Genomic DNA, 72,089 nt, shown 5'->3' with positions numbered 1-72,089 from the left:
CTCTTTATTGAAACTCTTTTATATTTGGAAAAATCATAAAGAGAAATACTACCCAACTATTGGAAAATATTGGGTAGTCATTTAGAAATTATTTGCATATCTAAAAAACCTTTCATTAGAAATATATCATATTAACACTGATAGCGTTACATTTCATTGAAGAGGACACAACCTTGGTTTCCTTAATCAAATTATTTACATTCTCAATGTTACAATTAGTTATTTCTTCAAATCACAATCATAGCCTCTTGTTATAATTAACCGAATAGAATTACGACCTGAGTCAAGTAGCACACTACTCGAGTAACCTTTTCATGCCTATTCCCTGTGGGATTCGACCCCAACCTAGTTGGGTTTTTATATTTGACACCGACCGCCTTACACTATTTAATTAAAGTATAATTTGAGTGTATCATGCCCCTAAAAATATTACCACTTCTAGTGGTTATGGCCTTAAGGGCTAAGTGAATTTAGTCATAAAGTTACTTTGAATGGAAAATATATGAATTGCATGTAACATCATCTAGAGTCTCAGTGAACTAATTATTGTTATCAAATTAATAATCCTTTAATTGGGGATTTGATAACAATAATTGCTTGTAGGAAAATTGCTGCTGAAGTATTTTTCATCCCATTAATTAAGGAAAGAAGAGCCGAGAACACCTAATTGGTTCTGTTACCTTACAGAATGCATGTTAATTGAACTATAAATATAAATGCTTTGTCACATAGTTAATCTCTTTGGTTATTTCAGCATATTATTGTATGACCAAATACCAATAGTTACAATCTGTGACGAATCTATGGTATCGAGTGTGGTTTCTCGGAAAAAATTGAAGTACTCAACATGGGGTAGAGTGAGAAGCTCTCCCCTCTCTCTAATATTTCTAAATCATTTTCTAAGACCCTTCCAACATTGTCAACCTTCAACTCCAAATGACAAATTGCACAACAAGCTACCCAAGCAAACGAACAACTCCTACTCCCCCTCCAGAATCAATCTCCATGGAAGGGCTAACCACCACCACCCCAGCCCCAGAAACTATCCAGAATAGAACCCTAATAGAGGTGGAGATGAGCCCAGTTCACCCTAACGACCTCACAAACGCGATGAACTGCCCTAACACCAGTAACACAAAGAAAATGTCCTTCCTGGACACCCTAAAATCGAACCAAAACTGTGACCAAGACAGTAACCAAATTACAGTGCAACGTAACATAGACCTGAGGATGAGATCAATAACTACACAGATCCCGACCTCTTCATCCCAATTACTTCATCTGATAAGGAATGACTCTACAAGAATTGTACCAATGCCCTCATCGTTAAAATGTTTGGTAGACGAGTGAGGTACCATTTCCTTCAAAAGAATTTGCATGCAATATGGAAACCTACAGAGACTATCTCTTATTGATTTAGGAAATGACTACTACTTAATAAAATTCACAAAGGAGAAAAATTATAGGAAAGCTCTATATGAAGTCTTGTGGTTCATTGGTAACTAATTTCTTACGGTTAGAAAATGGGAGCCTAGATTTGTAGCTTCAAAAGCCGCGTTGACATACTCAGCTATTTGGGCAAGGCTCCCGGAACTTCCTACCGAATTCTATGACTATGATATATTGCAAAAAAATGGAGAAAAACTAGGACAACTAATACGAATAGATGCTTGCACAAAATCTGTGATGCGAGGCAAATATGCCCGTCTCTGCATCTTAGTTCCCATAGAAAAATCACTCAAAACCTACATTGTTATTGGAAAACACATACAAAATATTACATAGGAAGGTTTTAATCTCCTTTGCACAAGCTGTGGAAGGGTTGGCCATGACTAAAACCAATGCCCATATCAAATCTCTAAACCAAAACACCAAGGAGCACCGGGCAGCCAAGACCAATCCCATGGACAAACCCATGAACAAAACCAATTAGAGAGCATCACACACCAAATTGACCACTGGACCATAGTATCACACAAAAAAAATCAAAAATCCGCCCAACTACTCCCGAAACCCTAACCCTAGCAGCAGCCTAGAGGAACCAAGTAAGGCTACCTCAAATCATATTCTCAGCCAAATACATCGGAAACAAACAAGCCCAGATTCCACCCTTTGCCAACCTAGCAACCCTAGGATCGATCCTACTACAAAACCAACGGATATTACCCCAAACACTAAGGACATCTCACCTCGACCAAAAACAAATACCTCTGCTGACTCTAATGACATAGTTGACCTAGGTAGTAAATTTAGTCCAAAAAACATTAACAGTATCAGCACCTTATCCCTTTCCCCAATGGACCAAAACTTGAACAACCTAAATAAGGAAATACACTTCATCAATGATAGCTTTTACTCACAAGAACCCTTGGGCATTAATACCTCCCAAACACAAGACCATACTCATATATCACCTAGTGTGACGGCAAGAGATGACAAATAGGAGAAAATCATGGACATAGACCCTTCCTTTCCCATATCCAATCAATTCTCCTCATTAATGCAAGGCTTAATTAGCCCACAAATTCAGTCCGTTATCCCATCCCAAAAACCTAGTAGACTTAAGGAAATCAATTATAGTACAAAACACCCCTCCACCTTATCAATCCCTAGTCTCAATCCCATTAATACACAAGATAAGGTGAAAGATATGAAGAGAGAAATGGTTGCCAAAGTCCAAGTCCCAAACACATTAGACACTGATAACTCGTTACTATATATTAACAAGAGCCTTAACTTCTTTCCTCTACAAGACACAACCCCTATTAACGATAACATACACAATGCCAAGGCTCCCACCAACCAATTACAATAGGAGATACCCAAGGCCTCGAAGATACGTGTGGACACATCCACAGAATGTATCTCAACCCCAAACCCCTCTTCTCTTCACCATAAGGCCCATCCAAGTGGATCATGCACCCCAATTATGGCTGAAATGGGGACTAATGGGTCAAGCCTTGAATATAAGCCTACAACTAGAAGGGAGAGACATCATAGTCCAAATAGGAGACCCAAGATACCTAGCCCAAATAGTAGCGGAAGGACTCCAATTGTGGCTAAACAACATCGTGATTCGACCATGGATGCACTCCAATCATCTTCACCCCTACCCATACCCTACGACACCAATTCCAGTCCCCGATCCATCACTATGGAGTCAACAAACATGGCCTCACCCCAACACTCAGTTCAATCCAACAAATCTGAACATACCCCTTTATCCAAACCCTACCCATGCACCCCAACCTGCACCACCCCAGCAGACGAACCAACACACTATCCAGCCTCCAAACTCCAGCAACAACAACCAGACAACTACTCCCCATGCAGAAACTCCATCCCCCCAGCAGAACACAAACCAAACAATGATGGAAGAGGGGGAAGAAGAGGATGCTACCCCAAACAAACGAATAGTGGAGCACGGAGTATTATGATACCCAAAAACAATGGTGTTCAATACAAGAAAAGAAAAAAGATTCATCTTAAGTTGCCTAGTATATTTGAGGAAGTGCTCCATATCTATCAGGAAACTGAACTCGCCAAACATATACCAACATGCAGTGGTGCTAGTGCCAACAATGTTCTCGCACTACTGGACTCACAGGGAAAATCTTATGAACGGACTAAGCCCTTCCAGCAGCCGTGAAGGAGGAGAACCAACAAGAAATACAAGTATGAATATGATAATCTGGAATTATAAAGACGTAAGTAGCGCAGATTTTAGGAGAGATTTTAGAGCAATGTTGGACTACCATAGACCTAGTATTGTAGCCCTACTGGAAACAAAGCTAGACGACCACCATGGCTTAGTGCAAGACTTTGGTTATTCTATCCTCATTCAAATAACCGCTAATGAAAACTCTGAAGGTATTGTGCTCATGTGGAACAATGGAGATACTATGGTGGATCAAATCGAAGGGACGGACCAAGAAATACCCGCCATGGTTAAGGTAAGTAAATCTACAAAGAGCTGGTTGTGTTCTATTATTTATGCTAGCAATTTATTAGAGGAGAGGCTAATTCTATGGAAAAACCTCAAGATTGTGGCTAATATTTTTAAAGGGGCATGGTTAGTGGCGGGAGACTTTAATGAAGTCACTCGCGCCTCTGAAAAATTTGGAGGTTTACACGTCAATAATAATCGTATATCTTACTTCCTGGAATGTATAAACCACTGCGGCCTAATAGACCTAGGGTTTAAGGGTCCAAAGTTTACTTGGACAAATAAAAGAAAGAATTGTAATAAAATAATTATGGAACGACTTGATAGATGTATAGCAAACACGGAATGGTTAGAATTATTTCACGACGCCGGTGTTAAACACCTAACTAGAACCCACTCGGACCATTGCCCCTTAAAATTAGACCTATTCAAAAGCTTCCCCACTAATAGCAATATTTTTAGAATCGAGTCTATATGGTTATCTCACCCTACCTTCAAAACCCTAGTAGAAAGTTCTTGGACGGGTCAACCAAATATAACTAAAGCCATAGACAATTTTTGTACTGAGGCAATGGATTGGAACCAAAATATTTTTGGCAACATCTTCAAAAGAAAGAACAAAATACTAGCAAGATTAAAAGGCATCCAGAATTCTCAAAGTTTCCCTCACAGCCAATTCCTAATAAACCTTGAGAATGAGCTCCTAAACGAGTATAATTTAGTACTTATGCAGGATGAGGAATTCTAAAAACTGAAATCTAGGGTTCAATGGGTCCATGACGGGGACACGAACACAAAATTTTTCCATATTACTACTATACAAAGAAGAAGGAAAAACAGAATCCTCTGTTTTAAAAGATGAAACGGGGAACTGGTACCAAGATCAAAATCAAATAAAAGACCACATTACTAAATATTACATGGACCTGTACTCTACAGGGCATAAACAATCCACTCTTACCATAACTTATATGAACTACAACACCAAAATTAGTGAACATGACCACCCATGCCTAAGCAGTACCCTTACTGTAGAGGAAATAAAAGAGGCCCTGGATTCCTTTAAACCCTACAAATCCCCTGGTCCAGACGGCCTCTATCCTTCTTTCTACCAAAAATATTGGAAGGAGACTAGTAATCAATCTTATCAACTTCTGCCAGGAAGTGTTTAAATCTAAAAGAATGCTGAAAAGCATGAAAAACACCTTTGTTTGTCTCATTCCCAAATGTCAAAATGCGGAGACAATAAGAAAATTCAGGCCTATAAGCTTGTGCAATATGGCCTATAAGATAGTCACTAAGATTATTGTTAACCGGGTCAAACCATTCCTAACTAACCTCATCCACCCTACCCAAACTAGCTTTATAAAGGGAAGAAAAGCGGCAGACAATGCCATAATCATTCATGAAGTACTAGACAACTTCAACGAACTAAAGGTAAAAAATTCAAAATGTTGATTAAAATAGATCTAGAAAAGGTTTTTGATAAGATCGAATGGTCTTTTATCATATTTTCCCTCTCTTCTCTTAACTTCCCCCCCCCCCCCGATCTTATTGAGATCATAATGTCTTGCATTACCACCACCTCCATGGCTATCCTAATTAGTGGGTCCAAAATCGAATTTTTTGAACCTTCAAGGGGCATCAGGCAGGGTGACCCACTATCCCCGTACATATTTATTATATGGATGGAAATGCTATTTAGACTAATTGTCCATGAAGTAGACTGCTGTAGGTGGATACCTATAAGGATAGCCCCCAAAAGCCCTGAACTATCTCACTTATTCTTTGCTGATGACATCATCCTTCTATCCGAAGCTAACCACAGGAGTTACAAGTCGATTATTGACACTATCAACAAGTTCTGTGGGGCCTCAGGTCAATCCATTAATTTTGGGAAATCAAAGATTGTGTTCTCTAAGAACACCCCAGAAGACATTAAGAACCATATTAGTAACTGTTTCTCAATGAGACATGCTAGTAATTTCGGGAAATACCTAGGATTCCCAATGCCAAACAATAAACCAAATAAAAGAGACTTCTAATTCATCCTTGACCGTATGAACACTAGGCTAAAGGGCTGAAAAACTAAGTTTTTAACCATGGCTGGTAGATCAACCCTTATAAAAGCAACCTTAGTGGCAATCCCAAATCATGTCATGCAAATTTATGACCTGCCCAAGGCAACCCTAAATAAAATTGACTCTATCCGAAGAAATTTCATATGGTGTAGTACGGAAGAGAAAAGAAAATGTTACCTGTCTAGATGGAGCATAGTCACAATGCCAAAAAAACGAGGTGGTTTGGGCATCCCCAACACCCACTGGAAAAACTCCTCCTTTAATGCGGTTTTAGCTTGTAGATATAAAAAAGATAAAGAGGCCCTGTGGGTCAGAACCCTAACTAGCAAATATGGCAATAGGAAAAGTAAAAACCTAGGATCACATGCCTGGAAAGTCATTAGGAAGGGCTCTATAATTTGCGATATGAATTCCAAATGGCTGGTGGGCAATGGGAAGAACATCAGTGTCTGGCAGGACAGGTGGATAACCCAGATGGGGCCCTTGAGGGACTATATCCGGGGCCCCCTATCTGCCCAGGACCATAACGTAAAACTCGTTAACATTATCAAAAATGGGACATTTGACCTCAGAGACCTATCCTTTGAAATCCTCAAGAACTCATCTCCAAAATAAAGAGCACTTACATCAAACAATCACTGCCCTTAACGGATGCATTAGCATGGGACTCCAAAGAGTACAATTACTTCTCTACCAAAGCCGTTTACGAGGCAGTCTCTGACAATAGGTGTGAAAACACCAAGGACTACTCCTGGTTGTGGAAAATTAAGTCCATAAACAAGCTAAAATACTTCCTATGGACAGTCATATGGAATAGGTTACCCACCAAACACATGTTAGCCAAAAGAGGAATATGTCATGACGACATCTGTAGCATATGTACTAGGGAGGTTGAGGACTCTGAACACATCTTCTTCAACTGCAACTATGCAAGATCCATCTAGTCACAAACAAGAACCGACCACCTCTTTCCCCAAAACTCTTCGGATAAAGACACCTGGTTTAATTGGCTTAAAAACATCTTAAATCTAAAAAATACTTTAATAGCCACCTCCCCTGGGCTGTTTTTCTCCCATTCCTATTATGGTATATCTGGAACTTTAGAAATGGGACTCTCTTCCAAGGAAAAAAACCCCGTCCATAGATATCCTCATTAGCAAAGCCGTAGAATACTTGTACATGGCAAAAAACCTATGTATGAATCAACCTAAGAAAATGATCCTTGTTAAATGGGAACCCCCTCCACAAATTCCTATAAGCTTAATATAGATGGATCCTGCGAAGGGAATCCGGGGGTGGGAGGAGCAGGGGGTATTTAGGGATAGCAGGGGTCAGTGGACCTTGGGTTTTAACATGCGAATTGATCATACTACTAACATTTACATGGAAATCCTGGCCCTACTTCATAGTATCAAAATAGCTCTTAAGGAAAATCTCCTCCCACTTATAATTGAAACTGACTGTCTGGAACTGTCATATCTACTTAAATCGAAAAACTGTCTCTACCAGAATTTGCTTGATGACTGCAGGTACTTATGGGGGAAGGCGAATGATCCACCGGTGAAGCACATCTTCAGAGAGGCTAATGGTGTGGCGGACCTATTAGCTAAGAATGGACGCAGCTTGGACTCTTTTTGCTTTTTGCACATTTATGTATCCCCTCCCGCTTTTGTTCTTCATGTATTAGAAAGAGACAGTCTATGTACGATGTTACCTAGACTGACCTCCCGTTGTAATAGCTCTTAGTTTGTTGTATTAATAAAATCGTCCATTACCAAAAAAAAAAGTGTGGTTTCTCGGGACTACTTACTTATGTCCAAACCCAACAGTTATATTAAGAAATTTATTAAATATTTATAAATATTTAGATGGAACTTAGTTACAAAATGTGCCGTTGATTTAGGGGTAAGAATAGCTGATACCGCATCAACTTCATGTGTTCAAGAAGTAACATTGCTATATACATAGATTACTCAATACGCTTTATATATATATATATTTATATATGCGCGCACACATTCAATTTTTACTCTAAGCTTTTTGCAATAAATTGTTGCATTCTTATACTTTTCGGGAAGAGTTGAAGAATGATTTGTTCTCAACATTTTGCATTAATTAATTCAAATAGACATGTGGTTAAATCTTCAACTTTACCGAGTAACTATGGGACATTCACTATGAGATGACGAGAGATTTTTTTTTTTTTTTAATTGTGCCATCAATTAGTTTTTGCTTAATTCTTGAGCATATTTTCATGTAGGCTCTGCATGATAAACGTAAAAATTGCATAGGGCGCCCTATTTGGTCGCCCCCATTTAATTTATATTTATTTTTTTTAAAAGTTTTAATTTGTACCCACTTTTTAAATAACTTCAGCCTCCTTTCTCCTCCTCCTTCGTTTTCTTCTTCTTCTTCTTCTTTCTTCTATTGATGTTGATGTTGCTATGAAACTTCAGTTCATGGGGATGATGTTTCCATAAGTATGTTTATCAGATTATTTAAAAATAAATTATAAATAACTTTCTAAAGTAAGTATGTACATGTATGTAAATATAAGTCCATTTCCTTTAATTCACATTCTATTATTTTTTTGGATTCAGCTTTGTACATTATCAATGCATTTTAACCTGTTGTGCTAAATCATTATCTAGTTTTTTAAGTTACTAATTCTACTTATGATAAACTTATTATCTGTACAAAAAATTAATTACATGATAGCATAAAACATGTTGTAGTTCAGCAAATATAAAACAAAACTTCAGCTAAAACATGCTTAAGTTCACCAAATAGAGAACAAAACTTCAGCTACTAGAATGCTTAAATTTAGCAATTACAAACAAAAACTTTAGCAAATAGAGAACAAAACTTCAGCTACTATGCTTAAGTTCAACAATTACAAAAAAAAAACTTCAGCAAATAAAGAACAAAACTTCAGCTACTATGCTTAAGTTTAGCAATTACAAACAAAAACTTCAACACACTTGGTTCAGCAATTTTTGCTATTTCAGGCCCGTCTACTAGAATGCTGAAGTTTTGCGTGATTGACTTTGCTACTTCATGCCCGTATGTTGTAAGTTACGCGAAAAAGTGGGTACGCTTGCAAATCTTTTTGCAAAGCGGGCACAAGGTAAAAATTGACCCAAAAAGCGGGTATAGATACAAATACCCCATGTTAAAACGAAAAACAATTTTTTCTTTTTCTTTTTAAAATCTTCTTCCAAAAGGAGTGGCCTCTAGATTCCCATTCCCTCCCAACACACAAGGTAAAGAGAAATGGGAAATAATTTCTCGTTTTTCTTTGCCTTTCACCCCTGATCAATTGGTTTTTTGGTTTTTTACAAACTTATTGTTACCCTACCTCTTTTTTTACACATGAGAGATTTGCTTTTACACGCAAGAGATTTGTCTTTTACACATAAGAAATTTAAAAAGGTCATTTTCTTAAATTCAAAATTGTAAAGGGTCATGGTGTAGGTGTACAAATAGCACCCTATTTTTATCTATTCTGAGGATTATTGAAAAATACAAGTCTCAATTGTTACTAAATTAATGTTTCCTTCTGATCAATTTCTATAGCGTGTAAACTTATTGAGATAGTTCTTCTTTTTTTTTGTATCTTTTATTAATTGGGAAAATAAGTCTTGGGTCTAAGGGAAAAAAAATATGTCTTCTATCTCGATTTAATATATGAAATGATCATTTATAAATTCACAAATGTACCGCGCAAGCAAGCTCAAGTTAATAATGCATTGCCCTGAATATCAAAACTCACAGACATTTAGAAGGGGAAGTGCACAAAAAACCGTGGCACCCATAAGTTTGATATCTGTTCAAGAACATAACCTTCTACATAAGTAGCGTCCACAAATGAATCCTGGGATAACTTCCTTATCAAAAAAATTCTGGGATAACTTATTTCCCAACCAAATTCCTTCCGGAGAAATGATAAGAGAAGTAAAAGTTTGAACTCTAAATTGAAAATGTCTCACTTACATAGCTCAATTTTCATGAAATGCCTACCTTTACTACTTTCACTATAGACACGTCTGCTTATTTTTGAGTCAGTTATCCCTTGAAACCTCCACTCTTCAGCTACCACAAGTATGGTTCTGTACTATTGGTCAAGAAAGAGAATATCCACACAAAATATTAAACATACTAACAGCCAGGTGACACTCGGTCTGAGTGTTTACTGTATTTTCCCATACATCACACAATGTGTGCTTAAGAGGAACATGCATTCATGGCACCCAGACTACAAAATGTGCCATTACTTGCTGTCAAACCCTATTTCTTCAACTACAAATTCTTTCACCAACAACATAGAATGTGTTATTTTAGAAAGATACAAAATTAGAAAAGCCCATAAAATACATGGAGTAACAACTTAGAGAGTCCTGTTAACAGCTTGAAGATTGCCTGATGATTTAGGCTACGAATCAAAACACGCAAACAGAAATCACAAATGCTCAACTTAGCTGCTTCAAATCCACACCTCATTGACAGTCCTGTTCTTATGTACAAAGTACAAACCACACCTCTCAACAGAAGGCTTCCCCACCTATTGAGAGATAGCGAGAAAATTGTACAAATTCCAACCAAAACTGTAAACTGATTCATCTTATTTACTTGACAAATAATATAACAGGACATTAAAGCACCTTGAATTTCGTAAATTTCAGCACAGTGCTATTGTGTGATCACAAATACATGCCAAGCTTTCCTCACAGAAGAAATATTCACGAGCATTATATATCATTCGGGGAGAGGAGTACCCGATGCCGATGAAGAAGGTTGCAAGGAGCGGATTTTGATATCATATTTTCTATGAGTGCTTGTTTCACTGCCAGAGGCTGTATCTGATGCATCTGCTACAAGTGGGTAAGAAGAAGCACTATCATCATAAGCAATTCCAATATCATTACCACATTTTCTGCACAGAAGTTTTGTTCGCCGCTGGAACAAGCCCCAAGAACGCTTGGAGAAGAAGAATGGCACACACTTAAATTCTTCAACCTGGGTAAATCTGCTTTCATCAATGGACAAGAAGGAGATCATCCCTTTCTTTATGGATTTTCCGTACTTGGAACCAATGGAAGCGGTATTGCGACTAGACGAGTTAAGGTTTAGCTCATACCCACAACTGCCACAGCTGCATAAACAAACAGATAGAGCTGCAGACTGTTTGACTAAAAGAAGCAGTAAAGCCATAATAATTAAAGAACAAAATATCTACTAAAGATAAAAATAATTGCACAATGCACTATAGAACTAATATTAACATCCAATTAACTGGACTAATTGATCGTTTTCCCCTTTTCTGCTCACATACCTTTTCTCTTTCTTTGAGACGGTTAGTTAATCAAAAATTTTAAATAAAAAAAAACACAATGTTCCTCAGGAGCATAGACTACAAACTGCATCTCTTTTCTCGACATTTAGATGCTTAAAGTTTCCTAGTTTTGCATAAAATGTGAAGTTCTGACCATCTCCTTACCTCGCAATTGCTTTATCGTATTTGTTAGGCAGAAATGCTACTAATCAATCTTAGATGATGCTCAACCACATTTAAACCCTCTATAATGAAGTGGAGCTATTGTAATTTGCTTGTTCTCATGGATAATTAAGAGTTCTTAAGTCCAAACAAAAGATACATCTCATCTTCTCAGAGAAACATTCTAGCGTAAAGCATTCTTTGGTACAAACGAAGTCTCTCTAAGTTTCATATAGGACCATAACTAGGGAGATGAGTTTTTTTTGTGGTCAAATCAACTTTTGCTACATGACTGGTGTCCATTTTTTTGGCTACTTGGTCCAAATTCAACTTTTCTTTTACTTTTATTGGAGTACAAACAAAGCATGAAGAATGATGGCTTTTTGCAGACTAATCGACAAAATACAGGTAAGGTAATGACAGTTACTTATCTCAAAATCAAAAAGGACAGAAAATCAGTGAATGGAGAAGTCAGTTGAGAAAAGAATTAACAGCTCACTGATGGAAATAATGTCCATCATTGTTGTCCTCTCTGCAGAGAAAATAAAATAAAGAACCCCTGACCTGTTCTAACAATGACAAGATCCATGGCAGATACACTGTTGGGTTGAGTAATTAGATTTACCAAAAAACAATTGCCAGTATATGGCTAATTCCTATCAACACCACCGAAATCCTCAAAGTCAATGTGGGGCTGCTTCTTTACACTATTAGGATTATTGAGACTAAAATCCAGCATGTAGAACGCCATCCATGAGCCCTAGAACACCAGGTTAATAGGTTTCTTCAGTTTAGAGGCCTTACTTCTGTTTGTGTGAACATTAGTTCAAACTTAAAAAATTATCTGTCCAATATCTTCCAGAAGTGGCCGAATAAAATTAATTTTAGCTGTGATCATCATAAGACCAAGACAATGACTCGAAGGCAAAACACATAACAATTTTAGGATGATTAGTCAAGGATTGAGAATGTAACTCGATCACCAAGTCAGATTTTAGTCAAACTTTAAAGGCTGATTTTGCAAAATTCTTTGTAAAGAGTTTTCTTCTATTGTACTTGTATTCTCTTTCACAAAGGAAAGGCCGTCAAGTATGATGCCTGATAATGCACAAACAATAGTTCATGATAAACCGAGTTGACAATCTGAGACATGACCTAACAAATCAAACACCGACTGGAAGAATGGGGCAAGAAACCAAAAAGATTTTCTTTTTTTCATTGTTATTATTTTATTTTTTTTGAATGTTAAGTATTCTTGATGTTACAGAACCAGCACCAAGAAAATGTTGTGATTATATCTAGGAGCAAAAGAAAGTGAATCCTGGCCATCTAAACAAAAGTATCCATTATATTTTGTTTCTCCCATCGACGTCAACCTCCAGATACCGGTTTTAGGTGTAAAAACCACAGTTATTGAAGGTGTTAAAGGGGACGAGATAGGAAAAATGTCACAATGGTATGAAGTAACAAAAGACCTACAATCTCTTGGAGCCCATGAGACTTAGCAAACTAGGATACAATGGAATAAAAGAAACCATATAGGAGATACCAAATAGTTGGATACAGTTTATTTTGTAGGAAAGTCGAATATCGTTTTAATCATGTTAATACATTTACATTATGTTGACTTTTAGCTAGGATTTTTTTGGTCTTGTTAAAGATTTGGATACCAGTACAAAATGTAAAAACTTACTACTGCTAAAGAACCTAAATTTTTTAATATTAGATCGAGAAAGGTTTAAATGGAGCGACACGAACAGTGAGGATTATATAGCCAACCGCCAACTAGTTTAGGATTAAGACATAGTTGTTGTTATACCATCCTAAATGCCATATTCAAATGTTTTAATTTTAATAGGATTAAAGGAGCAAGACAATCTTTTCCCGTTTTTCTTTCTTCTTTTTATAAAGTAGAAAGGAATAAGACAATGAGATCTCTAACTTGCACGCAGACTGAAAAGATTTTAGGAAATTTTGTAACTTGAAATAAGCAGAAGATCAGAAGGTAGCAGTTTAGCACCAAATAAAAGGCAAACAATTAGCTGAAATCCTTCAAGAGAATGAATGAGACTGCAATATAGGGACCAGTACAGTTTGTTTCATTGTCTCAGATATGGAATTCCTAGAAAAGATGTAATCTTTACCTAATAATTCAATTTAATTTCTAACAATCTAATCTAGTTTTTTTTTTAAATAAGGACAATCTAATCTAGTTTTATTAGCTAAAGGAACTTAACTCCTCAACTATGTAAGAAAAAGTACCACACTCTTTCTCCAATATGTCCAAACTCTCTCTTCTCCACTAATAGCCGGGCAACAAGGCCAACAGAAAGGATATAGTTTGAAGTGCAGGTACACTTAACTCACTTTATTAACATAGAATCCTAATACGACTTTGATTCTTTTCTCCACAAGAACAACAGCAGTGCAGGTATTAACACTCTATAAATTAACATCTAAATTATACAGCATGTGTTCTCACTAATATGTGGAAAAAACTTAGTTAGTGCACCCAGGGGCGAAGCTATGTTGGCCCAAGGGTGGTCAACTGACGACCCTTGGCCGAAAAATTATACTACGTATAAGATAAAATATTACTTGTTATTGATTAAAAATAAACTTTGAACACCCTTGCTTCGCCACTGAGTGCATCTATCAAAACATGTGGAAACTCAGTGCGAATGTGTGATCGCTTCACAAACTGTAATGACAATTATTTTCATTTGGTTAATAAAGTAAGATTCTTTTCTTAAGAAATTAAAATTTTGAACCACAAAACAGTAAAATAAACAACCTAATTTTAAGAATGAAAAGTTCAAGTCAAGCACCATACAATTCATTTCAAATTAATATTGGGAAACAAGGAGCCAAAATTCACATATAATTATTGCACCTAGCAGCACATTTAAAATCAAACGAAAGTTCTATCAAAAGTAAAAACGGCCATTTGAATCGCAATTTTTTTTCTTCGGATATTAAAGTAAGATTCTTTGAAGAAAGCGAACCTGTAAGAAACATCTCTCCTAGAAGAACCAAAAGAGGGATGTTGATGATAATTCAGATACCCACTTGATGTTTCCATTAATTAATGCACCAAAACAAAATTAAAAAAAAAGGTTGGCAATGGCGGAGAAACGCAGTAGGTGATGTTTTGTGTAGATTTAACTACTCAACGGCTAAGTGTTTCGTGACGGCCGCCGGAAGATGGACCTGAAGCCGGAGTTTGTGACGGCCGCCGGAAGTTTGGCCGGAGAGAAGAGGAGGGAGAAAATTGATGGAAAATAGGAAGAGAGAAGTTGAAGTGTTGGAACGTTGGGAGTATTTGTTGAATCCGACATCATCGTTGGAACATAGGTTGGAGCTTGGGGGGTGGGGGCGGCTCCCACAAATTATTAATTTATGATTTTTTTTAAAACTATTATGTTAATAATGTTACGTGATGGTTTAAGCATTTAAATACATAAAAGTCCAAAAATATTACATTAGCATAATATGTGAATTTAAAATGAAAGTAAATCATTAAAACTTATACAAATGATCAATTTAGTCATGTTAGTTAGAAAATTACGTATTATATTTTAAAAGTATTTAATTTGATGGTCGGTTACCGAACAGTTCTTTGTAGATGATCTTTTTTTTGTATATTTCCTCCTAATGCTTTGCTTGTTCCGCCATAATCAGAACTCTTGTTGTCAATATGATATTACTCTTGAAAGTACTATATATAGTTCTTCGTGTAAGAAAACATATTGCGATAAATATGATCCAATATTTAGGATGTTTGTCCTTGTGCTTTATTTATTATAATTGTAAAACATAAACATATTGAAAATTATTTTCATACAAACTTAAAAGGATATTCTTTAGTAAAAGTATATTTAAAAGCACATTGACCAGTATCATAATTTTTGCATGTATAACGTTATTGTCAAAACTTCGATATATCATCTATGTGCTATTACATAAGTTATTCAATGGATCTAAGTTTTTCAGTACCTTGACGGGCATAGTTTTCTTCAAAATCAATCTATATGCAATGGAAGATCAATTTTAACTTACTCTATTGCATATACGGTGACACTAACATGCGTAAGAAAAAATAAACATAACAACAGACATGTGTGGTAGAAGACCATTTGGTACTAAAGTATTTAAGTATTCTTCTTGGTAGTAATTGTTGGTATCATCTTCTACTTAGGCAAAAACTAAAAAATATTTTATTTTTACCATAAAATTTCACAATCAACCTTTTATTAAGTTGATCAACATATTTATTTTTGCTAGCTAAGATAACTTTTTAATTTATGCTATGCAATTTGCACATATTGCATTTTACCTAATGGTAGAAATATTTTCCTTATTTAATGCACTACTATTACTACTGGGATTGATAACCAAGTGTTCTGGAAGAACCAAATCATCTTTTATTAGATGTTCTTCTATGTTTTCGACACGAAGCATGAAGTCATTAAATACTAGATCTGTTCTTACTTTATATTTCTTGTCAGTTGAATCTTTTTCATTTTAGGCCATAAGTATAATTTTGGCAAGCTAGTTTTTACAGTCTCTGCTTTCATCGATTTTGGAACTATTGGTTGTAATTGATAGAAATCGTCTTCCAAACCATTAAATTTTCACCAAACGGTTCATTGATATTCAATATATCTCCAGAACTTTGGGCAATTGTTTCGATCATTTGACACTTAATTATAAGCGTTTCATCCCTAATTATCAATTTTCCTTCCCTTATAAATTTAGCAACATGCCCTGCATTAATATATTTGTGATGGTTATTTTAGTTGTTTGAAGAGGTATATCAAATCTAAAGTGAGTAGTCTCATAATAAAATCGTTGTGGGTACATCATTTGTTATTATTGCTAACTATTTCATGCCTCTTGATTTGACATTTGCAAGTAATGCACAACATATAAATATTATTTCGATTCGTCGGAGGCATCTACAAAGGATAATCCCGTTTTACTAGAGTCGACTCTTTATAATATAGTCTTGAAAGCTTGTTTGTTCAGGATGTAGCTTTGATTGTGCTTCAACAGACATTTATATGGCCGTTAATTCTTAATACTATAATACTAACAATTTTTACTTTGTGTTCTAATTTTTTTTAATCTCTAACACTCTTTTTATGAAATAAATTTATGTACCCTAAGATTTTTTTACGTGAAAAATAATTTTACTCATATGATGGATATAAAAATAGTTGAATTGGATTCTCTTGCTAAATAATTAATTGAAAGATTTAATTATTTGGTCTTAACACAAAAAATAAATTTATTTTATGTTGATTCAGATTCTTAATATTAGTTCATCTATTGTTTTGACGATTTAATTTTAATTATAATTTTGCCCACCATAAATTTTTTTTTTCAAAGAGTAAAAAACATTCCACTTTTAGATTTTTATGTTAGCAGAATCATTAGTGGTATTGGCTCTTACCAACCATTACTCTTTCTCTTTCTCACACATTTATATTCTTACATATTTTCTTAGTTGTTGTTTAATAATTGTGTATATTTTTCAAGATTACACTAAAAATGATTAAAAAATATATTACTTGAGTAGGAAAACAGTTCAAAAATAATATAAAAATATATTATGGGGATATTTTTTTTATTTCAACGCTTTACACAGTCCATTTAATATTACTTTTATTTTTTCTTGGTATTAAATATTATAGATTGGTAATGTACTGCCAATATGGACGATTTTTATGAAAATTGATTTTATTAAACCTTCATACACATATTTTTTAATATTTTAGGACTATTTTGGTCTATCAATATTATATTCATATTTTTATAATAACATGGGCTCTTTTTTTTCTAAATGGATTTGGACAATATAATATATTCTTAAATTAAATTAGTAATAGAACATTATAATATGTTTTCAAATTAAATTAGCAATAGAATTTTTTAAGAAGTATATTTTAAAAGTAATAGGATTACATGACTAAAAATATGCCTCGATCCCAAAAGTAATTATACTGATAGGAAACCTAACATGTTAATCATATAGGATTCCTAACTTGTAGTATTATGTCATAAAACTATTAGGATTACAAGGCTATGTCATGACCGTAAAACCGACCCGGTCGTGATGGCGCATATCGTGAAAATAGGTCAGCCGACACAATTCCCGAATCGAACCACTATTCTATAAAGATCATTTTTTTAAGCCATTAATTAACAGAAATATCTGACAATATATGTTTAAATAAGCATTGCGAAAATATAACACAAGCTCGACATCGGAGTGTCACCAGTCATAAGCAACTACAAACCCGTCTAAGAACAAGAAAGGCTAACATAGTCCAAAAATAAAATACTAAGACAATCTGAGTAAGGTAAGAAGGAGAAGTGCAGGGCTGCGAACGATAAGCAGCTACCTAGCCAACTCCGGAGACCTGCTGGAAGACTGATCGCATCCAGGGAGTAATGTGAGTACGTCAACTCAGTAAGTAATAAAAGTAAAAGCGGTTGAGCAGTAAGAAAACAGGTAATTTCACGTCATAACACTACAGCAAAACAGTATATGTCCAGAACAATACAGAAAATTAATTAACTCAAAAAATGACTCAATTTCAGTAAAACCTTTTTAAAACTTCTTTCAATAGTTTCAAACAAGTGGTGAAACAATGAGTAAAAATGATAGAAACGTAAACAGCATCTCGGGCATAAAATGTACCATAAACCGCCCCTCAAGCCAAATATCAACAGAACCAACCCCTCGGGCTACCTCATAGTCACTTGTAATCAGCCCCTCGGGCAACAATATGAATCAACAACAGCCTCTCGGGCTACATCACATCACTCACACTGGGTACCCGCGCTCACTGGGGTGTTTAGACTCCAGAGGAGCTCCTACAACCCAAGCGCTATCACAAGTCATCTCGTGTCATAACAAATCAGACCCTTGGCCTCTCATATATCACAAAATCAGTACAACATGTTGCAGCACGCAGCCTGATCCCATAATATCCTCACAACACAAGCCCTCGGCCTCACTCAGTCAGAAACCTCTTAAGCCACTCAGCAGCAGTAAAATAGGATGTTCAGCCCAAACATCATTGTAAATATCAAAACAGAGCAAATACGGATGGTTTGTGAAATCAGTAAAATACAGCATGACTGAGTACAGATATTAAGTTAAAACAGTGAGGAATAGTAGTAAAAAGCCCATAAGGGTCCAAACAGTTGGCACGATGCCCAAATATGGCATTCAACCCAAAAAATGGTAAAACTTTCCAAAACACAATAGTATCAAATAGTTTTCAATCAAATACGCGACTTAATAGTCGTACGGGATGGACCAAGTCATAATCCCCAACGGTGCACGTACCCACGCTCGTCATCTAGAGTATGCGTCACCTCAAAGTAGCACCACGATGTGAAATCTAGGGTTTCATACCCTCACGACAATATTAAAAATCATTACTTACCTCAAACCAGTCTGAACTCTAGCCCGCGATGCCCTTGCCTCTCGAATCAGCCTCCTAATACTCTGAATCTAACCAAAACCAGATTCATGCCGTCAATATAAGCTAAAGGAACAAAGCCCACGCGAAAATAATCAAATTACATCAAAAATCCCGAAATTGGCCAAACGCGACCCCTGGGCCCACATCTCGGAATCCGATAAAAATCACATCATAAGAATCCTTAACCTCCCACGAGTCTATACATATCAAGAACATCAAAATCGGACCTCAAATGGCCCTCAAATCCCCAATCAAAGCTCTCTAATTATAAGCCCTAATTCTCCAATTTTAACCCTTAAATCCCACTAATTTCATGTCTAATTAGTTAGAAATCACCATAGAATCGAGTATTGAGTTCAAAAATCTTACCTCCAAGCGTTACCCCCTTGAATCCCTCTTCAAATCCTCTCAAAAAGCTCCAAACTCGTCTCACAAATGGAGGAAATTAGATGAAAATCGCAAAAGAATGCTTATATAGTTTCTGCCCAGGCATTTCCGCACCTGCGGACCCAAACACGTACCTACACGTGCGGTCAGATAGGTCGCACCTGCGAAAGTCACTTATCGGCCCAAAACCGCATCTGCGATCAATTACCCCCACCTGCGACCTCGCAGGTGCGCTCACCTCACCGCATCTGCGGCTCCTGCCCTTCTCAATCTTGGTCGCATTTGCGACCCTTTCTTCGCTTCTGCGGGCTCGCACCTACGGTCCCCAATCCGCAGGAGTGGTTATGACAGGAACAGCAGCTGAAGCTACTCAAACTCAATTCCAATCTTTCCAACAACCTTCCGAAATCATCCCGAGGCCCCCGGGACCTCAACCAAAAATACGAACAAGTCACATATCACCATTCAAACTCATACCAACCATCGAAACACTCAAAACAACATCAAAACATCAAATCACCCTCGGATTCAAGCGTAAGGATTTCCAAACTTCTAAATTTCGCAATCAATCCAAAAACCTATCAAACCTCATCCGAATGACCTGAAATTTAGCACACACGTCCCAAATGACATAATAGACCTACTCCAATTTCCAGAATTCCAATCCGATCCCGATATCAAAATTTCCACTACCAACCGAAAAACGCCAAAACTCCAATTTTGCCAATTCAAACCTAAATCTACCACGGACCTCCAAAATACATTTCGATCACGCTCCTAAGTCCCAAATCACCTCATGAAGCTATCCGAACCATAAAAACTAAGTTCCAAGATCATTTACTCACAAGTCAACTTCCGGTTGACTTTTTAAACTAAAGCTTCCTAAAAAGAGACTAAGTGTCGCATTTCTCTACAAAACCACTCTGAACCTAAACCAACCAACGCGATACGATGAAATGTAGCTGAACAACACATAAATAAGCAGAAATAGGGGAAATAGAGTGGTAACTCATAAAACGACCAGTCGAGTCGCTACATCGTCCCCCTCTTAAACAAACATTTGTCCTCGAACGAGTCAAGAAACATACCTGAAGCCTCAAATAGGTGAGGATATCTGCTTTGCATCTCCCGCTCGGTCTCCCAGTTAGCTTCCTCCACGGGCCAATCTCTCCACTGCACTTTTACTGAAGTTATATCCTTTGATCTCGACTTTCGAACCTGACGCTCCAAAATAGCTACTGGCTCCACATCATAAGTCAAATCACTGTCTAACTAAACCGTGCTGAAATCCAAAACATGAGATAGATCGCCAATATACTTCCGGAGCATAGAAACATGAAATATTGAATGCGCACTCGACAAGCTAGGTGGCAAAGCCAACTCATAAGCCACCTCTCCAATCCTCTAAAGCACCTCGAAAGGACTAATGAACCGAGGACTCAATTTATCCTTCTTCCCAAATCTCATAACACCCTTCATGGGTGAAACCTTCAATAGAACCTTCTCCCCAATCATATAGGATACATCACGAACCTTCCTGTCAAGATAACTCTTTTGTCTTGACTGTGTTGTACGAAGTCGCTCCTGAATAACCTTCACCTTGTCCAAAGCATCCTGCACCAAGTATGTACCCAAAAGTCTAGCCTCACCCGGCTCAAACCAACCAACTGGAGATCTACATCGTCTCCCATATAAAGCTTCATATGGAGCTATCTGAATACTCGACTAATGACTATTGTTATATGCAAACTCCACGAGCGGTAGAAATTGATCCCAACCCCCAAAATCAATGACACAAATGCGCAACATGTCCTCCAATATCTGAATAGTGCGCTCGGACTGCCCGTCTGTCTGAGGGTGAAAAGTTGTGCTCAACTCAACCTGAGTACCTAACTCTCGCTGTACGAACCTCCAAAACTACAAAGTAAACTGAGTACCTCTATCTAAAATGATAGAAACCGGGGCACCACGCAAGAGAAAAATCTCTGCCAACCGCTCTGAAGAATAGGTAGTACACACAGGAATGAAGTGCGCGGACTTGGTCAGCCAATCCACAAGCACCCAAAGAGCATCGAACTTCTTCAATGTCTGTGGGAGCCCAACTACAAAGTCCATGGTGATCCGCTCCCACTTCCACTCTAGAATATCTATCTGCTGAAGCAAGCCACCCGATCTCTGATGCTCATATTTCACCTACTGATAATTGAGACACCGAGCTACAAATCCGACAATATCCTTTTTCATTCTTTTCCACCAATAATGTTGTCTCAAATCCTGATACATCTTCGCGGCACTTGGATTAATGGAATACCGCAAACTATAGGCCTCGTCCAGAATCAACTCCCGAAGTCCATCTACATTGGGCACACATATCCGGCCCTACATCCTCAATACCCCATCATCACCAATAGTCACATCTCTGGCATCGTCGTGCTGAACGTTTTCCTTAAGGACAAGCTAATGAGGATTATCATATTGGCGCTCTCTGATGCGATCAAACAAGGAAGACCGAGAACCATACAAGCTAAGATCCGACTGTGGCTCCGAAATATCCAACCTCACAAACTGATTGGCCAAGGCCTGAACATCAACTGCAAGAGGTCTCTCCCTAACAAGAATATACGCCAAACTACCCATACTCACCACCTTCCTACTCAAAGCATCGGCCACTACATTGGCCTTCCCTCGATGATACAAGATAGTGATATCATAGTCCTTTAGCAGTTCCAACCATCTTTGCTGCTTTAAATTGAGATCCTTCTATTTAAATAAGTGGTGGAGGCTACGATGATCAGTAATCACCTCACAAGACACACCATATAAATAATGCCTCCAAATATTCAACGCGTGAACAATGGCAGCCAACTCTAGATCATGAACAGGGTAGTTCTTCTCATGGGCCTTCAACTGACGAGAAGCATAAGAAATCACTCTACCCTCCTGCATTAACACTATCATGACCCTAAACTCAACCCGGTCGTGATGGCGCCTCTCGTGAAGACAAGGCCAACCAACTCACTTCCAATTCACTTTAAGCAATTAAAATAATAACTAATAAGTCTTTAATCAGAATTAAAATCCCAAAATAAGTATTTAACAGTATAATTTGGGAAATAAAAGCCAACACAGCCCGACATCGGGGTGTCACCAGTCATGAGCATCTAAAACAATACTACTACTCTGAAAGTCTACTCCACTACTAAATAACTGAATCAGAAAAGAAATAAGATAGAGGGAGGTTGCACTGGGCTGCGAATCGCCAAGCAGCTACTTAGTAAACCTCCGAAAATCTGCTAGAACTGTCAACCCTTAGTAGCAGGACCTGTAGCGCCCGAATCTGCACACAGAAGTGCAGGGAATAAAGTGAGTACTTCCAACTCAGTGAGTAATAAGAATAAATGAATACTGAATGATATAAAATCATGTTAAACACAATATTTAGCTATCCAAGGCATAACAAAATCAGTAACACAATTTAACAATGAAATCTCATAAAAATACCTTTTTAAGCAGTCAACAATAGATAGGGAAAAAACTAGGAATGATAAACACATAAGAACTGCCCCTCGGGCACAATAACATCAAATCAGCCCCTCGGGTAATATACTAGAATAATACCAGCCCCTCGGGCTATATCTCATGTCACAATGGGTACCCGCGCTCATTGGGGGTGTGCAGACTCCTGGAGGGGCCCCTTATTACCCAAGCGCAATATCAACCATTTCGTGGCATCATAAACAGGCTCTCGGCCTCATATCAATATCAAGCCACCTCGTGGCGTACAACCTCAGGCCCTCGGCCTCATTATCATAATTAGTGTATCACTGCTGTGGCGTACAACCCGACCCAAAAGTATCCTCACAATACAGGCCCTCGGCCTTACTCAGTCAGAATCTCATAAGCCCTTCGGGCAATAGTAAAAATATGCAGCTCAGCTCAAAATATCTTTAAAACATCATTTAAGGTTTCTAAAATAGATTAACATAGCTAAGTTTTGAAAACATTAAAAGATTTGGCATGACTGACCACAAATATGAAATCAAACAGTGAGGAAAATATCACTAACGATCCCCTAAGGATTCAAACAGTTGGCACGAAGCCCAAATATGGCATTTAGCCCAAAGTATAATAATATCAAATAATTAGCTCCCAAATATAAAGAAAAATAGTCATTCGGGATGGAATAAGTCATAATCCCCAACGGTGCACGACCCCACGCTCGTCATCTAGCATGTGCATCACCTCAACACAGCCGAACGTTGTATATCTGGGGTTTCATACCCTCAGAACAACATTTAAAATCATTACTCAGCTCGAACTAGCCCGAAAAGCTACTCCGCAACACGCTTGCCTCTCAAACCAACTTCCGAGTGCTCCAAATCTACCAAGTTCAGATTTTTATCATCAAATTATGCTAAACGAATGAATTCCAATTGAAAAACATCGATTTTAAGCACAAAACCAGAAATCAATCAAAACCCGACCTTAGGGTCCGCATCCCAGAACTAGACAAACTTTATACCAAAATGTTCTTCATCATCTCACGAGTTTGTACATATAAAGAACTCGAAAATCGGAGTTCGTTTGCGATCGATCGACTGCGAACGCGTAGCTTTAGGAAGGCTGGCTAGGGGACCTGAGAAACCCTATGCAAACGCGATCCCCATATCACGAACGCGATGGTAGGGCAGGATAAACCTTCGCGAATGCGTAGTGTTTCCTACGATCCTGTAAGTCCCGGTAAGGCTGCTCTTCGTGAACGCGATAGTGTTTACGCGATCGCAATGAACATTGTTGCCGAGCACTTAAAACAAAAGCAGAAACGGGAATTGGCCATTATTTAATATATTCAAAAACTAGAAGACTTAGGGCAATTTTCAAGAGACAATTTCTTCCCCAAAGTGTTGGTAAATGATTCTAAACTACTTTCTTCCAATTACCCATTGCATTTCATCAATTTTCAACCAAAATCTAGGGTTTTCATGGTGGAAATTGGGGGTTTGGGTAGAATTAGGGATTTTGGTATAATTGGAATTTAGACCTCAATTTGAGGTTGGATTTCGAAATAAATGACATATTTAGGCTTGTGGATGAATGGGTGAATGGGTTTTGGTCTGAACCTCGAGTTTTAACCAAGCGGGCTCGAGATTGTTTTTGACTTTTTGGGGAAAATATTGGGAAACTTATAATTATGCATCAGAATTGATTTCTTTAGCGATAATTGATGTTATTAAGTTAATTATGACTAGATACGAGTGGTTCGGTGGTGGAAACTAGAGTAAAAGCAGTGACTGAGGCTTGAGTTTGGCCGTGGAATCGAGGTAAGTGTTGTGGCTAACCTTAGGTTGAGGGATTACGTAGTGTTGTCTATTTTCTATGTGTTTGGTTGTTGAGTTCGACGTATAGGTGAGGTGACGAGTATCTATACATTATTTTCGGGTCATATCATGCCAGTAGGTCTTATTCTTATGATTGTTGTATTCTTTATTCGTATTGTTCATGCTTAAACTGGCTATTCTTCATGTTGAACAATTCTTATCATGATTTACAGGAATTGGATATTTGTTGAATATTGACTCGAAGTTGAGGTTTACGTTGGCAAGCTAAATATTAATATGAGGCTTGTTACTAATAATTTCTATTGCCCGGTTGTTATTGATTTGTTGTTATGGTGAGGACGAGAATAAAAGCACAAAGGGTGATGTTGTGCACTTGTTTTACTGTGTTTCTTTACTGTTCTATTCTCATAATCTCGTACTCCCCTCAGCATGTTTTCACCCCCCCCGTTAATATGTGTTTAATTTCTATTAGTTGTTATCACGCTCGTATATTGATTAACTGCACAGGTTTATATGTGTGTCTTGTCCTAGCCTTGTTACTACTTCGCCGAGGTTAGGCTCGGCACTTACTAGTACATGGGGTCAGTTGTACTGATACTGCACTCTGCACTTTCTGTGCAGATTTCGGTACTGGACCGTGTTGATCAGAGTTGGGTTGCTGCCTTCAGTGCAACAGAAGACCCAAGGTAGATCTACCAGCGTTTGCAGACCCTGGAGTCCCCTTCCAGTTATCCTAGTTTTCATGTTTTCTTTTGATTCGAGGACAGTTGTATTTTCTTTTAACCAGTATTTGTAGTGACTCTTAGAAGTTCGTGGATTGTGACACCATATTTTGGGTAGTCTTGTATTAGTACTTGGGTTATTATGAATTTTCGCACTTCTTTACTCTGTTTAGGTTTAAATATTGTTATTGGCTTGCTAGCATTTTGAAAAGTTAGGCGCCACCATGATCCCGATGGTGGAAAATTCAGGTCGTGACAAGTTGGTATCAAAGCACTAGGTTGCCTAGGCCTCACAATTCATGAACAAGCTAGGTACAGTCTGAGGGATCAGTATGGAAACGTATGTGCTTATCCCCTAGAGGCTACAGATTTTAGGAACAATTTCACTTCTATTCTTCTCTGTCATACGATTTGATCTCTCAATGCTAATTGAACTTTCTACTCTTGTCCTTTCGCAGATGGAGAGAACACGTACCGCTTCATCAGCTGATCAGCAGCCCCAGCCCCCAGTGGCAGCTCCTACGAAGGGCAGAGGACAAGGCCGAGGTCGTACTAGAGGCCGAGGTAGGGGCAGGGCTTAGCCTAGAGCTCGAGAAGCAGCACTAGTAATGGAGCCTCAGGTGGAGTTTGATGATGAGGTCCCGGCCCAGACTATTCCTACCAGACCGGCTCACATTCCAGAGGGGTTCATAGCCACCCCGGTGTTTCAGGTGGCCATGGATCACATATGCAGTATTCCAATCACCTAGCCTATAGTGCACTACCAACTCCTATCAGTGCACCTCTGCTCCTGAGTTTTTAGGGTGGTTAGTTAGGCCCAGACCCCCAGGGCCAGTTTCGGGGTCATCAACTACAGCAGCCGAAGTCTTGTTATACTTGTGGTGATCCGAGGCACATTGCTAGATATTGTCCTCGAGCTTCGAGAAGTTCTCATCCCCAGGGTTCTCGTGCCATGGTCCCGGCACCGGGTGTTCCACTGCCCGCTCAGCTAGCTAGAGGTAGGGGTCAGACAGCTAAAGGTAGAGGTCGAGGTATTAGAGGTAGAGGTCAGGCCGCGAGAGGTGGAGGTCAGCGAGACAGGGCCCGTCTTTGAGATGTAGTTCCAAGTGGTGGGGCCCAGCCCCGATGCTATGTTTTTTCAGCCAATCCTGAGGCTAAGTCATCCCACGCATCACAAGTACGGTTTCAGTTTGTAGTAGGGATGCCTCAGTATTAGTTGATCCGAGATTTACGTATTCATATGTATCATCCTATTTTGCTTCATATTTGGTTGTGCCTCGTTATTCTTTGAGTGCTCCCATGTATATGTCCACAGTTATGGGAGATTCTATTATTGTAGATTGTGTCTATCATTCGTGTGTGGTTATTATTGCGGGTCTTGAGACTCATGTAGACCTTCTACTTCTTGATATGGTCGATTTTTATATCATTTTTGGGATAGATTGGTTGTCACCTTATCATGCTATATTGGACTGTCACGCCAAGACCGTGACCTTAGCCTTACCGAGGTTGCCTCGATTGGAGTGGATAGGTACTCCTAGTCATTCTACTAGCAGGGTTATTTCTTATATGAAGGCTCGACGTATGGTCGAGAAGGGGTATTTGACTTATTTGGCTTATGTTCGTGACTCCAGTACGGTGGTTCCTTCCATGGATTATGTACCAGTTGTTCATGAGTTTCTAGAGGTATTTCCTGTAGTCCTACCAGGGATGCCACCCGATAGGGATATTGACTTTTGCATTGATTTGGCTCCGGGCACTCAACCCATTTCTATTCCTCCATACCGTATGACCCCGCCAGAGTTGAAAGAATTGAAGGAGCAGTTGCAAGATTTACTTGATAAGGGCTTTATTAGACCTAGTGTCTCGCCTTGGGGTGTATCGGTATTGTTTGTAAAGAATAAGGATGAATCGATGAGGATGTGTATAGACTATCGGTAGTTGAACAAAGTCACCACCAAGAACAAGTATCCATTACCAAGGATTGATGATTTATTTGATCAGCTTCAGGGTGCCAAGGTGTTTTCGAAGATTGATTTAAGGTCTGGCTACCATCAGTTGAGGATTAGGGCATCTGATGTCCCTAAGACAGCTTTTCGAACTCGATATGGGCATTATGAGTTTGTAGTGATGTCATTTGGCTTGACAAATGCCCCAGCAGCATTTATGGATTTGATGAACCGGGTGTTCAAGCCCTATCTGGATTCCTTCATGATTATTTTTATTGATGATATCTTGATCTACTCCCACAGCCAAGAGGAGCATGAGCAGCATATCGTTCTTTAGACTCTGAGAGACAGTCAATTATATGCTAAGTTTCTGAAATGTGAGTTTTGGTTGAGTTAAGTTGCATTCTCGGGTCACGGTGTATCAGCATAGGGTATTTAGGTGGATCCTAAGAAGATTGAGGCAGTCAAGGACTGGCCTAGACCTATATCAGCTACAAAGATCCAGGGTTTCTTGGGTTTAGTAGGTTATTACCTTCGATTTATAGAGGGGTTTTCACCTATAGCAGCCCTGATGACAAGGTTGACCCAGAAGGGTTGCCCCTTTCGGTGGTCGGACGAGTGTGAGGCGAGCTTTTAGAAGCTCAAGACAGCTTTGACTACGGCGTCAAGGTTGGTATTGCCCATAGGTTCAGGGCCCTATACAATATATTATGACGCATCTCGTATTGGACTTTGTAGGGTACTAATGCAGGGTGACAAGGTTATTGCATACGATTTGCGGTAGCTGAAGATTCACGAGAAGAACTATCCAGTTCATGACTTGGAGCCAACAACCATTGTTCACACGCTAAAGATTTGGAGGCACTATCTATATAGCGTGTCGTGTGAGATGTTCACGGATCATAAGAGTTTGCAGTATTTGTTCAAGCAAAAGGAGCTCAATTTGAGGCAGAGAAGGCGGTTAGAGCTATTGAAAGACTATGATATCACCATCTTGTATCATCCCGGAAAGGCCAATGTGGTGACCGATGCTTTGAGTAGGAAGTCAGCTAGTATGGGCAACCTTGCATATATTCCAGTCGGTGAGAAACCTATTGCTCTGGATGTTTCTGAGCCAAGCCATGTTCTAGCTTATATAGTCGCTCGGTCATCCTTGTTTGATCGTATTAGGGAGCGGTTATATGATGATCCTCATTTGCTTGTCCTTAAGGACATAGTGCAGCATGGTGATACCAAGCAGGTTACAGTTGGAGATGATGGAGTTTTCAGGATGCAGGGTCGTATTTGTGTGCCTAATATGGATGGGCTTTGTGAGTTGATTCTAGAAAATGCCTATTGTTCCCGGTATTCTATTCATCTGGGTGACACTAAGATGTATCAGGACTTACGGAAGCATTATTGGTGGAGGAGGATGAAGAAAGATATTGTTGCATATGTAGCTCGATGTTTGAATTGTCAGCAAGTAAAGTACGAGCATCAGAGACCTGGTGTTTTGCTTCAGAATATTGAGATTTATGAGTGGAAATGGGAGAGTATCACTATAGACTTTGTTGTCGGACTCCCACGGACTCAGAGGAAGTTCGACGCAGTATGGGTTATTATGGATAGGCTGACCAAGTAAGCGTATTTCATTCATATGGCCATTTCCTATTCTTCAGAGTGGTTGACAGAGATCTATATCCATGAGATCGTTCGTCTTCATGGTGTGCCTATGTCTATCATTTCTGGTTGAGGTATGCCGTTTACCTCGCATTTTTGGAGAGCAGTACAGTGTGAGTTGGGTACGCGGGTCGAATTGAGCATAGTATTTCATCCTTAGACGGACGGACAGTCTGAGCGTACTATTCAGATCTTGGAGGATATGCTCAGCGCCTGTGTTATTGACTTTGGAGGTTCGTGGGATCAATTCTTGCCGTTAGTGGAGTTTGCTACAATAACAGTTATCTGTCGAGCATCTAGATGGCTCCTTTTGAGGCATTACATGGTAGATAGTGTTGATCGCCGGTTGGGTGGTTTGAGCCGGAGGAGGCTCGGTTATTGGGTACAGATTTAGTGCAGGATGCCTTGGATAAGGATAAGATCGTTCAAGATAGACTTCTACAGCTCAGTCCAGGCATAAGAGTTATGCCGACCGTAAGGTTCGCGACGTGGCATTCATGGTTGGAGAGAGAGTGTTGCTTTGAGTATCACCCATGAAGGGTGTGATGCGATTGGGGAAGAAGGGCAAGTTAAGCCCTAGGTTTATCGGGCCTTTTGAGATCCTTGATCGAGTGGGAGAGGTGGCTTACAGACAGACTCGCGTTGCCACCGGGTTTATTAGCAGTACATCTAGTGTTTCATGTGTCCATGCTTCGGAAGTATCACGGCAATCCATCCTACGTGTTAGACTTCAGCACTGTCCAGTTGGACCAGGATCTGACCTACGAGAAAGAGCCGGTAGCCATTTTAGATCATCGGGATCGTTAGTTGAGATCGAAGAGTTACCCTTCGGTTCGAGTGCAATGGAGAGGTCAGCCTATTGAGGCAGCTACCTGGGAGTCCGAGTTCGATATGCGGAGCAGATATCCCCATCTTTTCACCGGCTCAGATACTTTTCCATGTCCGTTTGAGGACGAACGATTATTTTGGAGGTGGAGAATGTGATGACCCAAAGGGTCATCTTCTATTTTAGAGCTTGAATCTGTGTTCTGATGTCTTAAGAACCTCATTTTATCTCCCCTTGATTTGTGTGCACAGTTTGGGCATGATTCCGGAAAGCCTTTATTTGGAAAATTTATGGAATAACAATTTTTGGCCTAAAAAGTTAATTTTTGTTGACTTTGGTCAATATTTTGGGTGAACGGACCCGGACCCATATTCTGATAGTCCCGATGGGTCCAAGTAAAATATGGGACATGGGCGTATGCCCGAAATCGAATTCCGAGGTCCCTAGCCCGAGAAATGAATTTTTGGTGAAAATTGTTAAACTGAAATTATAAAGGTTTTAAGAATTTGGTTAATAATTGATCTTGTTGATACCGGGTCCGTATAGTGGTTCCGGAGCCCGTTACAATCCGTTATGATATTTATACCTTATTTGTAAATTTGGTGAGAAACGGGACTAATTTGACGTGATTCGAACCTTTGGTTGAGAAAATAGAAGTTTTGAAACTTTCTTGAAAATTTCATGCAATTTGGTTCTAAATTCGTAGTTCTAGGTGTTATTTTGGTGATTTGATCATGCGAGCAAGTCCGTATGATATTTTAAGACTTCTGTGCATGTTTGGTTTGGAGCCCCGAGGGCTCGGGTCAGTTTCGGATAGGCTACGGGATGATTTGCACTTAGAAAATCTGGTGTGTTTTGTTGCAACTGGTACTCTGATACTTTGTGCTTAGCGATCGTGAAGGGGAAACTGGGATGGAGGAGGATTTCACTCTACACAAACGTGAGACCAGGGTTGCAAACGCGGAGCATTAGGGGGACTTGCTCTATGCGAACCCGACCGGTCGATCACAAACATGTAGCTTTAGGAAGGCTGGTCAGGGGACCTGGGAAACCCTATGCAAACGCGAGCCCCGTATTGCGAACGCGAAGGTAGGGTGGGCTAAACCTTCGCGAATGCGACAGTGTTTCCCGCGATCGCGATGAACACTATCGCCAAGCACTTAAAACAGAAGCAGAAACGGGAATTGGACATTATTTCATATTTTCAAAAACTAGAAGACTTGGGGGCAATTTTCAAGAGACAATTTCTTCCCCAAAGTGTTGTAAATGATTCTAAACTATTTTCTTCCAATTACCCATTGCATTTCATCAATTTTCAACTAAAAATCCAGGGTTTTCATGGTGGAAATTGGGGGGTTTGGGTAGAATTACGAATTTTTTGTATAATTGGAACTTAGACCTCGATTTGAGGTCGTATTTCGAAACAAATGACATATTTTGGCTCGTGGGTGAATGGGTGAATGGCTTTTGGTCAGAACCTCGAGTTTTGACCAAGCAAGCCCGGGGTTGGTTTTTGACTTTTTGGGAAAAATATTGGGAAACTTATAATTATGCATTGGAATTGATTTCTTTAGCGATAATTGATGTTATTAAGTTAATTATGACTAGATATGAGTGGTTCGGAGGTGGAAACTAGAGGAAATGCGGTGATTGACGCTTGAGTTTGGCCGCAGAATCGAGGTAAGTATTGTGGCTAATCTTAGCTTGAGGGATTAGGTAGTGTTGTCTATTTGCTATGTGTTTGGTTGTTGAGTTCGACGTATAGGTGAGGTGACGAGTATCTATACGTTGTTGCCCGGTCATAGCATGTGAGTGAGTCTTATTCTTATGATTGTTGTATTCTTTATTTGTATTGTTCATACTTAAACTGGTTATTCTTCATGTTGAACAATTCTTATCATGATTTGCTGGAATTGGATATTTGTTGAGTATTGACTTGAAGTTGAGGTTGACGTTGGCAAGCTAAATATTGATATGGGTCTTGTTCCTAATAATTTCTATTGCCCGGTTGTTATTGATTTGTTGTTTGGGTGACGAAGAGTGTAAAGCACACAGGGTGATGTCGTGCCATTGCATATTTATTTTCATGTGAGGACGAGTGTAAAGCATGAAGGGTGATGTCATGCCATTGCATATTTATTTTCATGTGAGGAACAGTGTAAAGCATGAAGGGTGATGTCGTGCCATTTTATATTCATTTCATTTGTTATGGTGAGGAGGAGAGTAAAATCACGAAGTTCGTTAAAGGTCGTGATGGCGCCAGACACCACTGTCAGGCAAGCTAACACTAAATAGTTAATTAAATTCTTTTTAATATTTTTGGAATCATAAATTTCCTTCAATTTAACTAGTTAAAAGATGAACTTTACAAAATAATTAATAATATTTTTGAATTTTAATACTGAGTATCTCATAATCATCTCAGAACCCGGTGTCACAAGTGCATGAATATTTACTAAGAAATAAAATACAATAACTGTTCGGAATATAATTTGGGCAGAAAAGAAAATACAAGTACTTTAAAGGAGACTCTGTTGGCTGCGGATCGTCCCATAAGATACATCTCACCTAAGTCCCCGTATCAACCATGTCGATGCGCCCACAAGGCCACTAGGCATACTTGTGCTTGTACAACAAAATATACAGCAAGTGTAGTATAAGTACGAAAATAACGCGTACCTAGTAAGTATCCAGTCTAATCTCGAAGAAGTAGTGACGAAAGGTCGACTCCGACACTTACTATGGCCAACAATAATATACTGATAATATGATAAATTATGGATTTTATAAGGCGATTATAAACTCAATAACATGAAGCAGGTAAACGATTTTTTTGTTAATATGAGATTTTCAAATTTATTTTCATCTTTTAACAATTTATATCTCCGGCCAATGAGGCCATATCAATTATCAATAATCCTAAAACAATCAATTAAGTCATGTGCAAACTATGCCGAGGTCATACGACCCGATCCAATGTAATATTTAAGTTGTGCACTACCGAGGGTCGAATGACGCGAACCATAGATGCATCTATTTACCCCGCTCACAAATCATACATGCGACGTGGTCAAATATAAATTTAAGGAATTACCCTGCTCGCGGATCATACTTGCAACGCGATCAAATATAAATTTAAGGAATTACCCTGCTCGCGGATCATACTTGCGACACGGTCAAATATAAATTTATCATTAAATCATAACCCTTTCTTGATTCTTTTTAAAATAAAGACAATTCAACTTGAAGCTTTTAAACCCTTAAAAATCCTCAACTTAGTTCCATTTGATGCAATTCACAAATATAATCAAGTACGGTGTCCACAAAGCATGGTGTGAACCTAAAACTACCCGGACATAAACATGAATAGTAGCTACGTACAGACTCTCGTCACCTCATGCGTATGTATCCCCCACAAATAGAAGCACATATTGAATTATTTCACCTATAGGATAAATTTTCTCTTACAAGATTAGAAAGGAGACTTACCTCGCTCCAAAGTTCCTTGATCGGCTCCCAAGTCATTCAAGCAACTCAAATCGATGTCCAACGCTCCAAAACTAGTCAATAAATGAGCAAATCCATAAATATATACGCACATACTCAATATAACCTTATTTATAATAATTTCCAACTCCGTTCGGAAAGTTGATAGAAATCACCATCGGGCCCACGTGCTCGGATTTTGAAAATTTTCGAAGATAAACTTTATCCATAATCATAAGAACTCAAATATATGATTTATTTTCAATTCTATGACCAAATTTGCGGTCAAATTATAAAAATACCGAATTCTAGGTTTTCTACCCAAAACCCCACATTTTTTACAAATTTCCTTGTTTAAATCTTTATACAAACCATGTATTCAACAAGTAATAAGGTGGGAACCACTTACCTTGATGTTTGAAGAAAATCTCCCCTTGAAGCTTTCCAAAATCGCCCAAACCAAATGAAAAATGGGAGAAAAATGGGCCAAGTCCCGTTTATAAAATCCTCCTCTACCCAGCGATCCTCGCACATGCGATCACTTGACCGCTTCTGCGGTTCAGCAAGTGCAGCAGGTGATCCGCTTCTGCGGAGATGCCCCCAGCTGCCTGTTTCGCTTCTGCACTTTCTCTTCCACAGGTGCGGTCTCGCTTCTGCGGCGAGATGACCGCATCTGCGATCCCAGCACTCCCCAGCCAAAGCCGCTTCTGCGACCCTTATTGTCGCTTCTGCGGCCCCGCACCTACGGCCCAAGCCTCGCAGGTGAGGTTACACCATCCAAGTCCCAAACTCGATCTGTTCACCATCCAGATTCCACCCGAGGCCCTCGGGACCTCAACCAATTATACCAACATGTCCCAAAACACATTACCAACTTAGTCGAGCCTTCAAATCACATCAAACACCGGAATAACTAATCGCAACTCAATTCAAGCTTTATGAACTTTAGAACTTCAAACTTTCACATTCGATGTCGAAACCTATCAAATCACGTCTGATTGACCTCAAATTTTGCACACAAGTCACATTTGACATTACGGACCTATTCTAACTTTCAGAATCGGAATCTGACCTCGATATCAAAATGTCCACTTCCGGTCTAACTTCTCAAAAACCTTCAAATTTCTAACTTTCACCAAAATAACCCCAAAATGACCTGCGGACCTCCGAATCCTCTTCTGGACGCGCTCCCAATACCAGAATCACCATACAAAGTTATTTCTAGACTCGGAATCCCAAATGAACATTGATTACTTTGAAATGCACTTCAACCCAAACCTATGAAATTCTTTCAAAATGCTAACTTCCACAATATGTGATGATACGCTCCCGGGTCATTCAAAACTCAATCCGGACATACGCCCAAGTCCAAAATTATCATACGAACCTATTGGAACCTTCAAATTTTGATTCCGAGGTCGTTAACTCAAAAATCACAACTTAACTAATTCTTCCAACTTAAAGCTTCCGAAATGAGAATTCTCTTTCCAAATCGACCCCGAACTTCCCGAATTTCAATTGCAACCACGTGTGCGAGTCACAATACCTGAAGTGAAGCTGCTCATGGCCTCAAACCGGTGAATGACGCTCTAAAGCTCAAAACAACCGGTCGGGTCGTTACAAACTGCACTTCAGCATTTTATGTTTTAAAATTTTTGGTTGTAGTAGGTATTTCAGAATTTATTTTGTTTTGTTTGGATAGCTAGCTGAGTTTTAGCTATGCTATGGCTTTCTAAAGATACACTTGGTGATTAATAGAAAAAGTTAGTTATAAAAAAAATGACCGAAAGAGCTATCTTAGCTAGCAGAAATGAATATGTCGATCAACTAAATTAGATGTTAATTGGGAAATTTACTGGTGAAAGAAAAATATTTTTAGATTTAACTTGGTAAAAGATAATACCAATTACAACTATTATCAGGAAGAATATTTAAAATACTATAACACCAAATAATCTTTTGCTACACATATTTGTTAAACATACTTTATATATCTTTAGAATTTAACTTTCGCCTCTAGACATGAAGGATGTCCTTTAAAATTCGTCCAAAAATAATTTTAACTATATTTGTTATATTTTTGTACAAATAATTGACTAAAACTTTACATACAACACACGTACATAAAACTAGTATAGATATAGATAGATATAGATAGATAGGTTATAAATTATATTCGGTAGAAGTTTGCGTTGAATTACTGGTAAATAAAAGAAATTTGGGAAAACTTTTCAAATAATTTCAAATGTAAAGGGGAAAGACGTAAGATTTTATTTTTCTTTCAAAAGAGGCAACATTTGTAAAATACAAAGAAAATGAAGAGCAATGTTTTTTAGAGGGCAAAGATCACTTTTAGCCGGTAATCGAAACTATTTTCATCTGGTAGTCACAAAATATATAAAATTTGTATATGTATTTTTTCCTTTTTTTAAAAAATAGGAGGTTGAGATGAAAAAAAGACTTTTCGACAAAAGGAGAATAATAATTAATGGTCACTTACTACGCATTGTCAATTTGTCATCATTTTACTCTACATAAAAAAAAAATTAGTTTTAGGAGTCAAATTTGATTTAGTATAACTGTGGCCAATCGAAGAAAATAAATGTCACGACCCGGATTTTTTACCATCGGGTGTCGTGATGGCGCCTACTATCGGAGCTAGGCAAGCCAAATATATAAAACATTTTTTCTACTTTCTTCCAAACAATATAATAAACGAGACAAAATTTAAACGGAAGACTTTAAATCTAAAGCAACTGAGAACCAAAAGTGCGGAAGTTTGAACCAAAATGCTACCCAGAGTCTGGTGTCACTAGCTCACGGACTACTACAGAATACTACAATCAATGTCTGAAAGGAAAATACATCATGTTTGTCTTATACAAAATAAACAAACGGAAAAAAAAACATGGAAAGGGACTTCGGCCTGCGAACGCCAGCTAGGCTACCCCGAGAGTCCCTGGACTGAAGATAGCTCCCAGAAGTCCTACTGCTGCGGTCCGTAAGCTGCTCCCTGATCTGTGTACAAAAAAATGCACAGAGTGTAGCATCAGCACAACCGACCCCATGTGCTGGTAAGTGTCTGGCCTAACCCCGGCGAAGTAGTGACGAGGCTAGACAGTACCTACCACAATTAACCTGTACAGATATATATACAACAAGTGCAAGAAAACAATAACAAGATAATACAAAGTAAAACTGGGAGGGGACATGCTATCGGGGAGTAACAGATAAAAATGAAATATCGGAAATAAACAGAAGAAACTCCGGTTTCCATGATATATATATATATAGTATGAAATATTGGAAATAAATAGAAGAAACTCCGGTTTCCATGATATATTTATATGTATATATAGTGGACGGCGTGCCACACGATCCCATAATATCATATATAAGTGGACGGCATGCCACACGATCCCATAATATAGTATATAAGTGGACGGCGTGCCACACGATCCGACGGCGTGCCACACGATCCCATAATATCATATATAAGTGGACGGCGTGCCACACGATCCCATAATATCATATATAAGTGGACGGCGTGCCACACGATCCCATAATATAGTTCATAATATCTGACTTCATATAGTAGACCCCTTCAGGGGAGAATAATAACTCAATACCTTTAACCCGGCAAGGGTACAGCTAACAGCCCAAAATATCCCGATGAGGGAGAATATATATATCAGTCTACACATCCCGGCAAGGGAGTATTCACCACACATTCTCCTTTTAAATCACTCTTCCTCAACCGTTCACATTATATGAAACTTATCAAATAAACAAGGAGCTTGTGTCACATTATTCGAATTAAAAGCAATCAAGACTCACGGTCATGCTAGACTCTGGTGCATAGATAACCGTCACCATGCCTATACACCGTACTCCACATTAGCAAGTAGCAAATATCATCCTAATCCTATTCCCTCAAGCCAAAGTTAGAACAAACACTTACCTCGAATGCTCCAAACTCAACTCACGCTTCTAGTATAGCTTTACCTCTTGATTCCACCACCAATCCGCTCGAATCTAGTCATAAGTTACTTAATCACATTAATAATTACTAAATGAATCATCCCCAATGCATGAAAATAGATTTTTCAAGGTTTTTCCCAAAAAGGTCAAAAATACCCCCGGACCCACGTGGTTGAAACTCGAGGTTAGGACCAAAACCTGGTTACCCATTCCCCCATGAATCCAAATATATGATTTGTTTTTAAATCGGACCCCAAATTGAGGTCCAACTTCTCAATTTGTAGAAAACCTAGGTTCTACCCAAACACCCAATTTCACCCCCGAAAATCTTTGATTTGAGTTGAAATTATGTTAAAAGATGTTAAGGAATAAAGAAATTAAGTTAGAAATCACTTACCAATTGTTTTGGAGAAGAAAGGTTGTTTGGAAAATCGCCTCTTAGGTTTTGGGTTTTTGAAAAGTGAAAAATGACTAAGATTTTCTGAACTTGTATACCTTTCTGAGGACCTGCCGCGGACCGCACAAAAATGTGTTGCAGCCGCGCCGAGTGGGAGAAAAATTGGGGCTTCTCTGAACCCTTCCAGTGCAGACCGCACTGTTTTGGTGCGCGGCCGCGCGGGTTAACCTGAAACCCTAGCCCTCAGACTCAGCCACGCGGACCGCACAGAAAGGCATCGCGGCCGCGCGGCTCCAGAATAGCATGACGAGCAAGATCAATGAACCGGGTCTCATACTGGGTGACCGTCATAGGACCCTGCTGGAGACGCTCAAACTGCCTGCGAAGAGCATCTCGCTGAGTAACTGGAAGAAACTTCCCCAGAAATAACTCTGAAAACTGATCCTAGGTCAATGATGGCGACCCTGCTGGCCTGGCTAACCAGAAATCCCTCCACCAAGTCTTGGTGGATCCTGCCAGGCAAAAAGTGGCGAAGTCGACCCCATTGGTCTCTACAATGCCCATAGTCCGTAGAACCTCATGACAGCTGAATATGAAATCCTGAGCATCCTCTGAGGGAGTGCCACTATATGTAGTAGTGAAGAGCTTGGTGAAACGATCAAGCCTCCACAAAGCATCCGCGGACATAGCCGCACCATCACTGGACTGAGCCGCAATACCTGGCTGGGCTGCCACAACTGGCTGAACTGCCACGGCTGGCTGAACTGCTGGAACCTGAGCCTGAGGAGCTACCGGCTCTGGAGTACGAGTATTGGGAGTCTGAACTCCTCCCCCAGCATGAGATGTGGCTGGAGCTACGGAAAGCAAACCAGCTCTAGAAATGCCCTCCATAAAGCCTACCAGTCGGACCAAAGCGTCCTGAAGCACTGGAGTGGCTATGAAACCCTCTGGGACCTGAGCTGGGCCCACTGGAACAGCTGGGGCCGGAACCTCCTCCTCAAAATCGACCTGAGGCTCCGTCACTGGAAATGTTGCTCGGGGCTGAGCTCTGCCCCGGCCTCGGCCTCGCCCTCTGCCCCTAATAGGGGCTTCTGTTGGGGGCTCAGGCTGTTGCACGGTAGAAGAGGAAGCACGTGTCCTCTCCATCTGCAAAAGAACAGAGTGGAAAGACAATCAGTACTTGAGAAACAGAATCGCACGACAAGAATGAACAAGGTGAAGTTTTCCGAACTCAGTAGCCTCTGCGGGATAAATACAGACGTCTCCGTACCGATCCCTTAGACTCTACTGAGCTTGTCCGTGAGTTGTGAGACCTAAGTAACCTAGTGCTCTGATACCAACTTGTCACGGCCCGGATTTTCTACCATCGGGTGTCGTGATGGCGCCTACTATCGGAGCTAGGCAAGCCAAATATATAAAACATTTTTCCTGCTTTATTCCAAACAATATAATAAACGAGACAAAATTTAAACGGAAGACTTTAAATCTAAAGCAACTGAGAACCAAAAGTACGGAAGTTTGAACCAAAATGCTACCCAGAGTCTGGTGTCACTAGCTCACGGACTACTACAGAATGCTACAATCAATGTCTGAAAGGAAAATACATCATGTTTGTCTGATACAAGATAAACAAACGAAAAAAAAACATGGAAAGGGACTTCGGCCTGCGAACGCTAGCTAGGCTACCTCGAGAGTCCCTAGACTGAAGATAGCTCCCAGAAGTCCTATTGCTGCGGTTCGTAAGCTGCTCCCTGATCTGTGCACAAAAAAATGCACAGAGTGTAGCATCAGCACAACCGACCCCATGTGCTGGTAAGTGCCTGGCCTAACCCTAGCGAAGTAGTGACGAGGCTAGACAGTACCTACCACAATTTACCTGTACAGATATATATACAACAAGTGCAAGAAAACAATAACAAGATAATACAAAGTAAAACTGGGAAGGGACATGCTATCGGGGAGTAACAGATAAAAAATGAAATATCGAAAATAAATAGAAGAAACTCCGGTTTCCATGATATATATATATATATATATATATATATATATATATATAGTGGACGGCGTGCCACACGATCCCATAATATCATATATAAGTGGACGGCGTGCCACACGATCCCATAATATCATATATGAGTGGACGGCGTGCCACATGATCCCATAATATAGTTCATAATATCTGACTTCATATAGTAGACTCTTTCAGGGGAGAATAACAACTCAATACATTTAACCCGGCAAGGGTACAGCTAACAGCCCAAAATATCCCGACAAGGGAGAATATATATCAGTCTACACATCCCGGCAAGGGAGTATTCACAACACATTCTCCTTTTAAATCATTCTTCCTCAACCGTTCACATTATATGAAACTTATCAAATAAACAAGGAGCTTGTGTCACATTATTCGAATTAAAAGCAATCAAGACTCACGGTCATGCTAGACTCCGGTGCATAGATAACCGTCACCATGCCTATACACCGTACTCCACATTAGCAAGTAGCAAATATCATCCTAATCCTATTCCCTCAAGCCAAAGTTAGAACAAACACTTACCTCGAATGCTCCAAACTCAACTCACGCTTCTAGTATAGCTTTACCTCTTTATTCCACCACCAATCCGCTCGAATCTAGTCATAAGTTACTTAATCACATTAATAATTACTAAATGAATCATCACCAATGCATGAAAATAGATTTTTCAAGGTTTTTCCCAAAAAGGTCAAAAACACCCCCGACCCACTTGGTCGAAACTCGAGGTTCGGACCAAAACCCGATTACCCATTCCCCCATGAATTCAAATATATGATTTGTTTTTAAATCGGGCCCCAAATTGAGGTCCAACTTCTCAATTTGTAGAAAACCTAGGTTCTACCCAAACACCCAATTTCACCCCCGAAAATCTTTGATTTGAAGTTGAAATTATGTTAAAAGATGTTAAGGAATAAAGAAATTAAGTTAAAAATCACTTACCAATCGCTTTGGAGAAGAAAAGTTGTTTGGAAAATCGCCTCTTAGGTTTTGGGTTTTTGAAAAGTGAAAAATGACTGAGATTTTCCGAACTTGTATACCTTTCTGAGGACCTGGCGCGGACTGCACAAAAATGTGTTGCGGCCGCGCCGAGTGGGAGAAAAATTGGGGCTTCTCTGAACCCTTCCAGCGCGGACCGTACTGTTTTGGTGCGCGGCCGCGCGGGTTAACCTGAAACCCTAGCCCTCAGACTCAGCCACGCGGACCGCACAGAAAGGCATCGCGGCCGCGCGGCAATGACCGCGGCCGCGCTGGTGTCTGCAACACTTGAACCTGCATTTTCTTAAGTCCAAGACCTCCCGGGCCCCATTCAAAACTCACCCGAGCCCTCGGGGCTCCAAACCAAACATTCATATGATCTCGAAAATACCTTACGGATTTACTCGTGCGATCAAATCGCCAAAATAACATCATATACATAGGATCAAGCCTCATAATACATGATTTTCTTTCAACTTTCATAAAAACTCAAATACCCCATTTTAAGTCCGAAACACGTCATATGATGTCCGTTTTTAGCCAAACTTTACAGATAGTACTTAAAACATATTTAAGACTCGTACCGGGCGTCGGAACCAAAATACGAGCCCGATACCTATATTTTCTAACCCCTTTTTCATTTCAAATTTTCAAATCAAATTTCAGAAAAACAATTTCTTTCAAAAATTCATTTCTCGGGCTTGGGACCTCAGAATTTGATTCCGGGCACACGCCTAAGTCCCATATTTTTCTACGGACCCTCCGGGACCGTCGAATCACAGGTCCGGGTCCGTTTACCCAAAATGTTGACCGAAGCCAACATTATGCATATTAATACCAAAATTCATCAAATGTTTCACATAATTCACATATTCTAACGTAAAAACTTTCCGGCTACGCGCCCGAACTGTGCACGCCAATCGAGGCAACTAAAAGCGAGGTTTTCAAGGCCTCGAAAGTGCGGAACAAGGAAGAACTACGGTGATGACCCTTCGGGTCGTCACATTCTCCACTTAGGATCTGTTGAAAGAGAAGATATAAAAAATTCTATAAAATGTTAAATGGTCAAAGTTTTAGTTGGAAAAGTAATACATAAAAGAATAATTTGACAAGATTTTTTTCTTCAAAAGAGGCAAGAATTCTAAAATATCGAGAAAGTGAAAAAGAAAATGGTTGGTTTAATTATTAGGTTACAACTTGTGTGATTCATGTTAAGGGCAATTTGATTAAATGAATTTCCAAACACAAAGGAAGTGAAGCAATTTCAAATCTTACGTATTTTCTGTATTTGTTGTATTGCCATCGTGAACCTCGAACGTACTGAAGTATATTTTACGTGCATTTACATTGAACATAGCAAGAAAATATATATATATATTCCTTTCTCTGCTTTTGCTCTTTATATAGCCCCACCAAAAATGATGAGAAACTTTGTCTTATCATGATTCATGCAAAACTTTAATGAAGAATATTCGTAAAAATTAAAGTACATAGGAATCCAATAAAAGTTGTTCATATCATAACCAAATTCAGCACATTCCAAAATTAATTATTAAATCCAAGACTATTTCCCATGCATAAAACCTTTAGTCATAAAATAATCTTAAATTAAACTTTAATGGCCACAGCAGGTTGAGGTGATGGAGTTCCACAATAACCACGTAGAATATCAACTTCCTCAGCAGTAAAACCAATGGAAGTAAGCATAGAAGGCCAACAGTTATAAGTAATAGTTCTAATAGCCTTACAACAATCTTTCCCTAAATAAGATTCGCCATTGAAGAAGAAAAGTATGATCTCATTCGTGCATGATTTTATCTCAAATAATGCATTCCAGCACACTGGCATGCTACCTTCTCCGAGTTGAAGTCTAGCAACAATGTCTTGTCCTAGTTTCATTTTGGACAAGTTTATTGCCGTTGTTGTTGTCAGAAGCCACGAGATTAAAAGTACTAATGGAAGTTTGAAAGGAGCCATGGATTGTTTTTTTTTCTTGAAATGTAGTGTAGAATATGTGTAGAGTGCGTTATGGTGAAGGAAATGAAGGTTTGGACATGGTGATTTATAGGTTGTAGAGTAAGCTATAGAGAGTGTAACTGATGTAAGTTGAAGGGGCAGAATTAATTAAGAATTTGATATACCTTTAATAAATTTAATTTATGAGTTAATATATGTGGAATGTGAAAAGTTAGAAATATAATCAAAGATTCATTTTGTCTGATAGAAATATTAATCAACGTAACGTTTTGGATAATTAAAAAAGGAATCCAATCATAGTACAGCTAGCTATGATCACCAAAAGGAATTATATGTGTAGATACCTAACTTAATTAATACTGTACTTATTTTAGACTAGTTCCAACCTAAACTAGTATTTTATCTCTGCCTATAATTGAAACGTCTTTTATAATATGATAGCACTTAAAATGTTAATATCTCAAACGGAGCTAAAAAATAGTACTAGTATTTTCACACTTTTCCTTTATTTCTTTTATTGCGTTGAGCAAAAGATATTTCAAATTTAGACATCACATATCTAAAAGAAAATCCACTGCAGAGGCAATCCAAATTCTAGCTTTAGTATTTTGAGCAAATTCTTGTACCTTTCTCTTTGCTACATAAAGTATAAAAATTTATTATATCATCTTAGTTTAACTACCAGCTAAGTCATAAAAGATTGAAACGAGAAAATTAATTAAAACCATTTGCTTTACTTAGATTTGTTTCTATAATTCATGGCCAACCAAATCAAGAACCTTCTCCCTCCCCACCCAATAATAAATAAAAGAAAAAACAAAAAGGGGAAGGGTGAGAATCAAAGCTCCAATTAAATTGAAAAGGAACCGATTCAAAGTTCCAACTGACGATAACTTTTGAAATCCCGCAAAAATGGGATGCGACAGATTCCTTTTTTTTTATGGGAGAGATTCACCTAGAAAAGACTGCCCAAAATATTCTTCTTATATTATTCATTAGAGTGTATTCACTTGAAATAGTCTTTATTTATTATTGTTATTCCATTTTCATTTGAAAATTTCTGCATTGTTATTCTCGTTTTCTGGTGACTAGGGGATGATCGGCATCCGGTATGAACAGTTGAACACAAGATTCGTAACTTATGACCAGCCTGAGTGTTTGGTTTGACTTGAATCAAGAGTATAGTTTGGATTGGCCCATGTTAGATTGGATAGCAATCTGTTGAATTCGAGAAAAAATAAAAACTAACTAGATTTAAATTGGTAATTGAAAAATAGTCAAAGTTTCAAAAGTAATCGAAATTTAGACATTTTTCTTGTAAAGATAAAATTTGAACAAAAACACCCTTAAAAATACGGAAATATTCCAGCATAATATGCTGGAGTTCGAATTTTTTACATATGAGATTTCAGCATAATGTGCTGAAGTTCCAACATAATATTCTGGAAGTTTAAACGCAGGAGTTCCATATAAGGCTGTATTGTGGCCCGGGCCTGGCCCAGGACCGCGGGCCAAACGGGCTGGTTCAACCAGGCCTGGGCTCTAGTGGTGCAAAAGCTCGTGGTGGGCCAGTTCAACACAAATAGCCCGTGAACCCGGGACCGGCAGGCGGGCCTGGGCCGGTTCAACCGGGCCCAACAGGCCTAACAGGCTCCAACGGCTAATTTTAAAAAAAAGACCAACGGTCAGATTTTTAAAATCTAGCCGTTGGCCTTCAAAATCTATCCGTTGGGCACTTTAAAAAATAGCCATTTGGCCCCCAAACTTTGCTTTAACCCCAAACTTTTTATAATTACACTTTTTCTCAATTCTCAACTATAAATACCCCCCATTCTTTCATTTTTACTCACAAATTCATCAATCTCTCTCTAATTTTCTTCTATAATTGCTTACTTTATTATTGCAATTTCGTGAAAAATTGTGAAGTTGGTGAATTGAAGTATTCAAGTCTTCAACGATATTCAATTTTCAAGAAGTTGTTCGTCAATTCGGTAAACTCGTTCCAACTCTTAAGTTTTAATATTATAGTTTTGTTAGTTTTATTTAGTATAATTATAATTAATATGGCATTTTCTTTGAAATTTATTTTTGGTGGTAAGGGTAAGGGAAAATCTAAAATTGGTGAATCTAGTAGCCAAGCTACTACTCTTCCTCCGGCTCCCCGACCCAGACCTGTTACCCGTCCTCCTCCACCTATTATTCTTGATAGTGATAACCTTTGTTTTCAATTTTTCGATAGTCAATTTTGCCATGATGTTGCACCGGGTCAACAATTAAATGAAGAAGTTATGAATGCTCTTTATCCTAATGAAACTATCTTTGAAAATGATGAGGAAAATGATGATTTAGATGAAACGCAACCGGATTTAGATGATACACCTACTAGTCCTGTTAATAACTCAACCGATGCCCCGCCTGACCCTCCTGTAGTAACCCCTACTTTTAATTGACAACCTTCTAAACGGCCCGAAACATCTCTTGTTTGGTATTTTTTTACTCAACTAAGAGAAAAAAATAAGGCTAAGCGTAACACTTGTGGGTCTCAACTAGTTCATAAATTTACTGGAGACCGTAGCGGTACGAGTAGTTTGACTAGACACATATTGAAACACCCTAGAGATAAAGCTAGATTTTTACAAATGAAAGCTGCGCAAGAGGGGACAAGTGTAGATAGTACGGTTAATCCTAGTACAGATTCAAATTTAGTTCAACCGGGAATTAACACTGTTACCGGTGACATTTTATATTATTATCCAAATAAAGATCGTGAAGAATTGGCAAAAATAGTTACTGTTATGTGCTTACCCTATAGTTTTCCTTCTAACCCTCATTTTGTGCATTATATTAGAAGATTTTTTAATCCTACTTATAAAGGATCGCCTCGCGCAACCGTAAAGAGCGATATTTATAAATATAAACATGAATATGAATAATATTTGCGCTATTTATTTACTCATATAGATTGTCGCATTGCTATTACTACTGATATTGGTAGAAGTGGTAATGACTGTGATTATCTAACTGTATTGGATAGATGAGGAGTGGATAATGCAAAAGTGCATTATTGCTTATAGAATAATTAATTCACGCCACACAGGTAAGTTTATTGCTAACACAGTTGCAGATATTTGTAGATATTTTTGCATTAGAGATAAAATTATGTCGGTTTCAATGGATAATGCTTCTAGTAACACTAATACTATAGGCTTGCTTACAACTACACTAAATCCTGCATTTAGTAATATTTTTCATGTTAGATGTATTTGTCATATTTACCATTTAATCGTCGGTGCTGGTATGAAAGTTTTAAATGTAGAAATTGAAAAGGTTAAAATGGCTCTTAATTGGCTTTTTTATTCAAACCGTAGAAGTAGACTTAGAGACTATTTTAAAAAATGTGATGAATTTGGCCTTAGAGAAAGAAAGGTTCCTAAACCTTGTCCGACTAGATGGAATTACATGTATGAAAGTTTAGTTGTTGCATATGAATATAGGAACCCAATAAGCGCAACGTATAATGCTCGTGTAGGTGATGGTGATGATGATGATGATGAGCACCTTACAAATCAAGATTGGAGTAATGTTAAATTGATTTTAGACTTTTTAGAACAATTTCATATTGCTACAAATGAATTATCTGGCCAATATTATCCTACTATTTCTAACTGTTTAGTTTATATTGCAGCACTTGTAGATTTATTTACTCAATTTTCAGAGGGTGGAGTAATTTATGAAGAAGCTATTAATTCTATGAAAGCTAAGTTTAAAAATATTTTTTCCCTATCCCCCCTATTTTTTGTGTTGCTGCATTGTTAAATCCTACAATGAAATTAGGAGGTCCTTACTTTTGGTATTCAAAAATTTATAACGCTTTATCACTTTCAATTGAGGAATTTGCTACACTTGGAGATGCAAAAGCCTCAATTAAAATAAATGCTCAAACTATTTATAATGCTTATCAACTTGCCTTAGATCAAGCTAGACCAAATGTTCCAACTCCTACTTCGTCTAGTTCGCAAGCATCTAAAAGAACTGCAGGCCTAAAAGCCCTTAGTTCTTGGACGGAGTTCAGGGGTTCTCAAGGTGATAATTTTGGTGATAGTTCACAACTAAATGAGCTTCAAGTTTATTTGTCGCAGGGACTTGAATCAGAGAATCCCGACGGCTCCTTCGATGTTTTGGAATGGTGTAAGGACAAACAAAAACACTATCCGGTTCTTTCAAGGATGGCTCGAGATATTTTAAGTGTTCAAGCTTCAACAGTGGCATCGGAGAGCGCATTCAGTCAAGCGAGACTTCAAATCGGTGATCATAGAGTGTCTACGAGGGAGAGCTTGGAAAAATCAGTACTCTTCAGAAATTGGATCCGTTCGGAAAGAAGAAATTTTGGACTTGCATAATCACAACCGGAGATAGATGAAGCTTATGAAGAAATGCTACCGGAACTTGCGCAGGATGCTGCTTCGCCCGGAAGCGGTGATGAACAAGCTTCTTTTCCACCACCACCAACGGAAATTCCTCCGGACCTTCAAGGATTTATGAGATTTGTTAGAGATAATACATAGACTAACATGTAACTTGTATTTTGGCACATCTTCCTTAGTTTTTTTTTCCTTTTAATGGTGGTATTAGTACCTTGTTGTGCTCATTCCATTGGGGGAGGAAGACTAAGAAAGATATTGCCATTCTTTGTTAATGTCGTAATAGTAAAATATATAAGACATTCCCTTGAATATTTCTTTACAATTTATTTTGTGTTTAAATTTGATATAGTATATATATTATATATCTAATACATATAAACTATATATATATATATATATATATATATATATATATATATATACATACATATATATATATATAAGGCAATATATAATTATATATACACATAATACACCCTTATATATACATACTATACATACTATATATACTATATATACTATATATATTTATATAGCTATATATAAGCAATTTATACTAGTATATACATATATAGTTTACAAGAAAGTGCCTTAGATAAAAAAAATTAAAAAAATAGCCTATATATACATACACATATATTAGGCAATATATATTACATAAGGCAATATATAATTATATATACACATAATATACCATTATATATACATACTATATATATTTATATAGCTATATATAAGCAATATATACTAGTATATACATATATAGTTTACAAGAAAGTGCCTTAGATAAAAAAATTAAAAAAATAGTCCGGAACGTGTGTGTGTGTGTGTGTATATATATATACACATACATATATATAAGGCAATATATAATTATATATACACATAATACACCCTTATATATACATACTATACATACTATATATACTATGTATATTTATATAGCTATATATAAGCAATTTATACTAGTATTTACATATATAGTTTACAAGAAAGTGCCTTAGATAAAAAAAATTTAAAAAAAATAGCCGAAACGAAAAAAATCTGTTAGGCCCGTTTAGGCCCGCGGGCCTGCCCATTTAGCCCGGGACCATGTGGGCTTAGGACCGCCGTGGGCCGGTTCCACACATTGGGACCGTTTGGCCCGGGACCGCCTCAAGCCCAGGCCCGTTTGGCCCGGGCCCGGACCACAATACAACATTAGTTCCATAATCCAGTATATTATGCTGGAACTTTTCGTGTGCTGGAGTTCCAATAAAATATGCTGAAAGTTTATACGTAAGAGCTCCATAATCCCGCATATTATGCTGAAACTTTTCGTGTTTCAGCAAAACAATGGCTATTTTTCAATGACTTTGCAAATACTGACTATTTTTTGATTACCAGTCCGAAAAATGGCTAGTCCGTGCTATTTCCATGTTCAATTCATACCAAAAGAGGTGGAAATGACATCAGGTAGCCACTTTTAAGCATTTTGTTTAAAATATATCCACAGTTTATAATGTATTTAAAGATTAGCCAATTTCGCTCAAATTTCAAGACACGACGTCCTAGAGTTTAAACCTCAAAATCCAAACTTCATGACATTGTGTCCTAAAGTTCGAAAATTGTGTCCTGAAGTTCGAATCTTATGTCCTGAATTTTAAATTAGTAGTTCAGAAATTCAGGACATTGTGTCCTAAAGTTCAAAAATTGTATTCTGAAGTTCGAATCTTATGTCCTGAAGTTCAAATTAATGGTTCATAAATTCAGGACACTTAGTCCTGAATTTCAAATTAGCAGCTCAAAAATTCAGGACACTAAGTCCTGAATTTCCAAATTTAGGACACTTAGTCCTGAAGTTTGGATGAATTGACTAATATTTAAATCTATTGTAAATTATGAATATATTTTAAATAGCGGGCTTAAAAGTGACTATTGCTGCACTTTGCCCCCAAAGAGTTGCTCCAATAGGCCCAATAAAGCATTAAGGGCAAAGTCAGATAAGTATTGTATGAAACTAACAGAATCTACAACAGTTATTTTTTAATGGGCAAAATACAAAACTGGTTAGTCGACTAAAACTAGTACATTCGCTAGACGAAAAGTGTATGAAATATGTATATATGGATACATTATATCGGCTATTATTTTTTGAAATGGCCAAAATTATGCATTTCGCTTTCTTAATTCAGACTAATTAGGCCAACTATGATCAAGAATTTGTGGTTTCGATCCAATTTATTTTGACAAAATACCTTAAAACCCACCTAAACTTGACACGGATTATTAGTTATAGCCTTAAACTATTCGCGGTCTTAATTACCCTCCTCAACTTGGCATTTTGAGAGCCATTACCCCCTGGACGCTGATGTAGCAAAGAATGTGGGTGCACTCGCCTGCCACGTGGATTTTTTCTGTATATGTGACATTTTTTTTAAAAATAAAATATATTTTTACCTTTTTAAGTATGTTACTTCTTTAGATAAAAAATTTCGAATACAATTTATGATAAAACTTGGATAGAACTACATTATTTAGGCTAAATTTTTTTTATTTGGCTAAAAATAATAAAGTTTTAGTTAATCTTTTTTTTGAATTAAACCTGCAAATAAAGATTTATACAATTGAAATAAAATAGTCAACGCATCTAAAGATTTATAAAAAAATACATAGTTTGAAATTAATTATATTGGCTACAATTTTTTATATACCTTTAAATTATTGTGCTCTACAAATATATTTTTTACAAATTTTACCTGAAAAAGTAAAAATTCACAGTTGAAATAAATAGTCATTGCATCAAAAGAAAAAATAAAAAGAGAACACTCCTTTTATTTCAACTGTGTATTTTTACTTTTCCAAGTAAAATCTGTAAAAATTATATTTTAGAGCGCTATAAATTAGAGCTATATAAAAAATTATAGTCAAAATAATTAATTTCAAACTATGTATTTTTTATAACTTTTTAGATACCTTGACTATTTATTTCAATTGTATAAATATTTATTTTTAGGTCAAATTCAAAAAAAGATTAACTAAAATTTTATTACTTTTAGCCAAATAAAAAAATTTAGCCTAAATAATGTAGTTTTATCATAAATTGTATTCGAAAATTTTTATCTAAAGAAGTAACATACTTAAAAAGGTAAAAATATATTTTATTTTTAAAAAAAATGCCACGTGCAGGCGAGTGCACCCACACTCTTTACCACATCAGCATCCAGGGGGTAATGACTCTCAAAAGGCCAAGTTGAGGTGGGTAATTAAGATAGCGAATAGTGTTAGCAGAAACGTAAAAGAAAGAACACAAGATTTAACGTGGTTCAGATCAAAATAATCTTACGTCCACCAGAGAACAGTTGTCTTTTTAATATTAACAAAGGAAGGGGAGAGTTCCCAATTACACTTAAGAGAATTTATCTCTTAACTCTCTACTCACTACAATGTGTTGTATTATTTTTGGGATGGTTTCTACAAATGAAGGAGTGCATCTATTTATAGAGGTAAAGACCTCCTCTTGATTTCATTGGTGACATCAAACTACCTCCTCTTGATATCATGGGTGACATCAAAGGAGGAAGCTTCCTCCTAGCACCAACACCAACTCTTTCCACCAACTCTTCCAATTGGCATGCCATTGTTGACTAAACATAAACCAACACCTTCAATCTCTACCTTGGTTTGCGTTTCGAGCGTGCGTGTGAACAACTCTGGCCAAAACTTCTAAGCTTACTGGGCAACCCCGTTGTAAGAAACAAGAAGAATCAAACCATTGTTGAATATACCACCTCCACCTAACAACTGTTCTCTTCGGAGTTGCATCAGTTGATGCACACCCCCGCCAAGTCCTTGCAGTGTGCAAACTTAGCGAGTGGGACTATCTTGGTCAACATATCTGCAGCATTATCGTCTGTGATAACCTTCACGACCTTGATAGTTCCCTCTTCAACAACATCTGGAATAAAATGAAATCTGACATCAATGTGTTTAGTGCGCTCATGAAATCTCTGATTTTTCATTAGATGAATAGCACTCTGACTATCACATCTAAGAGTTGATTCCAGCTGAACCAAACTCAATTCCGCTACTAAACCTTTCAACCAAATAGCTTCCTTCACCGCCTCCGCTGCTGCCATGTATTTTGCTTCTGTCGTAGACAAAGCGACAATCGACTGCAGAGTCGACTTCCAACTAACGGCACTGCCAACCAGGGTAAAGATGTATCCAGTTGTGGACCTTCTTCTGTCAAGATCTCCTGCATAGTCAGAATCTACATAATCGAGAATTGAAATACTTCCACCACTTTTTCGAAAGGTCAGACCAACACTAGAAGCTCCTTTGAGATATCTCAATATCCACTTGACAGCTTCCCAATGCCTCTTTCCTGGGCTGGACATGTATCTACTTACCACACTTACAGATTGAGCAATATATGGACGTGTGCATACCATAGCATACATAATGCTACCAACTGTACTGGCATAAGGAATCTTTGACATATGCTCTACCTCATCCTCGTACTGAGGCATTTGTAACTCTGAAAGTTTAAAATGAGGAGCTAATGGTGTACTTATAGGCTTGCATGTATGCATATTGAATCTCTCGAGAACCCTTTCAATGTACCTCTTCTGAGAAAGATGTACAATACCGTCTTCTCTTGAAATCTCCATACCAAGGATTTTCTTTGCAGCTCCTAAATCCTTCATGTCAAATTCCTTACTCAATAGTTTCTTCAAAGCATTTATCGCTGTAATGTTGTTAGCAGCAATAAGCATATCATCAACATACAACAGTAAATCAATCATTGAGTTGCCAGACATCTTCTTGTGATACACACAGCTATCAAATGCACTCCTTGAGAATTCATGTGTAGTCATGAATGCATCAAACCTCTTGTACCACTGTCTAGGGGATTGCTTCAAACCATACAAACACTTCTTTAGTTGGCATACGTGATCTTCTTTTCCCTCAGCTAGGAAACCTTCAGGCTGATCCATATAGATTGTCTCTTCTAGATCACCGTGTAAGAAAGCAGTTTTGACATCAAGCTGTTGAAGCTCCAAGTCAAATTGGGCAACCAATGCTAGTAGCACGCGAATTGAGCTATGTTTCACGACTGGAGAGAAAATCTCATTGTAGTCAATTCCCTCCTTCTGACTGAATCCTTTTGCAACCAATCTCGCCTTGAACCTAGCATCTTCCACTTCAGGAATTCCCTCTTTCTTTCGGTAGACCCACTTGCATCCAACTGTCCTCTTCCCCTTTTGTCTTTTCACTAAGACCCATGTCTGATTCTTGTGAAGAGACTCCATCTCTTCAGTCATGGCTAACCGCCATTGTACAGCATCCTTGCAAGAAGTTGCTTCAATATACGAGGAGGGCTCCAGATCCTTAATCTCTTCTTGTGCAGCTACGAACGCATATGCAATCAAGTTTGCTTGATCTATAAGGCGTTCCGGTTCTCGTGTCTGCCTCTTCTCCCTCCCCTTTGCAATTGTGTATGGTTCATTGACAGCAAGTTCTTCAAGGTCTACATCTTCTGACTCATCTTTAACCTGAGTCTCTTGATCCTTTTCCTTGGCAAGCTCCACCGGAAGCTCCACCTGTTCGTCGTTCTTGTTTCCTGAAAACTCCACGGAAACTTTACGGGGATCAAGTATAGAGGATTCATCAAAGGTGACATCTCTACTAACTATAAATTTGAGTAAAGACAAACACCAAAGTTTGTACCCTTTTACTCCATCCACATACCCTACGAATATGGCTTTCTTAGCCCTTGGTTCAAGCTTTCCTTCATTAACGTGATAATAAGCTGGACACTCAAATACTCGTAAGTATGAATAGTTAGAGGGTTCACCTGACCATACCTCATTCTGAGTCTTAAAGTCAATTGTCGATGCTGGAGATCGATTGACAATATGAGCAGCAGTGTGAACTGCTTCAGCCCAAAATACTTTGGACATTTTGGCTTGTAGGAGCATACAACGAGCCTTTTCAAGAAGAGTTCTGTTCATTCTCTCGGCAACTCCATTCTACTGTGGGGTATGCCTGACAGTCCTATGTCTTGAGATCCCATGAACCTTGCAGAATTCATTAAACTTTTCATTGCAAAACTCCAAGCCATTGTCTGTGCGAAGATACTTGATTTTCCGCTCCATTTGATTTTCAACCAAAATCTTCCACTCTTTAAATGCTTCAAAAGCATCACTTTTTGCCTTCAAAAAATGCACCCAAACCTTTCGTGAGAAATCATCAATAAAAGTGAGAAGATGCCTCTTTTTGCCCTTCGATGGAAGTTTAGAGGGACCCCATAAATCTGAATGGATGTAGTCTAGCACTCCTCTTGTCTTGTGTTTGCCAGTACTGAAGCTGACCTTCTTCTGCTTCCCTAGAACGCAGTGCTCACAGAAGTCAAGCGTGTTGATCTTCTCACCTTCCAAAAGTTTACGATTGCTCAACATCTCCAGTCCACGTGCGCTCATATGACCCAGTCTCATGTGCCATAGTCTTGCCTTGTCATCATTAGATAACTGCACTGTAGATGCATTTGCAGAGCCAACAATGGTGCTTCCGGCCAATGTGTAAAGGCCGTTCTCCAGCTTGCCTTTCAGCATGACTAAAGAACCTTTAGTCACCTTTATAGTTCCTGCTTCGCTCATGTACCTGTAGCCTTGTTCATCTAGAGTACTCATGGAGATCAAATTCTTCTTCAGATCAGGAACATGACGGACTTGTGTAATAGTCCTCACGACTCCATCATGGCAGTGAACCCGAACTGAGCCAATGCCAACTATTGCACAAGTTGCATTATTGCCCATTACTACGGTTCCTCCACTTTTCTCATAGCTGCTAAACCAGTATTTTCGGAACGTCATATGCAGAGTGCAAGCAGAGTCTAACACCCATTTGTTTCCATAACTACTATTATTATTACACGATGTTGTTAGTACATAATCATTATCAAAATCATGTACCTGTTCAACTGTGGATGCACTCGCCTTTTCCTTGGACTTTGACATTGGGCAGTCTCGTTCAAAGTGCCCCTTCTTGCCATAACCCCAACACTCTGTATTCTTTTTATTCACACGAGACTTTGATCTATGCTTTGATTTGCTCTTTCCCTGTTGGCTAGTCCGGCCTCTTACAAAGAGCCCACTTGCCTGGTCATCTTTATCTCCTTCAATGTGCCTCCGCACATCACTAGAGTTAAGTGTCTGCCGCACTTGCTCAATCTTGATAGGCTCCTTGTTATACATCATTGAATTTTCAATATCACGATATCTTGAAGTCAATGAAAATAGCAAAGCACATGCAAGCTTCTCCTCCTCCTTTTTAATTCCTGCAATCTGTAAGTCCATGACAAGTTTATTGAACGTATCTAAATGATCTTGTAACGAAGTACCTGACCCCATATTAAATGTGTGAAGACGTCGTTGTAACAATATCCTTGTTGTCACTGATCGGTCTTGGTATAACCCTTCTAGCTTTTCCCATAACTGTTTGGCCGTCTCTTTGGTACCCGTACTCACTTCACAAAGCACATTAGGTGCAAGGGATAGTTGGATTGCACTCAATGCATCCCCTTCAATCTTCTCCGTGTTGGGAGTTGATATATCCTTAGGATACTTTCCGTCAATAGCATGGATTGAACCTTCCCTCCGCAGTAACGCCATCATCTGGATCTTTCAGATATTGAAGTTGTTGCGTCCACTGAATCTATCAATTTCAAACTTCATGGAACTCATCTTTGCTTGTTCTTCCTCCTTGGATCGTTAAAGAATCATGTTGCTCTGATACCAATTGTTAGCGGAAACGTAAAAGAAAGAACACAAGATTTAACGTGGTTCGGATCAAAATAATCCTACATCCACTAGAGAACAGTTGCCTTTTTAATATTAACAAAGGAAGGGGAGAGTTCCCAATTACACTTAAGAGAATTTCTCTCTTAACTCTCTACTCACTACAATGTGTTGTATTATTTTTGGGATGGTTTCTACAAATGAAGGAGTGCATCTATTTATAGAGGTAAAGACCTCCTCTTGATGTCATTGGTGACATCAAACTACCTCCTCTTGATGTCATGGGTGACATCAAAGGAGGAAGCTTCCTCCTAGCATCCACACCAACTCTTTTCACCAACTCTTCCAATTGGCATGCCATTGTTGACTAAACATAAACCAACACCTTCAAATAGTTTAAGACTGTAACTAATAATCTGTGTCAAGTTTAGGGGGGATTTAAGGTATTTTGCCATTTATTTTCTGAATATAGTTAAGAAAAGAAAGTTAATGAAAGCATATAGGAGGACCCTACAATTAGGGGTTGAGCCTAAAAACCAACCGACAGTACAAAAATTCCTAATAGGTCGGCCCACACCTACAACCTGGTCCTATAGGCCCATCTTAGTTAGTTAAGTATCCAGAATGGAGCATGTGGGTCTAAACCTTAATGATACAATAGTGGGCTCAAATGCCCCACCCCCTTGTTTGTAATCCCTGACGACTAGCCCAATCCTTCTGTGTGAATAGGAATGAGCCATTTGTCGATATGACCCATTAAAGGTGTTCTGAAACACAAGGAATGATATTGTTTTAAAGTTCATCGGTTGATACGGTATGTTATTTTGATATTTCGGTTGGTAGTTTTGGTATTCGATTTTTTAAAATATTATACAATATCATACCTAATTAAATTTGGTATAGTTTGACTTTTCTCCTTTTAATTTCGGTTTATTCAGTCCAGTAACTTTGATTTCTTAAAATGCTATACAATACCATACCTAATTAAACTTAGACTATAATTTTCTTAATTAAAGTTCTCAAAAATACAAAAATAAAAATGTTCTAAGCTCACATGAATGTTGACAAAATCTTTGGGTCTAAAACCAGCAAGTATCAACCCATAAATAGAAAAAAGGTACATAAATGAATAAATTCGATCATTTTCAACCCATTATTACTTGCTTAGAGTTTGTTGAACTTAGAGACTAATCCAACAGATGCGACAGCAATATACGAGTAATAGAGTAACACCCCGAAACCTCAAAAATATTACGTTACACTGCTTGGCAATCTGGAGATCCAGTAAGAGTCAGAATCTGCAACCTACCTTGTTTTTCTATTTTCCTAAAGAGTTTTAATATCAACCTCAACATGAGTAAATTATATCTTTTATTTATTTGATGGACGTATAAGAGAGTAAGAGCTAAAGCGATAGTTAAACAGAAGGAGTGATTTCTAATTGCAATATAAAATGATGCTACCTAGATTGCACAAAAATATGGCTTATATATGGATCAATCCAGAGCCCAATTTATGTTTTACAAGGTTAAGAGGCCCGCTAAACACCTCAATGCATGTTTTCTGAAGAGACGTTTTTGGTTTTTCTATTGAGAAAAAAGTTTCACCCTAAAAAATTTCCTTTATTATTTGTGGTTGGAGGGGAAAAAACATAAAGGAAGAGTTGCTCCCATAAGAGGACACAATGCTTGCAGTTAGATACTGAACCATTCTCTTGGAATGTGAGACATGTCTGAATTAGGGTATCAACCCCACAAACACATCCTCGAAAAACAAAATGTAAGGAAAAATGGAGAATTAGGGTATGTGGTATATATGATGGGAGTCATTTGCTATGTAAATCATTTTTATGTGTAAATTACTTTTTGGTGTTTGGTTGTAGAAAATACTTTATAAGGAAAACGTTTTTCACCAAAATGCCCCTCAACTTAACTTATAATAATTATTTTTATTTTTAATTTCATATTACTTGCTCTAATTAATTTTAGACGTTATTATAGATCTTTATTACTTAAAATCTCACAAAATATTTTATAATTTGTTACCATTATTGATATATTTTTTTAGATATATCTGTAAAAAAATGTCATTCACCAACCAAGCCTGAAATAGTATTTTATGTAAAAGATATTCTTTAAGATAATATTTCCATAAAAAATTATTCCGTCATGCAACATATGTTGTACGACACTCATATTTCTCAATTCACATTGATCAGCTTTTCCAGTGCAATTTTTTCATTATTCTTCTTTGTTTCTGCTTGAAGGATAGGGACCAAAGTCGAGATCAGTGGCAATGGAATATTACCTATAACTGATGGTCAGCCGTATACTATAAAATATCAATTATTTATATAATTTTTTAAATAAAAATTGATGTATTTGTTAAAGAGAGGACTGTTGTATATGGTTCGTTGGAAACCATTTTAAAATGTGTAATGTGTTCCTGCCCTTGATATCTGTCATGTTTTTTCTTTTTCTTGAAAGAGGGATCTTTCTCAACAAAGAATAATCATTGGAACACAACATTTACCAAGAAACTAAGTTACCTTGATTTCTACAAAGTTTAAAAAGGTTTACAAAAACTCATCATCATTATAAAGTAATTTAAAATGTCGTACTCCTAGCTAATACAAAATAATTTAAAAGGAGCCTCAGCTAGCCTTTTTGTTCTTTAGGCTCATCTCAATCCACTATATTAGTACACAGACTTTTATGATTATCATACATTTTTTATTTGTATGGGAACTTGTTGACATTCATTAATCGAGGGTAGAACCATGTGTTGCATGATTGTTTAAATCATTTTGTAAGAAATATGTGTGGCATCATCCGACCTTAGCTCAGTTGGTAGAGCGGAGGACTGTAGTGGGAAAACCCTCAGCTAATCCTTAGGTCACTGGTTCGAATCCGGTAGGTCGGATTTAAATTTTTTAGCCAATTCGTTTATTTTTTCCCTTTTTTTGCTCTCCCACATAGAAAACAGAAATTAGAAGAATGCTACGATTAATGACGAACATTTCGTTTATTGTTACCCTTTTTTGGTCTTCCACTGAGAAAAAAGAAATTAGTATAAAAGCAAGCTTTTACCAAGAATGAAATTAAAATACTATGATTGCTTAAAATAATAATGAAAAAATGATTAATAATAAATAAATTGTGTGGTAATTAACAATAAATGTGTTATTATTCATGAATTATTTAATATAAGGGCATTTTTATCTTCGAATAGTATAATCCACGTATTGGCAGTAAATATATTTTATTTTATGTCTTATCTCGCATAAAACAATAATAGATAAAAAAATTCAAAACTTAATGCAAAAATCATTTAATACCACCTCAAAAACATTACATCAATTTTTATAAAATTATTATGCGACCAACCAAATACCTATTAATTACACAAAGAGTTGCTTTTTCTTACGGTGCCAACCAAATATCATACTATTATTTTCAAAGTTTGTTTTAAGAAGTAATTATACCAATACAATACAATCAACTAAATAACCCTGATTGATAATCTCATGACAGATGGAAAGCAAGCAATTGGAAAGTCATAAAGCTTGAAAACAAATTAGCTAATAATGGGTTAGAAGTACCATCTTGAAGGTGACCCTACGCCAACTGTCGGTGGCAAAATCACAAGCCAAACGCAGAAAATAATAGATGACGTAAAATAATACGGAGTACGTAGTATAAAAAAGATTTAATTTAAATATAGAAATTGCACATTGTCAACACATGACAGCTGAGTGTCGGCAGATTCCAAATTAGAAATCTACTGATTCCCACAAAATAGGTCCCCCCCCCCCCCCCCCATATATCTTCATTTTCGCAATGTTTTTCATATTTTCATTTCTAATCTTAGAAACATTCATCAAATAAGACAAGTTATTATTACTTTGAATGAGACTAATTCTTCTAAATTTCTCGACACACTCAAAATTATCGTACAAAAATTAGAAAGGAAAATAAGTCATTGTAGCAAAAAGAAAAGAAAAAAAAAATCGGAAAATCCCGTGGAAACCAATGCCTTTGTACTATCATTTATTGCTTGTCAAGATAGAGAAAAGTTTGTCTGCATAACTTTTCTTTATTTTAATTATCCAATATCTGAAATTAGAATTCGTGCCAAATTAATCTGCTAAAGAGATAAAAGTTACCTATCAAGAAGTTCTTCATTTCTTATGATTCAAACCCCATAAATACGGTTGATAATAAAAAAATCTCAGTCCTTCCACCACAACTTATGTATATTGGTGTGTGCATCAATTTGACTCCAGCATTGAATCAAAAGAAAGGCATCATATATGTCATACTTCTTACATTAACAAGTAAAATAACTTATTCACTTATTATTAAAGTAAGTATATTGTATAAGGAAAAATATGATATAACATGTGATCACCTAGAGGAACGATACGTGAAATCCAAGACGGAAATGGTCACAGAACGCAGCGATTTCACTTGTCACCAGGAGAGAAAATATTCATAAAGATGTATTAAATATTTTGCGTCCGGTAGCATTTAATAAAGAATATTCTGTAGTATTAGGAACGGCAGCCCGTTACATGGAATTTGGCATTTATTTCCACCGTTACATCTTGATCAATGGCCCTCATAATTGACATTAAAGGAGGGCACGATACTAGGATCTCCTTCCCAAGACATAGCTATAAATAGAGAGCTCAGTTATCACTGTAAAGGGACGAATTTTCTAGCATACTCATACTACATTCTATACAAAGTTTAATATCATTTACTTTCTTGATTTTTGATCTCATCATTGCTGTGACTCGAAGTCTTGTTCCCGGAATCGTTATTCCGCTATTCCATCTACATTCTGAGGCTAAGTATCGTATTATTCTTTAATTATTTTATTATTTATGGATCAAATTAGCTTACTTGTCTAGAAACTACGTATAAATTCAACTATAGCGCTTTACAGGCAAACAGTTTGGTGCCCACCGTGGGGCTTAGATAGCAGTGCAATTAAATTGATCCTTAACATTTTTACTAACGTATTTTGATTGTTCTGTCTTAAAGAAAAACCATAAGAAATTGTAGATAATACCGTTAAAACACATATAATCCCGAAATTCAAGGGGATCGGCCTCACTTCGAGGACTCAATCAGTGACAGTCGTAATGAGGAGAATGATGCCACACCGGTTCATTACAGGCAGTATCCTCGGCAAGTTCGGGAGGCAAATCCCGATGATGCTGATGAGGAGCATGTTGTTGACGCGGTAAGGGTTTTACAAGAGCAACAAGCGATCATCCTAGGCCATCTCTCGCGGCTCGATAAGGTTATGATGAAATTGAAGCAAGCACTGCCAGGTGCTTCCAACAATGCAAACAGTCGAGATCCAATACCTCCCAGTATACCCATCAGTATTGAAAGGCCCGGATTCATAGAAGTATACTCAATTGTCGTACAAGCCGAGCGTTGCACCAGAGTTGATCCCGAAACGGTTCAAAATGCCTGAAGTGCCAAAGTATGACGGGACTTCATATTCTCAAAGCATATTACTACCTATACAACAACGGTAAAAGGAAATGATTTAGCTCCTCACAAAATTGAATTTGTGTTGTTAAAGAAATTTGGAGAAACTCGTGGTATTCATTATTACCCGAGCATTCCATTGACTCCTTTGAGATGCTCCGGATTCTTTCATCAACGCCTATGCCGGGGCCAGAAAAGTGCAAGCCCGAAAGGCCGATATATTCAGGATTGGGAGGAGAGCGGCAGAAAGAGGTGCTTGTTCCCCTTCACCCAGCTGAAGGAAGGAGGTGAGATAGTGGTTTGATGAGGATAACTAAGCTGACACGCCGGAGTTGGGAAAAGGTATTCATTATACGGATATCGTTTAACGAATTGCCCGATTGCCGATTCACTGCGCCTACCAATGATGCCTTTCACTTTCAGACAATGAGTAACTGAGAACAAAGGAGAGGGATATGGAAGTCTGGGCTGCTGCCGTACTCAAAGGCGAGGCGCGAGGAGAGTCTAAGTTGTTATGTGAATACGTCACTCATTTCTAGAAGGAAATAATGTTGCTCCTAACTGCCCCGGATGAATGGGCAGCCGAAGCATTCACCAAAGGATTGAATCCGAGAAGTTCAGACGCTTCCCAAAAATTGAAGGAAAGTCTGCTCGAGTTTCAAGAAACCACTTAGGCAAATGTCCACAACCGGTACGAGTCAAAGATAAGAATCGAAGATGGTCAAGTTAGCTTTCCATCATTGTCTAAAGGACGTGAGAAGGATAGAGAAAAATCAAAAGATGACTATGACAGACAGACTTCAAGGGGCCGATTTTTTCCCTACGAGCGAACTGAAGGCCGTAGCTGAAACCTCTGAATAGCAGATAAGTTCACCATTGACAGAAGGACCGATCGCAGTCAAAACAAAAGGTCGGTGTAGGATAAAGAAACATCAGGGTCACAGGATCTTTCTTAACCCAAGTTATAAGAATATAACTTCAACATAAGTACAATGAAATTGGTGTCAGGTATGAGAAATATCAAAGAAGCACGTTTCCCAAGACCAATGAGATCTTATCCTGGACAAAGGGATCCTAACCTATAGTGCGAATACCATAGGACAAATGGCCACCGGACAGGGGATTACCGACACCTTGGGGAAGAAGTGGCAACGCTATTAAAGAATGGTCATCTAAGAGAATTCATAAGTGAACGAACCAAGCACAACTACGGTCGGAACCTGGACAATGTGGAACACTCAAAAGCATGAGAAAAACCCCCACGCCAAATGATCAATATGATCTTCGGGGGGAATGAGATTACTGGGGTCACCTTTTCAGCAGCAAAGAAGACGAAAGTTTCAATAACTCATAGTAAAAGGCTCCGGGAAGATTATATCACTTTCACGGAGGAAGATGCTGATGGATTGCTGCTTCCACACAAAGATGCACTGGTAATTCCTTAAAATGTATCAGATTTTAAGATCAAACGTATTGTAGTAGATCCAAGAAGTTCAGCTAATATCAAATAATAGAGAGTACTTGAGCAAACCAAACTCACCGGAAGCATAATTCCGGCAACAAAGCTCCTCGCTGGATTTAACCTCACAAGAGTGATAACCCGGGAAGAGATTTTGCTGCTCACAAACGCTGAAGGAGTAATGAAGACAACTCTCTTTGAAGTTGTAGATGGAGACATGAGGTACAATATTATCCTAAGAAGGCCATGGTTACACGAGATGAAAGTTGTGCCTTCAACTTATCACCAATAGTTGAAATTTACGACAATTGAGGGGATCAAATAGATAAGGGGTGATCAACCAGCAACAAGGGAGATGAATGCAATCTCGGCCTCCAGTAGCAAAGGAAAGGAGCATGTGGCATATCAATTACATGAACCGGCACCTGCCCCCGAATTCGAGGAAGTTAGCCCTCGGATGGAGGAATAGGAACAATATATTGTGCCAAGGTATTTTCAAGTTCTAGAAGAGACAGACGCACCAAAGTCCATGGCAGAAGAACTGTAGCAAGTTGCGATGTTCGAAAAATTCCTAGAAAGGAAATTCTATTTGGGAACGGGACTACACCCGGAGCTTAGTCTGCTTTTATTGAATTTATTAAAATTAAAGTCGATTGTTTTGCATGGTCGCACGAGGATATAACAGATATCCTGATGGAGATAGCGGTACATAAATTAAGCTTGGATCCCGACATACCTCCGGTAAGACAAAAGAAGCGCCCTATAGCTGAAGCGAGGAATAAATTTGTGAAAGAAGAGGTAACTCGCTTACTCACTATCGGTTTGATCCGAGAGGTAAGGTATCCGGATTGGCTAGCTAATGTAGTAGTAGTTCCTAAGAAAAATAATAATTTCTGTATGTGCGTAGACTATAAGAATCCTAACAAGGCATGCCCGAAAGACTCATTCCCATTGCCAAATATAGATCAAATAATTGATGTCATAGCCGGGAACGAGTTAATGAGTTTTCTTGATGCTTATTCTAGGTACAATCAAATCAAGATGAACCAAGGAGATAAGGAAAAGACCTCGTTTATAATGAATTTCGATATATATTGTTACAAGGTGATGCCCTTCGCGTTAAAGAAAGTTAGAGCCACTTATCAATGGCTCATGAATAAGATGTTCGAGAAACAAATAGGTAAAACTATGGAAGTATATATAGACAATATGCTTGTTAAGTCTTCGAATGTAGGTGACCACCTTTAGCATTTGCAAGAAACATTCGACATCATGAGGGAGCATAACATGAAACTTAACCCCGAGAAGTGCACGTTCGGGTTCAGATCCGGTAAGTTCCTGGGATTCCTGGTCTCACAAAGAGGGATTAAGGTAAACCCCGACAAAATCAAGGTCATAGAAGATATCCAGATTAATTGTAAAACGTGAAAGAAGTCCAGAGGCATACAGGGAAATTTGTAGCAATGAGCAGATTTATTTCCCGCTCGTCAGAAAAATGTCATCGCTTCTTCGCATTGCTCAAAAAGAAGAATAATTTCGTATGGACTTCGTAATGTCAGAAAGTTTGAAGGACTTGAATAAGTACTTGTCAAGCCCTTCGTTGCTCTCGAACCAAAAGAAGGTGAATATTGCTAGTCTACCTCGCGGTGTCAGAAGTTGCGGTAAGTGCATTTTTAGTCCGAGAGTACGAAGGTACACAATCTCCATTTTATTATGTTATTAAAATTATAAGGGGATCGGAAACTCGCAATCCACATTTGGAAAAATTGGCCTTAGCTCTCGTAGTAGCTACTCGAAAGTTGAGGCCCTACTTCCAATGTCACCCGATAGCTGTTGTGCCTATTTTCCCTTTGCAAAACATTATTCATAAGCCCGAGCTCTCGGGAATATTGGCCAAATGGGCCATTGAAATGAGTGAATTATATATTGAATACAACTCAAGGACTGCAATTAAGTCACAAGTCTTAGCTAACTTCATGGCCGACTTCAGTCCGGGGTTTTTTCCCCTAGCAACAAGGAGCCAGTAATGGTGTCAGATTCAACATTGGGGGTTTAGACCTTATTTACGGACGGGGCTTCCAACATGAAAGGGTTCGGGCTTGAAATAGTTTTAATCACGCCATTAGGGGAAACCTAAGGCAAGCCATCAGAATGATCCTTTTAACTAACAATGAAGCGGAGTACGAAGCTTTGATTATAGGGCTCGAACTGGCATGGGGACTTGACTTTGAGGACATTAAAATCAAATATGATTCGCAGTTGGTGGTAAATCGGGTCTACGGGATCTTTGACACCAAAGAGGGATGCATGCAACAATACGTGGTAAAAGTTCGGGCTCTATTGGCACGATTTTGGGAGTGGTCAATTACTCATATCCCGAGGGAAGAAAACACGGAAGTAGATGTATTAGAAAACTTGGGCTCGTTAACAAAATCAAGGGATCGAAATCTGGGACGGTGGTACAACTAATAAATTCAGTCCTAGATACAGATAGTTACTATGAAGTGAATTCGGCTAGTTTGGTCTGGGACTGGAGAAATGAAATAATTGACTATCTCGATAACGAGAAGTTGCCCGAAGATCCCAAAGCGGCACGAGCGCTATGCATAAAAGCTGCACGATATAGCTTCTAGAAAGGCTAATTATATAGAAAATCCTTCCAAGGTCCGTTGTCCCCGTGCTTAGGTGCGTTCAAAGCTAATTATGTCATGAGAGAAGTTCATGAAGGAATATGCGTCAACCACTCAGGAGAAGATTCTTTGGTGCTGAAATTAGTTCGGATAGGATATTACTGGCCCCCCATGGAACAAAAAACCAAAGACTTCGTCCGAAAATGCGATAAGTGCCAATGTTATGCACCACTAGTACATCAATCGACAGAACCCTTACATTCAATTCTGTCCCCGTGGCCGTTCATGAAATGGGGGATGGACATCGTCAGACCGCTGCCACCGGCTTCTAGAAAGGTAAGATTTCTTTGAGTTTTGACTGACTATTTTCTAAATGGGTGGAAGCATGTCCTTATTAGAAGATCGGATAACGCGAAGTGGTCAACTTCCTGTGGGAAATATAATTTACATGTTCGGAATATCAAAATAAATAGCGTGCAACAATGGGCCGGAGTTTATCGGCGCAAAAATTACAAAATTTCTTGAAGATTTGAATATAAAGAGGATCACCTCTTCACCTTATCATCAGAGCACAAACGGTCAAGAGGGGTCAACAAACAAGGTGATTATTCAAAACCTTAAGAAGAGATTGGAAGTGGCAAAAGGCAATTGGCCCGAAGAATTACTTGGAGTTCTATGGGCCTACAGAACAACGGCCAAATCGAGCACAGGAGAAACTCCTTTTTCCCTTATATACGGTGGCTCTAATCCCTGTGGAAGTAGGAGAACCTACTTTGAGATACTTCCAAGCAAACGAAGAATCAAACAACGAAGCAATGTTAATTAACTTGGAGTTGCTCGAGGAACGCAGGGACTTGGCGTGTGTAAGAATGGCAGCTCAAAAGCAGAGAATGGAGCGGTATTATAATCAAAGAGCCAATTTCTGTTATTTTAAAGTAGGAGATTTGGTCTTAAGAAAAGTAACCTAGAATACCCAGGAACTCAATCCGGGGAAGCTGGGGCCGATGTGGGAAGGTCCCTACCGGATCTCAACTATCACTGGAAAAGGTGCATATGAATTGGAGAACGAAAATGGATACAAATTCCACAACAATTGGAACGTGGCGCACCTCAAAATATATTATTGCTTATGAACAATATCCAATTTAAAAGTATGTGCTGCACTTTTTTTTCATTCGTTCGATTTTTGTCCCAATTGGTTAATGACGCGGAGACAGAGCATACTACGAAGGCATCAGCAATAGGACCTTAAATATCAAGGCAAACCAGCAAATTTCTACTCGAGGATGGTTAGATAGTCTTTGGCTCTATAGCAAATTCCTACTAAGAAGTTAAGTTTGCTATTGAGCAAAGATTACCCGACTGTTCACGAGCATAAATAACTAGAGAATTGTTAAATAATCTTTTGCTCAATAGCATAGATTCCTGAGGGAAAGTAAGATGTGTTACCAAGTAAAGGATTATTTGGCAATCCATTGGTGGAATCTTTGAAGGCACAAGACTTCCAGTGTTCCAATTCACATTCATCGCATTCGAACACTGGGGAGGGGTTGCTAATATGAGGATACGTCATCAATAACTACCACGTCGATCGAGAACAAAAATCCAAAAATACAAACGTGTCATCGGGACCGGGGACTGCGTAGCCAGCCCTGTAGAAATAAGTTGTACAAGATGGCCACAAACAATGGCAATTCTTTTTCAGAATAACAAATGCTTTTGTACTTTTTGAAAATAGAAGAAATTGAATTAAATGAAATCCTTTTTTTATCTCGTTTCTTGTCTGAACGATGAACTAACTTTATCATTTGAAAATTAAACAAGCACTTCAAATGCTAGTGCTGTAATGAATTATAGACGCCCTCTTCAAGAGCACCATAAACATAATATGGCCCTCTCTTACAAGAACCCTCACGTTAAAAGGTTGGTTTGGGAAGAATTTATGCCCGAAATCAAAATGCTTTCGGGGAAAAAAATCACACGAAGACGTATACTAAAAGACGCAAAAAGTAAACTTGTGCAATCACTTATAGAAACCCTCAGGTAAAAGGGATAATGCTCGGAATCAAAGTACTTCAAAGAAAGTGCATCAAAAAATACACATAGCCAAGCACAAAATGAAAAAGTGCGGAAAATTCTTAAGCAAATGCAAAGATTAAAGACTTGCATGGATATTCAGACGAAAATAAGACTCAAACAATACTTGAGAAAAAATGCGTCTTTATTTACAAAAACAAAAATGGCAAAGATACAAGAATGAGAAAAAGAAAAGAAAAGCTAAATTGCAGTATCTCCGGAACCAGGAGGAAGAAAGTGTCCGCGCCCCAGAGAAAAGTAGATGTATCCTCAGAAGGGGCAGCGTAATTTTGCCCCAACTTCCTTTTGACTGGGGACTGGGGAGGAATAACATCTCACTCATGACTAGATGAGGCCGATAGACATGATGTAGTAATTCCTAGTGGGAATGACTTTGTTCCACGTAATGGCAGGTGGAATTTCAATAACAAGAGACTGGTTGATCCGACAAAGATAAAGCGTTGGGTTGTTGTCAACTTTTCTGCACGTTGTAATATATAAGGGCTAATCAATAATCTTATAAAATGTGGAAAGATGAAAATAATTATGGTGGAAGATCCATTTGATGATTTTGAAGAGTATCCACAATTCAGAAGGGCTCACTTGTGCCGAGCATACTAGGTAGCAAAGACAAAACTCTACCATCACGGTATTAAGCTCCCAGCTCAAAGAAAACACACCCAAAGTAAAGAGACGTATAAAAATGTGCAAAACCTTCACTGGGAAAGGTCACTCTCTGCTGTCACACCTCTTTTTTCACCCGCGTCGCCCGCAAAGGGGCGCGGAAGGGAGTTTTTCCAATTAAAGGACAATCGAAACGGGATTTATTAATTTATTTCAGAGTCGCCACTTGGGAGCTTTATGGTGTCCCAAGTCACCGGTTGAATCCCGAATCGAGGAAAAGAATGACTTTGTTTAACAGTCTGCGCACCAGAAATCCGGATAAGGAATTCTGTTAACCCGGGAGAAGGTGTTAGGCATTCCCGAGTTCCGTGGTTCTAGCACGGTCGCTCAACTATTATATTCGGCTTAATTATCTGATTTTATACAAATACGAACTTATGTGCAAATTCTAACTCTTTACCGCTTTTATTTTTATTATTTTACAGAGAATTGCAATGTTGTGAAAATGTATTTCGAACCACGTCACAATCAGTGTACCCATGGTCGTCGACACATTTCAACTCCGTTGAGATTTGGACTTGGGTCACATCAATGTACACCCGCGTTTAAGAAAGTAAATTATTAAAGGCGCGCCTAAAGCGACTAGCGTATTATTATTTTTGAGAAGGCCGTGAAATCTTGCTAAAACAGCCCATCCGAAGTTTAATTAATTATTAACCATTTATTGAGGGCCCCGCAACTTGCGTTTTATTTTGGCGAAGCACGCCTTATTTATTTTAAGGATATCCTAAAGTGACTACATTTCTATTAAATTTTTATCTAAATTAAAAGAGAAAAAATCCTAATTAATTACAGGCTTGAAAAAAAAGGCGTACCATATTAAATGCTAGATTAAGACAAATGTTAACGGAAAGGAATATTACTAAAATTAAAATTATAAATAAAATACGGAATCGACAAATAATATATTCAAAAGAAACTAATTATCCTATAACTAGATTAAACTCGCATTGTTAGATGACTTGAACCGTTGGAATTAATTATTTACAACTATTTGAAACTAGAATCAATCTTAATTACTAATGCATATTCGAAAGTTTATTAAATTTAAACGTTAACTCGTCTTGTTTGAACTCAAATCATGTCATAATGCCTAATTCACGAAATTAATTTAAATTCATGCTTTAACTAAATTTAGCTACATGTTCACGATTAACCTACTGTTGACAATATTAAAACATTCATAGCTAGTTAACTAATCAGTTTTGCCAAACCGATTCACTAAAGACCAACTTATGTTATTTTTCTTTTATTCCAATTATTAAACAGTTTGACAGTAATGAGCATGCTTAAATATATACTATCTAATAATCAAACTAAAGCAGAGTATTATTTAATACATCACTACAAGATGCCTAGTTATGCAAAGCAACAGAAATTTACAGAATAATTAATACATGAAATAGCCTAAATACAATCAGTAAAAGAAACAAAGAAAATGTTAAATTAAAACTTCAAAGTTCCATTCTTCATATGTATTCATGCTTTCACATTTCAATTTACAATATCGACAAGGTTACAGCCGTGTACTTGGTATTGGAAGTAAAAGAAAAGGAAGATCAGCAGAAATGCAGTAGCATATAATAACAGCAACACCCCGCAACTAGTAACAACCAGCAACGAGAAACCAGTGACAAATTTTAAAATCAAAATAACAATCCAACAATAACCAGTGAAGTAGTAGCAAATAACCAACCAAACTCAAGGAACAAACCACATGAAAATCCAGAAACACCAACAATAATCAACGGGCAACAACAAAATGAACCTTTTTTTAGATTGAAAGACCAGTTAATGTTTAACCCTTAATTCTCTCTTCATGTTCAGAAAATTCTTTCTTTTAAACTCTCTTCAAATTCGAATCCTCAAAAATCTTTTTATCTTTCTGAATTCTTCTCCTTCCTTTTTTTTTGTCTAGCTCTCTCTAATTTATATCCAAACTAGCAGCACCTAAATTAATTCCCACTAACACATATCTTTTCCTTATTTAATTCCATTATTGCCCCACTACCGCATGTTTTGTCCCCCACTATATTAAACAATGTATTAATTCCCCACCATTATGTCTTGTCCCCCACTACGTATTATTTTATGTATTATTTAATACTTAGTGGACAGAGCACTCATTAATTATTTTTAAGACTCATTTAAAATCCCGAAAATGCCCTTGAAAATACTGCAATTTACCATTCTACCCCTGAAAATACTGCAATTTACCATTCTACCCCCATCAACTATAACCAATTCACCTAATCAATCTAACCAAAATACAACAGCTATAACCAATTCCTAATCAAATTTCATCAACAAATTTAGGTTAGAAACTCAATATTTTTGACTGAACAATATTTTTAACAACAAATATACTTTCAGATTCAATAACAGTAACATAATTGAACATAACAAACAAGTAGATTCAAATCACTAAACTCAATAATCAATTGAACTTTAAATTAAATCTAACAACATGATTAAACTAAATACTTCTATATTAAAACTAAACAAGAACATAAAACAAACTGAAGAAATAATCAAGAAATGATAAACAACGAACAAGAAAAGAATCAAACATATACTGATTTCAGATCCGAGAATATCAAACAAAATACGGACAGAAATGAAACTTAAACCAACTAACCGGAAATGAACAACGACGAACTCGAACGGATACGGAAAACTCGGACAGCACCCTCGACGTACCGGATCTCGACTCAACGAAAATCCACCTTCTCTTTTAACCTCGATGAACTCATACTGGACCTCACCAAACGATGAACAACAACGGACTCAAACAAAAACCAAACGAGACCTTGACAGAACTTCGCCGGACTTTAACCGGACTGTTTCGCTTTTCCTCCGTGTGTGTACGTGTGGTTGTGGAAGCAGCAGCAGTGGCTGCTGGACATGGAGCGACGATGGTAGTCGTGGGACTTCGAGCTGGAGTTGCTCGCTGGTTGAAGACGAAGCAGAAGAAGCAGCAGCATGATGATGAAGAAGAAGCAGCAACGTTTGGTTTGGTTGTTTGGACGTGAGGCTGTTGAGGTGAAGCAGCAGCAGTGGCTGCTGGAGCTCGACGGGAGGGCAACAACAATGGTGGTTTGGGTGGTGTTCATGGTTGCTGGACGAAGAAGAAGAAGCAGTAAGGGTGGTCGACGGAGCTCGACGAAGGCAGCCATGGGAGGTGAGGTCGCTGGACGTGAGGGAGCTGGTTGCTGCTGGTTGGGCGACGAAGCAGCAGCCATGACGAAGAAGATGAAGACGGGGCAGCCATGGGAGGGAGCTTGGGGTTGGTTTGGAGGGGTGAACGAAGAAGATGAAGAGGGGGGGTGCATGGGTCCGGCGGCTAGGAGAAAGAGAAGGGGTCTTTAGGGGTAGTGAGTAGCAAATGAAACAAAAATGAGAGAAAGAGTGGGAGGTCGTGTGGTCATATGGGGGGGCGGTTGGGCTTGGGTCAAGGGGTTTTGGGTTGGGTAGAGGTGTTTTGGGCCTAGGTTCAAAATTGAAGAAGAGGCCCAATTCCAATTTTTTTTGCTCTCTTTTCTTTTACTTTCTAATTAATAAAACTAAAATTCTAAATTAAGTTATAAACTAAATTAACTTATCAAAAATACTATTTAATTCCTAGCAACAATTATCATACATAATTAAACACCAATTAAAACAAAATTGCACAATTTGATATTGAATGCTAAAAATACAAACGATGCATATTTTTGTAATTTTCATTCTTGTAAAACAAACTTAATTACTTCTAATTGTAAACTTAAATCCTAAATGCAAATGTGATATATTTTTGTATTTTTATTAATTTAAAAAATAAATATGCACGGACAAATACAAATAATTATCCAAAAATACCACGAAAATTCTCAAAATTGCACACAAAGGAAAATTGTTTTATTTTGAATTTTTGGGAGTAATTCTCATATAGGGCAAAAATCACGTACTTACAGCTGCCCCTCTTTGTCAGAAGACACGAAGAGTTTTCGTGCAAAGATAAAGTGAACGATTTTTGCCCATTCGAGTACTCCGTGTGAAGCATTTTTTTTTTTGAAAAAGATTTAACCGAACCTTTGCTTTAAAGGTTTCCTACATATCCCTGGCTAGAAGGGAATCAGGTTAATGTAGTTTGGGAAGTTTTGGTAGCTGAGACTACCATGTGACTGCAATGTTATTGCTGTTGCATGCTGTTATTACTGTTGCCGACCACCTTATTACACCATGCTGAAAGAAAACAAGAAGCTAGACTAAACTATAGTCTATGAATTACAAAATCTTATCTAGATCTTCAGTCATGCTCTTGTGTCTCTTATTGCTTTGATGTCTCGGTGACTCCTCTGTCATTTCTTTACTTCCGATTTGTCTTGTATTCTCCCTTGACTGCCGATCTCGAACTGCTTATTTCCTTTTCGGGAGCTTTGCATTATTTTCCCATCGAATCTTGAACTTTCTTCCTCTGCTGGAGATTTTTGTTGTTTCCCGCTGGGGATTTCGGTTGTATTCCTCTGCTTTACTGACTTCAAACTTCCATGTATTCCTCTGTTATATGGGCGGGCTCCCAACTTCAAAACTTGAAATTTAACAACTGAAATGTATTCTTCTGTTATATGGGCGGGCTCCCAACTTCTTCAACTTAAAATGTAAAGACTGAAATGTATTCCTCTGTTATATGGGCGGGCTCCCAACTTCTTCAACTTAAAATGTAAAGACTGAAATGTATTCCTCTGTTATATGGGCGGGCTCCCAACCTCAACCAACAACTTTGAAAAATAAAT

General features: G+C 38.1%; 1 protein-coding gene and 1 non-coding gene across 2 annotated transcripts; one reads left to right on the top strand and one right to left on the bottom strand.

The window, feature by feature from the left end:
- Window positions 1–10,506: 10,506 nt before the first annotated feature.
- LOC107816484 (uncharacterized protein At4g08330, chloroplastic-like) lies at window positions 10,507–14,851 on the bottom strand. The gene is made up of 2 exons (XM_016642207.2): window positions 14,527–14,851; window positions 10,507–11,179 (listed from the first exon to the last, which is right to left on the bottom strand). The coding sequence occupies exons 1-2, from the start codon at window positions 14,601–14,603 to the stop codon at window positions 10,783–10,785; spliced, it is 474 nt and encodes a 157-aa protein (XP_016497693.2). The 5' UTR covers window positions 14,604–14,851; the 3' UTR covers window positions 10,507–10,782.
- A 42,938-nt stretch (window positions 14,852–57,789) lies between these two features.
- Window positions 57,790–57,880, top strand: TRNAY-GUA (transfer RNA tyrosine (anticodon GUA)). The gene is given in 2 exon segments: window positions 57,790–57,826; window positions 57,845–57,880. It is a non-coding gene; the product is annotated as a tRNA-Tyr (tRNA).
- The last annotated feature ends 14,209 nt before the right edge of the window (window positions 57,881–72,089 follow it).

The sequence above is a fragment of the Nicotiana tabacum genome, chromosome 16 (assembly GCF_000715075.1).
Source record: "Nicotiana tabacum cultivar K326 chromosome 16, ASM71507v2, whole genome shotgun sequence".
NCBI classification, from domain to species: Eukaryota; Viridiplantae; Streptophyta; class Magnoliopsida; order Solanales; family Solanaceae; genus Nicotiana; species Nicotiana tabacum.
The sequence above is the reverse complement of the archived record's forward strand: the minus strand, read 5'-3'. Positions and strand labels throughout refer to the sequence as shown.

Bases quoted from the DNA above. Each gene is read 5' to 3' on its own strand.
- LOC107816484 (XM_016642207.2), bottom strand. From the start codon at position 14,603: ATGGAAACATCAAGTGGGTATCTGAATTATCATCAACATCCCTCTTTT. The intron at 11,180-14,526 runs GTTCGCTTTCTT...TTGTTTATGCAG, and splicing joins AGGAGAGATGTTTCTTACAG to CTGTGGCAGTTGTGGGTATG.